The sequence below is a fragment of the Engystomops pustulosus genome, chromosome 4 (assembly GCF_040894005.1).
Source record: "Engystomops pustulosus chromosome 4, aEngPut4.maternal, whole genome shotgun sequence".
NCBI lineage: Eukaryota > Metazoa > Chordata > Amphibia > Anura > Leptodactylidae > Engystomops > Engystomops pustulosus.
The window spans coordinates 68039397-68111485 of NC_092414.1; the positions used below are offsets into that span (position 1 = coordinate 68039397).

General features: G+C 40.0%; 1 protein-coding gene across 1 annotated transcript; it reads right to left on the minus strand.

Annotated features, from left to right (window-relative positions):
• Positions 1-15882: 15882 nt before the first annotated feature.
• NSG2 (neuronal vesicle trafficking associated 2) lies at positions 15883-56848 on the minus strand. Its single transcript, XM_072146159.1, has 5 exons — positions 56672-56848; positions 56267-56423; positions 51661-51777; positions 20884-20994; positions 15883-18173 (listed from the first exon to the last, which is right to left on the minus strand). The coding sequence occupies exons 2-5, from the start codon at positions 56393-56395 to the stop codon at positions 17982-17984; spliced, it is 549 nt and encodes a 182-aa protein (XP_072002260.1). The 5' UTR covers positions 56396-56423; positions 56672-56848; the 3' UTR covers positions 15883-17981.
• Positions 56849-72089: the final 15241 nt, after the last annotated feature.

A 72089-nucleotide genomic window follows, 5' to 3' on the forward strand; every position in this document is an offset into this window, starting at 1 on the left:
CTTGCTGTGATAATTCTCTCATAATTTTAACAATTTGCATGATTAATGAATGCATACAGTGCCCTATTACTAACAAATGCATACAGTGCCCTATACAATGAATGAATGCATACAGTGCCCTATAACTAACTAATGCATAAACTGTCCCCCACATATTAATATCTACATCCTACCTGAAAAAATAAAGAAAACTGCATCCCAACCAATTCTGCATCAAATGTAGTAAACTTGGTTCTGGCAATCTAGCGGGATATATGGATTTTTTAATTTAAGCTCCGTGTACATCATAGCCTTAATCCACCACTAGGAAGAGGGGAGCAGAGCTAAATCTGTGCAGGTTCTTGTGGAATCTAAATACACAAAAGAGTCTGAATGTAGTAAAAGCTGCAATATGAAAATGGGGATTTATGAATGGATGGCAAGAAAAGCTCACTACAAATAAACCGCTAAGTGCAACTTTTTTTAATAAAGGAACTTAGTACAGTATGTATTTATTTATTTATTATGAACAAAGGTGTTTATAGCCTTTAGAAAACATAATGGGGCATTCATTTTTGGCTTAACACCATTTTTGTCGATTGAGGGGGGGGGGGTTAGCTTCTATTCCAACATTTTGGGCAGCACAGATCTTTAATCCCAACCCGTTTCATGCACTTCTAGTTTCCCAACACTTTATTTGTTCATTTTTGGGGAACGAAGGTAGGCCTACAAAAAACAAGTCTACCAACATCAAAAGCCCCATCATGAATGTAGTGTGTCATTACTGAAGCTCATTTGTTCTTCTTACGGTGCACCAAATACATTATAGGACATCAACCACCGGGATAAAGGATTGTAAGCCAAGCACACTGGCATACATTTGGATTATTTGCATAATTTTTTAAACTTTTTTTTAGCTTAAAGGAAACCTACCACTTCCAATCGTGCTTCTAAGCTGCAAAAGCTCGTTATGTTTTTAAACAGATGTAATGCGGTTAAATGCTTTAGTAATCTTTATATACGAAGTAGATTCACCACACCGTGGTACTTCGTATATAAAGATTACTAAAGTGTTTAAACGCTTTACATCGGTTTAAAAACATAACGAAAATAAGCGCCGGCACCAGCTCACCCTGAGTCGGTGCACGGCGTTTGCAGCTTAGAAGCACGATTGGAAGTGGTAGGTTTCCTTTAAGGAGCTAAAATAAGTATGCATCTTACAAGAGTGAGCACACACCAGTATGTCAGTATGCTTGGTTTACAATCCTTCATAATGGTGGTAGATGTCCTTTAACCCCTTATCACTGACACTAGTTTTCAGTTCAATGACCAGTCTTGATTTTTCAAATCTGCCTTGTCTCACGATAATTGGTTATAACTTCGGAACGCTTTAATATCCAGGTGATTTTGAAATTGTTTTCTCGTGACACATTGTACTTCATGTTAGTTGTAAAATTTAAGTGATAAGTTTTGCGTTTCGTTCTGAAAAAAGGGAAAATTTGGCAAAAGTTTGTAAAAATTCTTAATTTTCCCAGTTTGAAATGTTTTGCTTTCCAGACAGGAAGTAAAACTACCCAAAAATCTTGATAATTAACATTTACGGAATGTCTTCTTTATGTTGAGATGACATTTTATGCGTCCAGTCATTTTTCTAGGATGTTATGAAGCGCAGAACTTTAGGTGCGATTTTTCTCATTTTCATGAAAATCCCAAAACTCACATTTTGAGGGACAACTCATCTTCCAAGTGACTGTGAAAGGCCTAAATAATAGTAAAACCCCACAAATTACCCCACTATAAAAAAATATGTAAAACAACTTCTACTGAGTATATTAACCCTTTAAGTGTTTCCCATGGGTTAAAACAATATGGACCTGTGATTTAGAAACTTTAGAATTTTTTTGGAAAATGCATTAATTTAGGCCAAAACTGACAGCTTCATAATAAATTAATTGATGAAACGATCTACAACGTTTGATGCCCAATTTCTCCCGAGTGTACCGATACCCAATATGTGGTGGTAAACTGCTGTATGGGCGCACGGCCGAGCATAGAATGAAAGCAGCACCATTCAGAGCAGATTTATATTGTCAGATACAAGCTATAAACTTAATTTTTTTTGTTAATGTGAACATATGAGGCTTCTTATTTACGGGATGAGATACAAAGTATAGATAATTCATTTTGGGGGTCTAAAGCTTATTCATGAGATTGTATTAACTATTTCAAGGGGGACACAAACAAAACCATCAATTTTTATTTTGGATTTTTAGCACTTTTTTTCCCCCCACTCACCATAACGTAAAAATAATATTTTATCTTTATTCTCTGGTTCACTACGATTGCGGTGATACCTCATTTATATAGTTTTTCTTATTTTTGCTCAATTGCTCAATTTTACTGAGCAAAACCAATATTGGTGGAAATCACATTATTTTTACTATCGACAACTTTTCAGGGCTATAACTTCTTCATTTTTTGTGATGGTGTTTGATAATAAAATTGTATATTATGGGAAGTTTTTCGTGTTTTTCTTTACATCGTTCACCAAGCAGGTTCAATATTGATTTCGATTTATTATACAGATTAATACAGACACGGTGATACCAAATATGTACAATTTTTTAGTGTTTTTGTGTTTTATACACTTTATTTGCATTATATGTGTAACTGGGGAGATTATGGGACTTTTATTGTATTTATTTAATTAATTATTATTATAAAATGATTGAATTTTTTTATTTTTTTACATTTTTCATTCTTTGGCTTGAACAAGCGATCATGCGATCGTTTGTTCAAGCCTTTACACTGCAATACACTTGTATTGCAGTGTATAGTGTAAGTAACTAAGTGCCATGCTGCGCAAGGCAGAACCCGGTGGGGAGAGAAGCCGGAAGCCTCGGGTCACACTCCGGACCCGGGGGCAGCGGCAGGAGGGATCGGATCCCCCCATGCTTGACCGCGGCACGGCGGGATTAAACACCCGGGATCAGAGTTTTTCCGATCCCGGGTGTTAGTGCCGGGTCTGGGCTGTGACATCACAGCCCGACACCGGCACCAGTGAGGCCCGGTGTCCCGAAATCTTCTTCTGACGCGCCGCTGTAGAAAGGCGTCGCGTCAGAAGAAGTACCCTTAATGACCACCGTAGAATCCCAATACGACGGTCATTAAGGGGTTAAGGCTGACAAAAACATAACACGACAGAAAACTGGCATAGAAGCCCTGATAAATCTCCCACATGATGTCTTGTATAAAACTACAGGATGGGTTTGGGATCCATTATTGTCTTCAGAAGGTCTTACTCCGATTATTTCTACTTTCCAGTTGAGAGGATAGCTGTGTTTAGTGCCAGGTTGTATCAGTGATTAGAAAATTGTGAGCACTTTTCTATTTTTAAAACTGTGGAAGCAGAACAAAAAAACGATGCAAGTTTCTGCAACCTGAGAGCTTACAGGAAACAAGCAGAATTTTAATAAAGCTTTTTAAGACATGTTACTCTAGAAAACTATTAGCCAAACCCAAAGTATTTTCTAATACTTTACTCAGTTTTACAGAATTAAACTTTAAAATGTGTTCAAAGGAAAGGTTTGCTTTAATCCTATGACTAGTGAGAACCTTTAATACTGAGGTCATAAAGAGAAATATTAATACATTTAGTCTTGACGATCAAACAATAACATCTGGTAACGCTGACACTTAGCCAACAATTGCTTTTGGCAGAAAATTGATAATCAAAAAGAAGTGAACAAAACTGTGGCTTGAGTTACCATTTCACAGCCTTTAATGAAATAATTCCTTACTGCTCCACACCCCCATTGCCAGCGGCATGCCAGGGCCAAGAAATCAGGAATAATGCACAGTAAGTGGAAAAAGACAACCGGTATGTTCACACAGCCGGTGAAGGAATTTAGCGATTAGATAAACAACATTCAGAATAAAGCCTAAAACTCCGAAGTAATTTTATTACTCTGTACAATAAGAATATCATAGTTAAAATCAGTCTCTATTCCTGAGCGTAAAGGGGGCCTGTCACCCCAAAATAGCCCCCCACCAAATAGGCCCCCCATAACCCTCTCCCTAGCCCCTTTCTCTCCAGCAATTTTTTTTTAATCTATGGTCAGAAACGCTGTTTAAACAGATCCGACCTCTTACAAAATAAGAGGTCAGATCCTCATATATGGGGAGCTGCAGTTGGCTTTATTCATAAGGGGGCCGGCCGACACTCCACCAGCACGCCCCCTGTCACCTAGGACCAATAGGAGAAGCTGGCAGCATGTATTGCGTAATCGCTGCCGGCTCTCTGCGATGCGGCCCCGGCGCCGCTGTTCCGCTAACAGCGGTGCGGGGCTTATTCACATGGCCGACTGAATATATATAACACTCGTCTGACACTGTTAATAAGCCCGCCGGCCGCAGCCACTGTCAGTGCAGCGCGGCCGGCCATGTGAACAACCCCCGCGCTGGTGTCAGTGGAACAGCGGCGGCGCGCCCGCATCCCGGAGAGCTGGCAGCGATTACGCAATACATGCTGCCGGCTTCTCCTACTGGTCCCAGGTGACAGGGGGCAGGCTGGGGGAGTGTCGGCCGGTCCCCTTATGAATAAAGCCGACTGCAGCTCCCCATATATGAGGATCCGACCTCTTATTTTGTAAAAGGCCGGATCTGTTTAAACAGCGTTTCTGACCATAGATTAAAAAAAAATTGCTGGAGAGAAAGGGGCTAGGGAGAGGGGTTATGGGGGGGGGGCTATTTTGGGGTGACAGGTCCTCTTTAATCTACGTCGCTTGGCCTTCAGTGCCTAGTAAACAATAAGATGTGACAAATGCAGCATATTTTCTCCATTTTCAGTCAAAAAACTTATTTGAGGAATTGAAGAAACACTTCAGTTTTTTATTTTCTCATTATAATGTTATTATAATTCAATATCATTCAGACAGTAATTCTTTCTAGGAACATGGAGGGTGGGCCCCAAAAAAAGCTTTTCTGAAACATATCTACATAGAGCTAAACCATATAATAAAAATGATAGATATGTTTTTTGGAGCCCACCCTCCATGTTACTAGAAAGAGTACCAGACTATTCCTTAGCAAAAGATGAAAAATGACTATGCCGAGTATTAAACATGTTGGGGCAGATACTGTATATACTCAAGTATAAGCTGAGTTTGTTAGCACAATTTTTGCATGAATAAATTGACATCTGGGTGTTAACGTGTTTCCTGTCACAGTGTCCACTCATCACAATGGACACATCTTATTTTCAATGAGAATGGTAACACCTGTAGTCATAGGCTACAGAGACACTTTATGTAGCACTACTGTTTCATCATAACTATTGCGTCATAGCAACAGACCTCAAGCTTACATAGAATGAAGTATATGACTGTGAACTGCCTCTGTAGCTTCATGTATGACTGTGTACTGCCACTGTAGCTCCATGTATGGCTTTGTACTAAGGCTGTAGCTCCATGTATGGCTATGTACTGCGGCTGAATTTCCATGTATGGCTGTGTACTGAGGCTGTAGCTCCATGTATGGCTGTGTAGTGAGCCTGTTGCTCCATGTATGACTGTGTACTGTGGCTGTAGCCCCATGTATGACTGTGTACTGAGGCTGTAGTTCCATGTATGAATGTGTACTGTGGCTGTAGCCCCATGTATGACTGTGTACTGCGGCTGTAGCTCCATGTATGGCTGTGTACTGCGACTGTAACTCCATGTATGGCTGTGTACTGCCCCTGTAGCTCCATGTATGACTGTGCAATGCCACTGTAGCCCCATGTATGGCTGTGTACGGCAGCTGTAGCTCCATGTATGGCTGTGTAGTGAGGCTGTAACTCCATGTATGGCTGTGTACTGCCCCCACAGCTCCATGTATGACTGTGTACTTCCCATGTAGCTCCATGTATGGCTGTGTAAGGCAGCTGTAGCTCCATGTATGGCTGTGTAGTGAGGCTGTAACTCCATGTATGGCTGTGTACTGCCCCCACAGCTCCATGCATAACTGTGTACTTCCCATGTAGCTCCATGTGTGGCTGTTTACTGCAACGGTAGCTCCATACATGGTTGTGTACTGATGCTGTAGCACCATGTATGGCTGTGTACTGCAGCTGTAGCTCTATTTATGGCTATGTACAGTGACTGAAGCTCATTGTAGCTGTGTACAATGACTGAAGTATATTGTATTGCTTTGTAGAGTGACTGAAGTTCATTGTATGGTTGTGTACTGTACTTCTAGCTCAATATGGCTGTGTACCACCCCTGTAGCTCCATGCATGGCTTTGTGCTTTGGCAGTATTTCCATGTAAGTGTATGTACTGCCGTTGTGGCTCCATGAATGGCCGTTTACTGTGGCTGTAGCTCATTGTATGGCTGTGTACGGTGACTGAAGCTTATTGTATGGCTGTGTACTGTGGCTCTAGCTCAATGTATGGCTGTGTACTGCCCCTGTAGCTCAATGTATGGCTGTGTACTGCCCCTGTCGTTCCATGTATGGCCAGGTACTGTGGCAGTATCTCCATGTATGGCGTGGTACTCTGGCAGTAGCTCCATGTATGGCCGGGTATGGTGTCTGTAGCTCCGTGTGTGGCTGTGTGGCTGTGAACTGCGGCTGTACTTCCATATGGCTGTGTAGTGCCCCTGTTGTTCTGTGTATGACCGTATACTGCCCCTGTAGCTCCATGTATGGCAGTGTAATGTGGCTGTAGCTCATTGTATGGCTGTGTACAGGGACTGTAGCTTATTGTATGGCTGTTTACACTGACTGTAGCTCTATGCATGGCTGTGTACTGTGCCTAAGGCTCAATATATGGTTGTGTATTGCCCCTGTAGCTGCTTGTATGCTTATGTGCCTATGGACTGTGGTAATAGCTTCATGTGTGGCTGTGTAGTGTGGCTGTAGTTCCAAGTATGGCTGTGTACTGAAGCTGTAGCTCCATGTATGGCTGCGTTCTGCAGCTATAGCTCATTGTTAGGTTGTGTACTGTTCTCACAGTATCCAATATAGTGCAGGACCCCCACAGAAGCCAAAATAGCTATTATAGTCACAGGGCCCCATAGTAATGGTGTAACAGTCAAAACATTAACAGTTACTTGCAGTAACCTATATAGTCACAGGGGCTTCACTGTAGAAAAGATAGGTACACAGACCACACAGTAGCCAAAACATTAACGGGGGCCCCCATAGTAGCCGAGAATCCCAAGTAGGCCAATGTAGTGCCATGGGCCCATCTGTAGCTGGAATAGAGCCTGGGCTCCCTCTGTAGGTAGAATAGTGCCAGGGCCCTCTCAGTAGCCATGATAGTGCCAGGACCCCCTCTGTAGCCAGTGTAGTAATGCTCACCTCTCTGCTGCCGTGAATTCTGAATTGATTTTCAGAAAATATAATTAAAGGGGTATTCCGGGAATATGAACATCTGACACAAAACCCATGATGATATAAATAAATGAGTACAACAACTCAATATCATTAGTCACAAAACAGAGCTTAAATAGTTTGATTTTATGATTTACAAAATTTATGGCCTCTCTAAAGTAGGTGGAGTTATCACTAAGATGGCCGCCACTGGAAAATACAAGTTCCAAGATCCTTTAGTTCTCAGTAACTTCTCCTCCCTCTTATGTTCTGCTCCCAGTGATGATGTAACAGGTTTTCTTGCTCTGTTACCCTAGTAATGATTTGTAACTGCCATCACCAAAAAACTGCCCATACTGAATGCGCTTTAAACAACCAACTACAGACAAACGTAGTGGTGATTACATGACCTGCCCAGTCAGGTGCAGGACATGTGATGTGGACATGTGACCAGTGGCCATCTTCTGTCCTGTGTCTGCTCTGCAACGGACCAGAGGAACAGAGGAAACCAACGGACTGATCAAAGGGCCAGTGTTAATTCTTCATTACAGTCTATGTAACCAGCATTTTCTGCTAAGGGGAGCAAAATTTTAAATAACAACTAATTACACATTAGCTAATATTTTGAGTACCCATTTGTATTTGAATTATTCTTATTCCTGGAATACCCCTTTAATAAAGAGTAAAGTTGAAAGTGACATTCAAATACATTCTTACACAGTGGTACCCATTGGAAATCCTTCTCTAACAGATAAGGCACGGCCAGAGGTTTCCTGTAATACTAACAAGAAGGTTTGATGCTAAATATGTCAGTGAACTATAAAAATTATACACAAAAGTTTATGAAGTGCTAAATTATTTCTGACCATTTCTTGCTTTACTGCAGTGTTCTGTTCTAAGCATAATAGGGAATCAATAATTGGAGAAAGCAGCTTCTCCAGCATCTTCATACATGTTCCTGCTGTCTTATGTTTAATTATAGCTTTGACCTTGTTTTCTGTGACAGGTAAATAAATATTAGAATCAATAGTACAGCATCTAAACAGCCCTCGTACTATAGCCTTGGGCAATGATATGGAAAACTCAATTGTACAGGCTGCATGTACCTTTGTGTAGTACTATGTAGAGATTTGTGTGCTCCCTTTGCACTCCTCTAAGGTATCCATTTATATAAACTGAATTCTTTTTAAGCTACAATATAAATGCAGCCGCTGTCAATAAGTAATGTCTTACTCGCTACAAAACAAAAATGTATATGAATTATGAATCAGTAATACTTATCTTACTATAATAACAGCATACTATAAGAAAAAGCATTCAGACTTTAAGTACCTTTTTCATTTTAAAGGAAATTTCTATTAGCAGTCAATGGAACAAGTAAGACTATTACTGTTCAATACTGGAGAAACCCTTCTCAGCTCAAGAATTAAGTGATCATTAAGTCTTAAATATTAATAGTCTAAAGACCTAAGAGTAATTGTTCATATATAACAATAAGATGCTGTTTACATAATTATTTTTTACATAATCAAAAAAGATCCTGAGGTGCTCTGACAAAGTACTACTTTGCAGATTCTAAAGTATAGTTTTAGCATGGTAAGAGGAGAAAAAAAGAAAAAACAAAAGGTATGGGTGGCATGGTAAGAGGAGCAAAAAAAATAAAAACAAAATGTATGGGTGGAATGTGGGGGCATAGCCCTACATAAACCTTTCTCACCAATTTTTCTATGTGCAGAGCTATATGAAGGCTTATTAACAAAATATAATTCCTAGTGGTGGTATTTTATGTTTCATGGTGTATACTGGGAAGCTGGAAAAAAATTCCAAATGCAGTGAAATTGGCGAAAAATGCATTTGTGCCATATGCTTGCGGGCTTCCTTTTTTATGGCTTTCACTATCCGTTCCAAATGACACCTCCCCTTTATTCTTTGGGTCTGTGCCATCACAGAGATACCAAATGTATATAAGTTTTATTAGGTTTTCAGAGATTTAAAAAAAAATAAAACCTTTTGTATGTTTTGCCATCTTTTGCCACTAATAACTTTTTCATACTTCAAGGTATCATTTTTTTTTGCAGTACGAGCTGATGTTTTCAATGTTATCGTGTTGGGAACTATGTGACCTTTTGACCACTTTTTATGCATTGCAAAATTGCTAAAAAGTGGAGATCTGGACATTTCTTTACATTTACAGGGGTTCACAACTGGAAATAATTGTTTTTATATCTTGATAGATTTGGACTTGGGGATAACTGACATGTTTAGGTTTACTTTATTTATGTTATATGGAAAACTGGAAGGTATCAACGTTTAAATCTTTAAAAAAAACTTTTTCTTAATTTTTCTATTTCTGTATTTCTAGACCCCCTGGAGTACTTTTTGAACCCAATATACTACAGTACAGGTAGTCCCGAGATTACATACAGGATAGGTTCCTTGGGTTTGTACTTAAGTTGAATTTATATGAAAGTCGGAACTGCATATTTTATAATTGTAGCTCCAGACTAAATTTTTTTTTTCATCTCAGTGACAATTGCTTTTTCAAAATTTTTTGCTGTAATGGGACCAAGGATTATCAATAAAGCTTTATAACAGACCCCTTACAGCTAATCATTACAGCCAGCGAGTAAAGTAAACCATCCAAAGAGCTTGACCAGAGATCACAGGGGAAAGAGGGGTCCGTCTGTAACTAGGGGTCGTTTTATAAGTCAGGTGTCCTTAAGTAGGGGACTGCCTGTATATTGTAAAACTGAACAAACAGAGTAGCAACAATGGTGCTTTCTGCATTATTTTGACAAGATCTACAATGTTAACAAATGTGAATGTAACCTTACCCAGTTTTTAATTTCTTATTATTGATTATCATACTATATATATAAGGTTAAAATTTGCTACAGTAGTTCAGTATAGCATCTGCTTTGGTCAGTAGGGACTGTCAGAATGTACATTGGCTCCTCTGGGCTGTTAATATTGTTACTTATTAATTATTTATTTTATGAACTTCCATTCTAGTTCTTGGTGCCATATTCATGCTGCGAGTTCTAGTTCTAATTCCTGGATGCTATCACTGTCCTGAGGCTTGGCATTGTATCCTGGCATTATTCTTTATTTCTATCTTCTACTTCTGGCTCGGATTTACACATCCAACAGCAAAGCCTGTAGCCTATTTTCTACTAATTGTGAGCACAAACATAGATGTAGTATGGATCCAATAATCTTTTTTACAAATAGACACAGGGATAAACAATGCATTTAAAACAATTATATCATCACATACTGGTAATGGGATGACGCACAGAAGGTCATTAGTAAAAGCACTTGTAATGAAGAATTATGATTTATATGTAGCTACTGCACAGACGATTTCAAATAATTAACTATATTAGAAAAAGTACAACCTTTTTTATTTGGTCCGATGTATGTAGTAAACAGAGAGTGAGAGGGCTTCATGGTTCTTATTTTTAACATATACTGTATGGCATCCCAAAATATAAAAAAGTTTAAATGCATACGAAAGCACTATATATCCCCAAGTCCTTCGTATAAACTGCCACCCCAACCTGCTCCACCAAAAGTTACTAAAAATTACAGATAATATTAAAATATAAAAAAATATTAGAAATGGGGTACAGGGTAGGTAGAGTTAAATGCCACTTTACCTGCAGGCCACGTGTCTAGTTTAAATGTGACCAATGAACTGACAGCTACCCATTATGGACCATTTGGGTGTGTGGTCAAAATTATTTAATTTTTTTTATATTTAAGTTGTCAAAAAAGAGGTTAATGGCATGTTGTATTGGTTTTTGTTTATATAAGGTTAATTATCACATGTGCTTTCATACCTTGTGTTTATTGTGGTCACTTGAATTTGGTGTTTGAAGAGTTAATTATACTCTCTTGTATACATTTTGCATATAGAGATGGATTTGGAAACACGAGTGGCGGCTTGGACGAGCCAGGTTTCAACTATTTTTGTGGAGACAGCTACTATGGAACATGATGACGAATTTAGGAAACTCTCTAATGAATTGATGGAATTGTATAAATTGCTTAGCAAGGTTTGGTGGAATACCATTGAAAATGTCCACCAGAAGCCTCAGGTTACATATTTTCCCCTCTTGGGAAGTGGAAACCGATGAGAAAGAATGTTGGTGTCAGGATCATAGGTAGTGGATCCTCTGAACCACTGCGGACGATGACACAAGCCAACACCTGGGAGCAGAGTCTAAGTGTCACCCGGTCTTCACAGAGCCTGTCGCAAAGCAGGATGGTCTTGCTGAGGCATGGTACCACCAGGTCGTTTCACGGGTGTGATTTGTCTGTGGTGGCAGCGAGGTCGAGGTACAGGAACGGCAATCTCATAGTCAGGGATCAGGAGGAGGTCAGGACGGGCAGCACAGGATCAGAGTTGGGGGACATAGCAATAGGTCAAGGCAGGCAGCAAAGGAGCGTAGTCAGGAACGGAACCGGGGGTCACAACGGGAAATCACAATAAAAGCGTAGGGTATCAGACAAAGCTATCTCTAAGGCACAAGGCACGAAGATCCGGCGGGGAATGCTGGGAGAAGCTGGCTTAAATCAATTTCCTGGGAATGGCCAGCACCAATTAGTGGTGCGCTGGCCCTTTAAACCCTCAGGTACAGGGGTGAGTGTGCCCTAGAAAGTGGTGACGCGCACGGCCAGCTGCCGGAGCAGGAACGTGGGCGGGATCTAGCTCGGGGGCACCCGTGACATTTTAGAAGTAGGAACTCCATCGGTGCTCCTGCATTTTGATCAATATTCTGCTCGACTATGATCGGGGTCTGCTTTGTCAAATACGATAAACAATTAAGAAATCAGAAACTCAACTTGTCAAATTTGATCAGAATATGCAAGTTATTCCCTTTAAGATGAATTTAAAAGAAACAATTGACTTATATGAGAAAGACATTATCAAAGATAAGAAAGGCAAATTCTCCGGAGATAAAACTGACTATGAGAAAGGCAGAGTATATAAGTGGAACCGCAAGGGTAACAGGAGACAATTCTGTCCACACAGTAACAATATTGGAACTAATGCCGACCGTGTGTCAAGTGACTTTTTGTCATCAGATACAAGTGAGAAGGAGATGTCCCAGGATGAAAGCACATAGCCCACAAACAAAAAGAGGGGACCCCAGCACCGTGATTGGTCACCATCCTATAAAATAGATAGATATGCACACGGCAAAAAAGGGATCCCAGGTGATTTGCAGGTTGTGAATCTGTCCTCATACCAGTTGAAGAAGAAATGCAGGTGGTGCATAAGGTGCTCTCTTTTTCTCCCATGAATACTTTAGATAAATTTGAACTAACCAAGGACAAATATTTGTTTTGCAGGTAATTAATCTTCAAATTACTTTACCATCAACCTTCATTGATTGACATCTTACCAGACATTGACAGACAGATCCTGAAGGACCTATTGGATTTCCTTGACGAAAATGATGACTCACCAACAGATAGGCGCCCCTTTCCTGGTAGAGCTTCCTCTCAAAAAACACCCAATTTCAAACTTATTCTGGCAATACACATTAATTTGGATTGGGTCCACATCTATATGGTTCCCACCCTTGTGGAGATTGTTCAATCTTTATGTTGAAGAAATATACTAACTGCAAATCATGGAATGTGATCTACGACCTGTTATGCCCCGTTCAAAAATCTATGTGGGTCAAACAAGCCAGGAACTAAAAAATGGGTACAACAACACCTATCAACTATTACAACAGCAGCAAAGGACCTATCAAAAGGTAATACAATCTCTACAGTGGCCTTACAATTTTTACAGGAGCCCCAAGGCAGAAATACTGGCCTGAGAGTGTGCGGTCTGGAAAAATCCATCAAAACATCAGGTGGGGATGGATTTTCCAGCTAGGTATTGAAGGAAGATTTATTCTTTACAGATTTTTTATAAGGATTAGTTTTTCATTTTTGCAATTAATTTTATATATTTTTTTAGGGTTTAATTTATTCAGTTTAGTACAGGGTGTCCACAATATGGTCCTCTTATAGATTCTTAGGTGTACTGGACTGTTTAATATAGATTTAACAATCTAGTATTTTTATTATTTCATATTTTATTATTTCATATAAATTATTATACCTCAAACTTCTTTATAATGATTGCTATTCTGCTCATATTAGTTAACCCCTTAAGGACGCAGGGTTTTTTCGCTCATTTCTTGCTCTCCACCTTCAAAAATCCATAACTTTTGCATTTTTCCATGTACATAGCTGGGTGAAGGCTTATTTTGTGCGTAACAAATTTTACTTTCCCGTGATGTTATTTAATATTCTATGCCATGTACTGGGAAGCAGGAAAAATATTCCAAATTGGGGGAAAAAAAATTAAAAATGCATGTGCGGCCTTGCGGGCTCAGTTTTTAAATCTTTCACTCTGGCTCCAAATAACACCTCTACTTTATTCTTTGGTTTGGTACGATCATGGTGATACCACATTTATACAGGTTTTATTGCATTTTAACACATTTTTTTAAAAAAAATTGCCATCTTCTGACGCTAATAACTTTTTCATACTTTAGTGTAAGGAGCTTTGTGATGTGTCATTTTTTTGCGAAATGAGTCGAAGTTTTCATTGCTACCATTTTGAGGACTGTGTGACATTTTGGTCACTTTTTATTCCATTTTTTATGTCATGTGAAAAGGTGTAAAAGTCACGTTTCGGACATTTGGGCACCTTTTCCCGTAATGGAGTTAAACGCCTGCAATAATCGTTTTTATATTTTGATATATTGGGCATTTTGGGATGCGGCGATACCTAATGTGTTTGTGATTTTTACTGTTTATTATGTTTCATATCAGTTCTAGGAAGAGGGGGGTGTTTGAATTTTTAATATTTTATTCATTTTTTTAATATTTTTTTAACTTTTTTCTTTTACTATTTCATAGACCCTCTAGGGTACATTAACCCTAGATAGTCTGATCGTACCTACCATATACTGCAATACTACAGTATTGCAGTTTATGGCGTTTTTGCATAGGATTCATTACAATGTGCCACTGACTCATTGTAATGAATCTGCAGAAACCCCGATGACGTTCGGGGGAGCGATGATCTGAAGAAATATGGCACCACCTATGTGCTATCACTTTTTTAAGTGCTGCCGGCAACAGACAAGAGGTTAACACCTGCGATCGGTGCAAGCACTAACCGTTGGTGTTAGCAATGGGTCTTTGCTGCAATATGCAGCAAAGCCCATCTCTGTATGAAGAGGGCTCATCCCGTGAGCCCTCTTCATACACCTTTCATTGGTCTGTGGCGGATATATCCGTCACAGAGCGTGAAGGGGTTAAAACTATAGATCTATTGATACAATCTGTACTTGTTTGGCATGTGCACACCCCCAGATCAGCTGCAGCGGAGTGTGTTCTCTTGTTCTGTCATAAAATACAAATCTTGAATATATAGAAAAATTCAGTCAAAGTATTAGAGAATATACGTGCCGACGTAACTCTGTATAAGGTTTATGATTGGAGAGATAGTAATATTAACACTATAGATTGTATTTCATAGCACAGGGCACGTTATTATCCCCTCACTGATTCATGCACTGATGGCTTTTACAAATGTGTTAGTCTTCTTTATGTATAAATTTATAAAATTGTTCTCGAATTATTTTTTGTTTTAGTCGCTTCACAATATTCTGCAATATTCATACAGTCTTAATCCACCCCAGATCTAAGAAGTACTAAGATGAAAGACAAGAGGATATTTACAACAACTATACACACAGGGGGTCACTTACTAAGGGCCCGATTCGCGGTTTCCCGACGTGTTACCTGAATATTTCCGATTTGCGCCAATTTTCCCTGTATTGCCCCGTGTATTTGGCGCACACGATCGGATTGTGCCGCATCGGCGCCAGCATGCATGCGGCGGAAATCGGGGGGCTTGGCCGTACGAAAACCCGACGGATTCGGAGAAACCGTTGCATTAAAAAAAAAGTGTTGCGGGACACGCACTTACCTTCACCAAGTATAGGATCGTGCACTCCGGCGGGCCTCGGCGGACTTCAACGCAGCAGCGACACCTGGTGGACGTCGGAGGAACTGCCCTAGTGAATCGCCGGAAGACCCGAATCCACCGCAGAGAATGCGCCGCTGGATCGCGATCTGGACCGGGTAAGTAAATCTGCCCCACAATGTGGAAAAATTCCGCAAAGAAAAAGGTTGAGCTCTTCTCCCCAAAGATGGTAAAATCATGGCAGTGTACACACTGGAAAAGTACTCATTTGCTTTGTTTTCTGATGTCTGTGGAATGCCTCTGGCAGTGTCATCTGTAAATCTGGGTTCCATTCAGTGTATGGGGATGTGTCCATCATAGATCAGGATCTTAGATCAGGATAACAACAATTGCAACATGGATCTCAATTGAAAATAACATGAGGACCAAGAAAGTAAAGTAAATAACAAATGATCATGTACAATTTGCAATTATATGCCAGTTTTATTAGGATTCTTATTATTATTTTGTGGTTGTGAGTAATAAGTATGAAACATTAGTCACAATTCAGACACATCCAGCTTTATTTTCCTGTCAGAAAAGAGTGCAAGGATTACATCAAAATACTCCAGTCTCTGCTAGCTACTAACAAGAAACACACCACACAATAAGAAACTATTGAGAGGGCAGATGATAATATACATGGTGACAATGGATTTACAGGTGAGAAATAGTCGTGTAGAGGAGTCCGTTAGAGAATTTGGCACTATAGTCTGGGTACAGCACAAACTACACCTTCAGCTCAGGTTTATGGGGTACATATGGCAGCATATCACAGTTCAGAAAGCTCTACACAGTTCTCACTACAAAAGAGATGATAAAGGTTTGAGAAATACATGAAAAATCTTTGAACTAGACCTTTAAAAAGAACAAGAATCCAGGTTAACAAACAAGCATGTATACATCATCCTTTCACAAACGCAATGCATGTAGTTCTACCTAAAGATAATAAAATGTTGGCCTGATCCTTGACTGTGTTCGATCTAACTGAGTGTGAGGCTGCAATCCATTTACAAAAATGCAATTATGGCTTATGAAAATGCAATGTACAAATTCTATCCAGGCTTTTATCTATAGCACAGTCAGTTGTAACCAATCTATATCACTATGACCTTTTAATTTCAAGCCTAAGCAGGTTGAGCAAGAAGAAAAAAAATTATCATTGTCTGGATGGGTCACAGTAATTTCTATTCTACACAAAAATGCTTATAATGATTGGCACAGGAAAGCTTCCCCCGCTGGGCCAGGCCTGCAGAGCAGTCTATTCTCAATGTATTATCATGTCAGAGAATATTTACATCCTCAGAGCAATAAAAACAAAGTGAGGACAATTTCAATTTCAATTTTTACTAGGTTTCTTTCAGGTCGGCATATCAGACCCATCCATAAAGTGCACTAAGTTTAGGACAGTAGAAAGCCCACGTTTTCCATCTACACAAGGATTGTCCTCTTCCCATTGACCTTCCCATTTGGTTACTTTCCCATGGGCACGTTACAGTTGCCTATGGAATTACACATCAGTGTAAGGGAAATCTAAAATTCATTTTAAGCCGGACAATACCTTACATGTCTTTCTTCAGCCTTACAGTGTTATTTGTGGCTGAGATGGGAAGAGTCCAGTCTCCTCCTCTCAAAGATTTGTAGAAACAACCTCCCATAGGAGTAGATATGATTTACACTCAAAGTTATAGAAATAGCATAGATTACCATGCTATGCTGTTTCAAGAACCTGACCTTGTGGTTGGGAGAAGATGCTCACATTCCAGCTTGGTCATGTTTGGCCAGATGGAGGTACTTTCTGATTGTTTATTTAGGAATGTATTTCTCCATGCGCTGATATTTCTATACATTATAATTCTTTTTTTAAATATATTTAGATATAAAAAATTTCTGAACCCTTAGATAAAACACACGTGTTGTACAAGGAATTCACTTTTGAAATAAAATATGATATATTCCTTGGCTACAAGTATGCAGTGAAAGGGTCCCATTAAAAAGAATAATTATCTTTCTTATAAATGTATCAGCTTCTAGAAACATCCATCTGTTTATTCCTGGCTCTTAAAATGAACCAATCCCAGCGTGGCAGTTGGAACCAACAGTACTCTTTCTGTGTTCTGTGCTTCAGACACTGTGTACTCCTGTATGTTTCCATTAGCAGCCATGTATCTGAACCCATTCGTTATGTAACTGCTCTTTAACTCCTGCCCATGACATGACTCCTGTCCATATCCAGGGGTATAGCTTTCCACACATACCGTAACACTGTGCCAGCTCACAAAAAAACTGTGACTATCATAAATGAGCAATAAGCAAGTAATTAATTTGCATATGTCTGCATTTTCTATCAACAGATTATTGAATTTGGCAAAAAGATTATTTTTTTCCTATTTTTACATTGCAGATTGACGATAAACATTGAACATGCCTTTGTACAAGGTTGTGACTCGGTTACAAATTAACGATAACAATGCACAAAAAAGAAACATCTCGTTGTTCGTTAAAGACTCCCGCAAGTTTTTAGCTTTGCATCTTAAATGCGGCACCTCATCTGAGCCATGCCCAGGGCTCTCTGAACACTGATGTCACTTGTAGATTTGACTGTTTAGTGACCTTCAGTTTTACTAGCCTTGGTATCATGATTAATGGATCCCGAAGAAAGCCATGGAGAGACGGATCTTGAGCTTGTTTGCTTAGCCATGCTGTAGTGGCTGATGACAGTGTAAAACCTTCCTCGAGAGTTGGAATCCTGTGCAGAGTAGTAGGCGTCCAGTGAGGAGGGTATGCATCTCTTATGCTGCAATTCAAGGAATACAAATGGCTTTTAATACAAGAGGAAAGGCTGTGGATGGATGATAATGTCTTTACACAACTATATTAAAGCACAAAAATAATTAGAGACCAAAATCACAGAAAAACCAACATGACCATGAACCACTAATACAAGAGGCTGTACAGGATACTAAACTACTAAATGCCAGAATTATTCACTGAGTATGAGAATTCTTAGGTCCTTATATACCAACAATCATCAGAGTACTGGTCATCAAGCACAAAATCCAGACAAGAAAGAGCTAAGCTACTGGGAACCAGGACCCATACAAGGCACAAGACCATGGAACAACACTATCACATGCGAAACAATGAAATTGTTGTACTGTTCATAAATGCTAATTAAAATTTCTGAAGGAATAGGACACCTTCATACAAGTTTGTGGACATGTAGCTTCCAACCAGGGAAAACATATGTTCTACTGCACCAACTCTAAGATAGCACTCCCATATACATATATACGTTGGTCTTCTTTGGTCTATCGTGATGGTACATGATTGAAGTTGTGAACCTGATATTTTTATTGGTGCTTTCTATTGACAAAAAACATAGTAAGATGCATGTTTCGGGTCTAAACTAAAACCACCACTGACAAAATATTTGGATGACAATTTGAGTGTTTAATCAGCCTAATAAAAATAATGCAGATAGAAAGACAGATGTTATGCCAAAGAAATAAATTTTATTTAATGAAATAACACATGAAGGTAAAAACAATTAAAATTCCCAAAACTAGGGAAGTACAAATGATCCCCCAGTTACCAGCCCCAATATGGGATGCAATAATAGCGTGACTAAGGGATATCCCCTGAGGTAGCCTGCTTGACGGGCGATACGCGTGGGGCATCTGTGACCCCCCGGTTTCTCCAGCCCGGCACTCTACCTTTGGTAATGTGACTTCATTTATCTCTATTTAACATTGTTTGTCAAGCACTTTATATCTACGCTATATACCTGTGGTTTATCCTTAGTCACGCTATTATTGCATCCCATATTGGGGCTGGTAACTGGGGGATCATTTGTACTTCCCTAGTTTTGGGAATTTTAATTGTTTTTACCTTCATGTGTTATTTCATTAAATAAAATTTATTTCTTTGGCATAACATCTGTCTTTCTATCTGTATTATTTTGATTCGTGGTTTTAGATGTTGGTAACATTATTTCCCAGGACCCATTTTCTTGGTGAATCCATAATCAGCCTAATAAGAAACCTACACAATAGACAACGTAATAAAGGCTAAAACAAAATCTATACACTGGTTTCATTAAAGATAAAGCTATGGTTACTACCTTTGGCAAATAGTCATAGAAAGTCCTTTGAGCGACTGCAAGATGTCATTTATTTTTTCACTGTACTTTGGTACTCAGTAAGTTATATTTATCGTTATTTATAACGATAAGTTGGCAGGTAGGATACTTTATTATTTACTATCTGTACCTTCCAGCGTTGCCCGGGATAGTAAATAATTGCTCTTAGCTATAGCAAAATAGAATGAGTTAACAAGAAATATTTTACATGTATCTATAAACTGTCACAGACCTTCTCTGTCACTGACCATCCCTTTTATAAACTTTTTTTAACCGTCTCTGTCTCTGACCTTCTATGTCAGTTTCCTTGAGTGACTGTATGTCTCTTTAAGTCTCTTTCAGTGACTATCTCTGGCAGTCTCTTTCACTGTCTGTCTGTCTCTGGCACTCTCATTCCAGTGACTGTCTCTGGCAGTCTCATGCCAGTGACTGTCTCTGGCACTCTCATTCCAGTGACTCCCACTGTCACTTTGTCTATCGAGAGATTTATCCGAAGTGTCTGAGAGCAGAACTGTTCTAGTTGCCCATGGTAACCAATCAGAACTCAAGTTTCATTTTTGCACAGCTGTTTATAAAATTACTGCTGATCTCTGATTGGTTTCCATGGGTAACTGGAACAGTTTTATCTCCAACATTTCAGATAAATCTCCCTCTATCTCTGCATCCCTATCCATCTTACCTCACACATAAGCATCTAATACGTATTGCCTAAAGTAACCCACCAAAGCTCAGAGCTCATATTAATAACCTGTGGCAGAAAAGTAAGAAATCACGGCTCAGCTCCCAACTGCCACAGCAGCAGACAATGGCTCCTGTATATGGTGGTTAATAAGTGGACTTTGGAAAGCATGGAGTAAAAATCACATATCAGATGTCATTATAACCACCACAGAGGCACTGTTATATATATTTTGGTAGCTGTACTATGTTGTGTGTGACATTTATACATCACTGGTCTGGTAACGATACTGGGAAAGAGCCAAAGAAGAAACCTTAAAAATTATATTTTAAAACAAAGTTGTTTCCGTATTTGCATAGTGGTGTACAGGCCGAGATTGTAAATATGTTTTGTGCTTAGGATGTCTAACACTCTTAAACTAAAAGACATAAAAAAGCTTGCACAAGAAATACAACGTGTATGAACATTATTCTGTACTGCTTACAGGTAAAGCCAGCTTTTAAGTATTCAGATATAACTGGCTAATTAAAAGTATTATGCTGAATTAGATTATGCTAAATTATATTGCAATTAGGATTATTGTTCTTGTCGAGGAATTAATTTTTCGTTAGTGAAATGTGTCAAAATCATTTTTAGTATTTTATTCTTCAGCCTTGCTTTATTGTTAAGGAATAAATGGCCACATACCTTGTATACAAATCCATCTGGGCAGCTGTGATCATATGTGAAGGCTTTGTAGACCACAAGGAATACTATGCAAGCAAGAAAAGCCAGAGCCAAGCTTATTAGGATGGTGACCTGGAGGAAAGAAGGAGACACATAAATAAAGTGAAAATCCAATCACTGGATGCCAGAAACCTCACTTCCTAAATGTAATTATAAGGGTCTTGTCGATGAATTCATTTTAAAAATACTTCAATGGGAACGATGTTGTTTTCAAGAGGTAGTTTTGCCCCTGGGATACAAAAGAAGGACACTACAGTAGTGAAAGGATCACAGTCAATGGGAGGAAATTGACAGCCTCCCTTTTACAGCTCCTAGGAATGAAGACAAGTAAGGATCATTAGGACCTGAGAGCTCTTTCTGATCTTCCTGGAACCTGACATCACATCTCTCTTTGCATGGTCTTTTGATAATGCATCATGAATTAAATTACACAGCTCATCCCAGGCTTTTTTAAGCAAAAAAAGAAAGCTTTCAGCACATCTGCTGATGCATAGAAAATACAAAATTCTCAAAATCTATTTACAGAGAGATCACATGGCCATTGGCAATACCCCCCCATCGATTTTATGTCACAATATCATGACATATATATGGTTCCATATGGTTCCATTTCATTATCCTGTTATATCACATATACACAATGTACAGTATTTGGTGATTTAAGCGTATATATGCTTTTCTATGGTTTAAAGAGGTTTTTTAAAGATTATATAGAGATATACAGATAGGTGGTTGTAACACCTAGTGTAACAACTGGCTGTAATGCAGAGGTCAGCCTTGTCCACTTCTCAGAGACGGGAGCTGTGCTTTTTGGTCCTTAATGTATGTTTGTTTCTGAGACAGTGACATAGGTCGATGGGGAGATCATCAAAACCCAAAAAAAAAACATTTTACTCAGATGGATGGCCACTCTTGGATTTGCTGCTTAATCTATGTTATATTAAATCTAATTAGAAATGCAGAAACCCGGCAAATATAAACCCTTTCCATTTCTTCTGTTTGCTTCTCAAAGTATGAAATGGAGACCAAGGATTTAACTTTTTTCATTTTCATTTATTTCATTAAATACTTCTGTTATTTCCTATAATTATTTCAAAAAGTTTTAGCATTTAAGGGGGATTCAGGTGGAAAATATTGATAAATATGATAAAAAATAACCTCACACTTAGTTCGATGAGAGTCAAACACCCATCACCACCCCGGATTTGTTCTTGAACGCTAATAAACACAGAATGAAACAGGAAACAGGTCCATTCTAAGTATTGTTGTAGATCATATTTCATGCATTAGATGGGATCTAATCTGCAGCAACGTAGTTCAGCCACTACACTGAGAATGGAGCTGTCTGTGTCCTGTTCCAGTGTTATTAAATTGAGCTGTGGGTGTTATAAGTCTTCTCCATCTACTCAGGAGGTATTTAAGATTTAGCTACTAAAATCCAACAGTATCAAAGTGTTCAACATTAGCTATTACTTGGAAAGGGTTTTTGTGTCTTATTGAACACTGAGAACTGCCTTAACAAGAAATCTCCCCCCATAGCTACAGGGTGAAGTACAACACACAGTGTAACACAACATAAATAGATCTATTACACATTTCTAGCCTTCTAAAGCTGTGAGTGCATGAAGAAAATGCACTGCATTTTTAAGCTACAATGACATTTTAATGAAAGTGTACAATAATTATATATTTTATGTTACAAACATTAACAACCACATTAGATGTTTTACCAACCTTCCTGGTTTGAAAAAGGGATTCATTTTAGCACAAACAAATTTATAAAGTGAAAAATTCCCCCTTATCTTTTTATACAGATAACATTGTTTCAAAGAAGTTTAATATAACATCATTTTGTTTGAGACTGTGGACCACCTTTTCCCTTAGGATGCTTCCCTCCATTTGCCTGAAGGAACCTGTACGTCCTTGGCCCTCTTCTCTTTTCCCTCTGCACTTACCAATTGGATAAATCATAATCCAATTTGGTTTTCATTATCATCTTTATGCTGATTTTACCCAACTATATACTTTACGTACTGTACGTAATATCACCCCTGCCTTACTGCAGATAACCACTGATTATCTAATGTCTCTAACATCATGATCTCTCTCTACCTGGAATCTTTCTAAGACTGAACTTCTTGTTTTTCCTCCATCCACTAATCAACCCATCCTCCATTTGAGTCTGTGGTATCACCATAACCCAGAGGCAGCAGGCCCACTGGTTGCTAGATTCTGACATCTCCTTTGCACCAAATATTCAATCACCTACATGCTCTTGGTGCATGCACCTCAAAAACATCCAGTAACATCCAGTAATTTCTTAGAATACTCTAAAACCCTAATTGTTTGTAATGGGGACTTTGGACTCAAGTAGGACAGATGGGACAGTGAGCCCTAAACTGAGCCCCCAAACTATCACCTGCCTGCTTGCTCCAGCAAATCCTAGGTAATGCAGGATAATCCCTTAAATATAGATACCATGCAGACACAAAACAAGACTCACAAACAAACAATAGAAAAGGCGAGGTAAGGGGTCCATGTAACATCAAAGATAGCAAGTACAGCACAAAATCTGAGTAATAAGAGTCAAAAATACGAAACCCAAGATCAGAGAATATAAGAGTTATCAGAAGTATAGCGATTGAACAGGAACTAGGTCAGAAATAAAACCAGCAAAATACTATCTCTGACAGGGATACAAATAGGGTTCGGAAGTAAGCGTTCTCCTTACAGAAACTGCCAATTAAGGCCACAATGTAGACGTGTGGCCTCATAAGAGGCCTTATGACATCATGCAGGATTAAAAACCAAATCAGTATACCTATTCCAGAAGGAACAGACTCCCAACTGTAGACAGCACTGTTTCGACCTAATTGGGTCTCCTCAGGACAGCGTAGGGAACTGGTTTGGTTGGGTGAGAGCCTTGTGACTAGGGTCAGGAAGTAAGAGTTCTCGTTATGAAGATTGGCAATTAAGGCCGCCATGTAGGCCTGTGGAGTCTTATCATCAGCGTGGCCTCTTGTAGGTCATGCTTGATGTCAAGGGAGCTGCTTTACAAGGTAGCTAAAAGAGACATGGTTTTCCTTATCCCATCCTGGAAAACTTTGCATATTTTCCCCAAATCCCCCTAGTGGAGCATGCATGGCTATAAGATTCCACACGCCTACATGGTGGCGTTAACTTGCAGTCCCCGAAGGAAAACTCTTACTTTCCAACACTAGTCACAAGCCTCTCACCCAGCCAAACAAGTTCCCTATAGTATACTGAGGAGACCCAATCAGGTCCAAACAGTGCTGTCTACAGTTGGGAGTCTGTTCCTTCTGAAATAGATATACTGGTTTGGTTTTTAATGACGCATCATGTCATAAGGCCTCTTGTAGATCATGCTTGATGTCAAGGGAGATGCCTTACAAGGTAGCTAAAAGAGCCATGGTTTTCCTTATCCTGGAAAACTTTGCATATTTTTACAGGGATACAAATTGATACAGAGAAAGCCTCAGCTGTAGATGACTAGAGAAGAGCTCTCTCTCACCACAGTTAAAGGCTTTGTCCGACTAAAAAAAAAAATTATTAGCCTGGCTGGGGAGGGCTTTTATTAAAAAAAATATATCTGTACTCACCTGCTCCAACACTCCTGGTGTCATGGACCGTTGGAGCTGTGGGACAGGACAAGAGGAATGAGGGAAGTACAGCTATATACATTTTTTTTTTTAAAAGCCCTCCGCATCCAAGGCAATACATTTTTATAACAGTCAGACAACCCCTTTAACTACTGCCAGACCAGAGCAGAGATGCAGAGTGACTGCTTATGGTGAAATAGTTTAAACACTGCCAGGAACATAAAGTCAGTTCAGAAAAAAAAAACACACAGGGAAATCAACGCTGCATTGTGTGGACAGAAGATGACGCTGCCACAGATGTTACATCATTGCTCTGATTCTCTCTCATCTCCACAACTGTAATGCTATAGACTCCCTCCTCTATAATGTATATTTATGCAAAGTATGTTGAAAAGTTAGTGACCATTTAAAATGAGTTTCTAATGTTTTAAGACCCGGTGAAAGCTACATAGGATTTTTGAACAGCAGTATATAAATTAGAGCTTTACTAACAGGTCTTGTCTGCCACTTTAAAAGACAACCATACAACTAACAGCAAAATACAAAAGGGATTTTGTTAGATCTATTCTAAGATGACCTAGTTACTCAGTCACATGAAAAGGATTAAAATAAAAGGTGAAGAGCAAGTGATTCTGATAAGAATTTCTGTAATGGTTGATTCAGTCTGTGCCAGTAGTTGGTCTATAATTCTAGATATAAAGACTTTTCAAGCTTTGCATCTTGGGCTATTAGAAGCTGTAATTAGGATATTTAAATACACCAAGGTGCTTGAAAACTGAAAAAAAAAACTGCAAGGGAAAAGTACAAGCTCTTCAACTTCATCTTTCCTTTGAGCACCAACGTGTTCCTCCCATCTCTAGTTTAATGAGACCACATAGGGTACATAGTCTTACACTAGGCACCAAAAAAGCAAGTGTAAAATATAATCCAAATGTCAAACCATAAATACTTTTAGCTTTACATGTAGAAAAAGTTTTTGGGAATGCATGTTAGCAGTGCTTGGCACAATCGGATTGAAACACTTTGTAAAAGTCCAGGAATCCCTGTATTTGAGTCCTCCAGAAACTACCCTCTTCATTCAAAATTCCTGGCAATTAATTGGGAAATGAGGCAGGAATGTTCCAGCTCATGTCTATTTTGGCCTAGTAATAGAATCTTTGCCCATTCTTCTTCACTTCGATCCGATTAATGTCAGGTATCTTTTTGGATAAATAAGAAAAAAAAGGTTGAGGCATTTTTACATTTCCTGTGGCTTCCATGGTCTTGTGTGCCAACTGCCTGAGCTGCAAATTTCAGAGCAGGTCCTAAATCTGTCTTTACTACTGTCATCGATCATGAATGGACCTCACCAACTGATGACACCATGGTTCTGTTGTTTGCAGCCCAATATTTCACACGTTTGTATGCAAATAAGCTTAGGTTGTTTGGAGATGGTAGGCTTCACATATTAAGACCCTTTACCCTCAATCTAAAACCGATAATGGATATATTAGCTTTATTGTCTGGCTTCAAAAGAAAAAAACAGACTCAGGATAGAATACATTTTTGAAGTATTCCAATAGATAATACTATTCCAATTAGATGTTGTTTTTTTCAAATTGTAACCAATATAAAAATATAAATAAGCAACACTACCCAGAAATGTTATGTATTAAAATATCAGGTTCTGTATCATGCATGGAGAACGCCATAAAAAGCATTTAACAAGTCTAGTATACAATTAGGATATTAAGCACATACAATACATTGGGAACTTTTTCCAGTTATAAGCCAAATGGTCACCACCATTGTGATATTGAGTTTTGATCCCATTATCTGTTTTTCATATTGCATATGCTGATATTAAATAGCATATTTAAATGGAATGTAGAAATATATCACATTCAGATTAAAGACTAAAGACTGTTAAAGTTAGAATTAGCCATCCATTTATTTTAATGAGAGGTAGTGGCAGATTTTTTTCACAAATTAATTTTTCCAGGACTACAACCAATCGGTGTAGATTTCAAACAGAAATTGATAAATGGGAGGCTACTTTCCATGGCCATAAACATAATTTGCTAATGTACTTATAAACAGTAATCATATATACAAGGTAATAGACGATAATCTAGCACCCCAATGGTCAGACATTAAAGAACTGATAAAACAAATATAAAAGTTTCAATTGATTTCTGTAAAAAACTCCTCTCTTCCTCTTTCTATACCCTCCACTGTGTTAAGTTTAAGAAGTAAGGAATTAAATACATGTCCAGTTACCTGATGCTGAATTATTTTCTGTGTATACTTAGCATTGAAGGGGTATTCTCCTCTGGGCATTCACATTTAATTTAATCAACCAAATACATTCACATCATCAGTTGGATTTTTTTTTAAATGTTCCTGTGTGAAGATAATTTCCCATTAATGTATGCATGTTGTCCCTTAGAACCAAGATAGTCATCCTTGGATACGACCACCCCACACTCCCCTGGCCAGAGCAGTATTGAGGCCTACCGACTTCCTGGATCGAGTGTTCATTACCACAGGTTGCCTGTGGGACATGCGGTACCTCCTGAACATTTTATATGCCAAAACAATTTGTTTCTATGTGCAATTACTGCAGCAATGGTGGTCATATCCAAACTCAACAATCTTGTTTCTAAGGGACATGGATATATTTTTGGGATGGTTTCCGGGAACTATAGAAAGTGCCAAAGGTATTAGAGGAATTTTATCCATAAAAATTTAGAGGGGCAAAAAACCTGTTCCATATTTGAATGTATTAGAAATATATTTCCATATCAAATGACTTGTTCTAAGGCATTATATATGGCCTTGAGACACCATGCAGCATTATATGTAGTGTACTCCTTGGTACACAACCACAGGAACTCCATAAACAATCTTACAGGACACCCAGATATTATTAACCAAACTCCTCGACACCACAAAAGCTGCTACAGAGGAAACCTTTTTCTGTAGTAAGTGAATTGTAGATATGAACATAGAAGAAGCACAATAGAGAATTATCCATCCAATTAAATACATTTTATCTGATCATCTGTATAATAATAACATAAACCTTATTTCTTTTGTGCTGAATGAGACAGATGCAGGTGGGAAGTGCTAATCCAGACTTCTCCCGGCTCAAACTTTACTTGACAAAGAATGACAGCAACAAAGGTGAGGAAAAACCTGTGAATAGAGTTACGGATTCCTTTAAGTGAAAATTGAGTTGTTAAGTTAACATTTCATACACCACACTTGCTATGAAGAGCTTTTTTTTTTTTAAATCTGTCTCTGTCATAAGAAAATCATTTTTATTATTTCAGGCAATATTCTATGAGATCTCGGTGTATGAAATGTCACTTGGCTTGGCATTGACTCTGAGTCCCACTCAAGTGTGTGGAGTAATGCTACAATATCACCAACAAATCAAAATAAAAATCATACAATTTTTGGGTCTAGCAAATCAGAAAACTGTCAACCTCTAAAAAGAGAAAACTACTGGGTGTCAAACAGCAAGAGAATAATTTGATAGAAAAACATATAAGAGAGGTTTAGGACAAAAGCAGCCTTCTAAACCTTGTGTAGCAGTGTGCTGCCATAAGTGGCCTGTAGCTACAAATTGTGTAGTGCCTAAGACTTTAAATATTAAATATTAAGTCTACTCAAAACCTCCAGGACTTTCTGCAGTCTTTAGTGAACATTGGGGCCGGTATATTAAGGGGTTGGCCACTTTTCCTCATGTTTTTGTAGTCGGGGTGTGTAAGTGTTGGGGCCAAATATTAGGTAATTTACCAATACAGGCAGTCCCCGGGTTACATACAAGATAGGGTCTGTAGGTTTGTTCTTAAGTTGAATTTGTATGTAAGTCGGAACTGTATATTTTATCATTGTAATCCCAGCCAGAACTTTTTTGGTCTCTGTGACGAATGGATTTTAAAAATGTTGTCATAGGAATCAGGATTAACAATAAATCTTCATTACAGACACCTGTGATAACTGGTATATCTGTTTATTGTAACCTAGGACTAAAGTACAATAAATTACCAATATCCAGTGGTCCGTTTGTAACTAAAAGTCGTATGTAAGTCGAGTGTTCTTAAGTAGGGGACCGCCTGTATACATATAATCATAGTTCTGCTGCTTTCTTGATATGTAAAGTTAAGCCTTCTGTCTTTTACCTTATCAGCCAGACATTCCCGAACAGAAAATGGCCGCAGATGGAGGGTCATGTGATCTCTGACCATGAGCAATCACCCTGCCAGGACCTTATGATAGTATTCATGCAGCTTTATCATGCTTTATATGAAAAATACTGGTGCACAAGACATGAGCTGTAGCTACTTGTTGTCGTATCCTATTATATCTACTAAAGCAAGGGCTTTTTCATGAATCTTTTTATAACCACAGTACACACTGCATAGAAATCCAAGGTGTCTCCAATGTTTTACCATTTCCTACACTCCTTTGTTCTTGCATGAGGTTGTCAGTACACCACATGGGACTCACAATGTGCCACTAAACAAGTCACTAAAGCCCAGTCGCAGGATTGAGGAAACAATCAGGCATCAGCCGCTAATTGCACAGAATCAATTCATCCTTTTCTATTGCTTTTATCTGCCAACTTTAAACAAAATGAAGATAAAAGCCGAGTGCGGTGCCCAGTTTTCCACTGGCATCCCAGCACCTAGCGGAAGTCGACTTCACATTGATTTTCTTAATTACTGGCTTGGAGGACAGTGTTGTTATCTCCATAACATTGCAACAGAGTGAAGGACAATGCAAATGCAGCCTGAGCATTCCTCAAATAGCCTGCTATCCAATTATAGAATCCGACACCTAACGGTCTAAAAAACTAATCTGTATAAAGAACAGTTTTGTGAAAGGAATATTGTTAGGTAGAGATCTATGTAAGCTGCAAACATGTGATTGTCCACTGTAAGGCTATATTTACAGTAATGTGTGCCCACTGTACCATAGTATGGCGGGCACATGTTGGCGCTGGGGAGAGGAGGAGGGGTGAACGCTGCACATTCCAGCCCCTCTCCATAGTGATATATGGCGCATGGATTTGTATTCTGGGGAAAGATAGGACATGGCTATGGAAGGGAACAGTGCTGCACATGTGCAGCACTGTCCCGCTCCCATACAGTTCCGTGCACCCATTGCTGTCTATGGGGGACATATATACATTGAATATACGTCGGAGGTTTATAGATCCCCCATACAGCAGTGTGAATGTAGCCTAAGCTAGGAAAACAAAGAATAACAATGAATGTAATAGATACTAAACAGTAAATAGATACAATAATATTGCGCCTCTCAAAGTATTTATGTATTTGTATTGTTAAACCTGTGTCTAACTGTGTAACAATTTCCCCCCAGGGGATCAATAAAGTTGTATTGTAATAATACAGCAGCTATGCTGCCTTCTCCACAGCATCCACAGAATCCACCGCAGAGAGCCAAGACTGAGCTTAGTTTCTGGTATTGGATTACAGGTGGAATAGTCTTATAAAAACTAACGTATTGGTATCCTGCGGACACCAATATAGTAGAATGGAGGAGGAGACATTTGTATTATTATTGCAGCTTTTCTCCATTGTCCCCTGAACAGGAAGAGTTTCAGGGGCTCCAATGATAGTCCAGCTCTGTGCACACCTCCTTGCTCCTCCTGCAGTCCCAGGCAGCCAAGGATGTGTTGCTTTAAAATATCACTAAGTGCAGCACATTCTTGGTATTCCTCAGACGCGGGAGGAGGCTTTGAGTCCTGTCTGGTGAACTGTGTACTAGGGTGACAGCCTGAGTGCCCATAGAGAGAGCTCTAGGTGCCACCTATAGAGCCTGTGCCATAGGTTCACCACCACTGAGATAGGGCATAGTGATTTTTAAACTTGGTGAAAATAGAAGAGCCACCTCTTTGGCTTCAATTGAAAAGAGCAAGCAGAAAAAGAGATGCATTTTGGGGCAGATATTGAAGCAGAGCACCATATTATTCTTTGTGAGAAAACCATGAATACACAGCTATCTTTTTAATACAGGTGCTCCCCTACTGATATACAGATGACCCCTAGTTACAATGTTGGATGTTGGTAATTTACTGTACTTTAGCCTTATGCTATTATGATCAGCTATAACCGTTATCACAGGTGTCTGTAATGAAGCTTTATTGTTAATTCTGATTCTTATGACAAACCAACATTTTTAAAATCCAATTGTCACTAAGGCCAAAAACATTTTGTCTGGGGTTACAATTATAAAATATACAGTTTACATACAAATTCAACTTAAGAAGAAACCTACAGAACCTATTTTGTACATAGCCTGGTGAACTGCCTTTATTTGTATATCTTTCTTTTATAGCGTTATCCAATTTTCCATTGACTGTTTTCCCATTTGCTTTGCATCTCTTTGGCTTGAGTGTTTACAATTATTATATCAATTTTTCATTCATTTTTCTCATCCAAAAAAGACAAAAGGTGTTAACCTAGTAGAATTGCTCTGTTTGTTCTTTTTCAATGTTGCTTAGCAATGGATATTTCAATTCGGAAAAATGTATCATACTATGCCATGCACTTACTTACATGGATTAACGGTGTATTTTTACAATGGACGTACAGTATTATCATACTTATGGATAAAAATGATCTCCAGGCAAAGTGTGTTTTGGGAGGATTCCTTGGAGTATATGTCAAACCATAACCCTTAGATACCTCTCTCACAAGTAGAAGAAACATTACTAACAGAGAAGAGCTGCCATAGAGAAATTAATTCCCTGCGCTTTTAGCAAAAAAGTGGCACACTGTAGTCACTGAAGCACTTGGAGTATTAATGGAGAAAAGAGAAGAGCTGACGTGGTCTGTCACAAGCAGCTGCAGGGAACTTGTATTCAATGGGATTGCTCATCCCTATTAACCAATTCACTAGAGCTTGTAATATGAATGATTCCTGTAAATGATCCCTATATTAAGGAATGCTGACAATGTCATTTATTGTAATTCACCATGATGTGTAGGCTGGTTAAAAGGATTTGCAGGGCATGGGGAATAGGAATTTTGTCAGATATGTTTATCTTGTGCAAAAAGCAAAATAACAATAGTAATGATTTTATATAATTTGTATTTCATGTTTTCTTTTAATTCAGGAGTTTTCATCACTAACTATTTAATGTTATATTCAAGGTGCTGGACCAGTGTGTGTTTAGTATTGGAAATGTTTACTTTTTTTGTACACTTTTCTGTCTTCTGCAATCTGTGTTATTTCAGAAAATAGCATAAATGGCATGTGTGACCCTCATGATTGTTAGAACTATGCAGCCCATTATGACTGATTAGTCATCAATATTTGATTGATGTGAGTCTGACCCATGTTAGACCCACTAAAGTACATTTATAGTGTATCCTGGTGACTGCTCATAAATAAGGTGAAAAAATTCTTTCAGAATGTCTTTATGTTTGTATCTTGAGACATCGATGGAGGAAGCCACAGCACGCCGAGAAGTCCAAAGTATAAAGGCTTTATTCACATAGAAGGCATAGAATTCGCAACGTTTCGATTCACAATGAATCTTTCTCAATATGCTTGAGAAAGATTCATTGTGAATCGAAACGTTGCGAATTCTATGCCTTCTATGTGAATAAAGCCTTTATACTTTGGACTTCTCGGCGTGCTGTGGCTTCCTCCATCGATGTCTCAGACTACAGGTTCAGGTACCAGAATCTTTGGCTGCGAGCACCCAACTATCTGAACTCATGTGCAGATTTTTTGATTGCTGTCTTACTTTTCTTCTTTTTTATGTTTGTATCTAGCACTGACCATCCTTAGAAACAATTATTACTTAAAATTGTGATTAGTGTTTCTCTTTAATAGTATTGAGGCAAATGTATACTGCACATGTGTGACCATGGACAGATTTCTGTCCACTGTAAGTAAACATAAAAGCTTTATATAGCAGGACAGCAAGCATAGATCTAGAAAACAGTGAAGAAATGATACAGAAAGTATATTGGAAAATTTTCAAAGCTTTCCTTACAGAAACATATCAATTATTTGCTGAAAGTGAACAACCCCTTTAAATCATTGGGGAATTCCCTGTCAAACACTAATTCCAGTCATATTGTAAACCATGCCAAAATAACATCAGGCCATTCAAATCCTAGAAGATTTTTGATTTGTTGACTTTAGGACTAAGTCAAGGAGTTATCTGTGTAACAAAAATAATTCTAAAAAGGGCAGGATAGTAGTATCTTACCTTACATTTTGGCTTTAAGATATGCTTTGTTCCCCATTCCCTTGACAGGAACCCCTTAAATCAGCACCTGTCACAAAGCGTAATTCCCCCACCCCCAATAAGAGACCAGGCCTATGTTCTTATGATACCACGACTTGTTTTGAGCTTAGAAGCAAAATGGGTTGCCAACACTTTTTTGAAGGAAAGAGACTCAATCTGGAGTCGATCTTTAGACATATACTGGCAGACAGAGGCATCCTTTTTGCCTCCATCTGCACAGCATAGGCCATTGGAGGCAATATGGGGTAGATGTAGAAGCTCTTATACCCCTTGTGTAACCCCTTAATCCTCATAGACTGTAAGCTCTTGTATCACGACCTCATCCTCATAGAATGTAAGCTTGTGTCACCCCCTTATCCTCATAGACCGAAAGCTCTTGTGCGCAGGGCCTTCACTCCTATTGTTCCATATAACTGTTTGTACTCTGTAATGTAATATTATATTTGTATATGCCACCTATGATTTGTAAAGCGCTGCAGAGTTTTATGTACCTATATAGATATAAAGATTGTTATTATTATATTATTAGATGCAAAGTATTGCATTCCTCCTCATCCTAGGCTGGTCGTATGATATCATTGTGACATCACTGTTGGAAACACCATGAAGATCAGTAGCAGCCAATCACAGGCTACTGCCTATGCCCACTAATGTAATTTTCCATTGCATTATTAGAGGCTTTTTATGCTTGTTTTTTTTATTTCTAACATATATTATAAAAAAAAATTTAAAATACCACCAATGCCACAGAAATATCTTACATTCCACTGTAAACTCTAAAGTAATTCTATGCATGAAACTAGCCATAGAAATATGCTGCAAATGCAATAATTATTCCTGAACATAAAATAAAAATGAACATTCAGAAGTATATCACTACACGCTTGGCTTAGAGCCCTCTGACGTCTACGAACCCGGCTGGGGGTGAAGTGGAATCTATTTCTGCTCCGTTGTATCACTAATAATTATCACATTGACTAGTAGCACTTTCTGCCATAACACCTCTCAAATGGGTTGAGGAAAGAAACTTTATACCTTGCAATAGTTCACCTCTTACATTGCAGTGTGGACTGCCAATACATTTTTTTCTTTTGCAGGAATGTGTGCTTTTAGGATATAACACCATTTTATAAGTAGAAAAAAAAAACCTCTGCCATTTTCCTATAGCATCTGTAATAACAGTAATGATGATAGTAGAATAGCAACACAGCATACTACCAGACTATATGAGACTGGCATGTACAGAAAAGCCATTGATAACTTAGAAGCAGATAAACCAATGGCAGAGAAGTTCTAGAGACTACATACTGGGCTAAGCCTATATCAGAATGCCAGAGCTAAGTCAAGCTGCTACCCATCATATCGGCTTAGTTATTTTGCTGATACCATAACACTGTGTTCCATCACACAGCACGCTGCCATCTGGAGAAAAACAAGAGTTTACAATCTCAGGGAACATGATAAGCAGCTCAGACAGGTGCTGGCAATACCCCTGCAGGGAGAACTCATAAAGGTGCTTCTGGATACAACTGGATAGAAAACTACAGGAGAAGACATTTGATGACACTAAAGAAACACTAAACCTAGAAATGAATAATTCACGTAAACAGAGATAAACTTTACTCCACTCACAGAAGCAAGATCTGTAAGTTTCTTAAAATTTTGTCGAACAGCAGGGTAGAGGGTTAAGGCTTTAGATATTTGTCTAAAGCCAGGGTCACATGGGTGCTGCAGAAGAACAGCTACAGTTCACGCACAGTGGTATACAGTAGTGGCGCCGTGGAAATCCACCATCAAAATTAAACGTGATAAACTAGGGTCACTTTTTGATGGTAGATTTTAGGTAAATAAATCTTATTTATATACTTTACATACAACCTGTAGTTAAAGTGGCATGTAACCCAAGGTAGACTCAAAGATATTTAGGTAGGTCTAGGGCCATCACTAGGAATTTCTGGGCCCTTGACTGGCAAATTTTGTGCCTCCCCTCTTCCCGAGGCACATATGTTTCCCATGCTGAGCCTAAACACTTGCACCAACCCCCAAAATTATTTTGACAGCTGCCGCAGAACCTGATGATATACACATCAACTGCTGCAAAACCTCCTAATACACACCTCTTATGCTACAGAACCTCATTATACTCACCTCAGTTTCTGCAGAACCTCATAATACACACCTTTGCTGCTGTAGAACCTCATAATACACTCTTTAGTTGCTGTAGAACCTCATAATACACTCCTTAGTTGCTGCAGAACCACATAATACACTCCTTAGTTGCTGCAGAACCACATAATACACTCCTTAGTTGCTGCAGAACCTTATAGTACACACCTCATCTACTGCAGAACCTTATAGTACATACCGCATCTACTGCAGAACCTTATAGTACATACCGCATCTGCTGCAGAACCTTATAGTACATACCGCATCTGCTGCAGAACCTTATAGTACATACCGAATCTGCTGCAGAACCTTATAGTACATACCGCATCTGCTGCAGAACCATATAGTACATACCGCATCTGCTGCAGAACCTTATAGTACATACCGCATCTGCTGCAGAACCTTATAGTACACACCTCATCTACTGCAGAACCTTATAGTACATACCGCATCTGCTGCAGGACCTTATAGTACACACCTCATCTGCTGCAGAACCTTATAATACACACCTCATCTGCTGCAGAATCTCATTATACACACGTCACTATACAAATACATTTCTACAATTGGATTTTATAAAATAAATGTATTTGTAATGAAGATACAGCTGGAGGGGTTGCACAAAGAAACAAATAGTTTTTGCATATGAAATTGACAGGAATTACTGCATGTACTACAGCCTCTCTGTGGTAATTAATGCTGAATCCAGGTGGTTGGGCGCCAACACTGGCAGAGTGCAGCAGTGGTCGTATCAAAGGACAACTATCTCATTTCTAAGGGACATCATGGCTACATTGATGGGAATTTATCTTCACACAGGTACATTATTTTTAATAAGATGTCATTTAAGAAATGTTTATATATGGTAGAAGAATAAAAATTAATGGGAGAGATTTATCCGTCTTGCTGATAAATCCCGTCGGGTAGTAACACTGCCAGATTCCAGAATAATAGGCAGTGGTCCTAACAATCTATCATATGAATATTTCTGCTGCATGTAGAGGAGAAAAGTGGTTTCTGCTTCAGCACAGTAGGATTTAGAAAGAGGTTTCATGTGACTAAATAATATTCATATGAATATCAAGAAGTATTTTATAGTATGAAGATGAACAAACATAATATGAAACATGATAACTCTATCAGTCTATGACTATATGAGGAATCAATTTTTTTTTTCATGTTTTGTGTTTAATCATACAATTTGCCAAATACCGTATATAATCGTGTATAAGCCGAGTTTTTCAGCACAAAAAATGTGCTGAAAAATGTCCCCTCGGCTTATACACGAGTCATATAGGAAGTAAAAAATACTTAAAAAATAATAAACGTATATACTCACCCTCCGGTGGCCCCGATCTGCAGCGCTGCTCCCCCGATATCCGCACGGCTCGTCTTCAGGCTTCCGCGCCCGTCTTCTTTCTTCTGCAGGGCGCCGCCATTGTTCTTCTCCCGGGCGGCGCCTAGTATGACGTCAGCAGCGGCGTGTCATACTAGGCGCCGGCCGAGAAAGAGAGCAATGGCGGAGCCCGGCATAAGAAAGAAGACGGGCGCGGAAGCCTGAAGAGGAGCCGCGCGGACATCGGGGGAGCAGCGTTGCACATCGGGGCCACCGGAGGGTGAGTATATACGTTTATTATTTTTTTTAATGCTGGGGCAAGCTGTATACTACTGGGGGCAGGCGTATACTACCGGGGGAAGGCTGGGCTGGGCTGTATACTACTGGGGGCAGGCTGTATACCACAAGGGGCAGGCTAGGGTGCTGTATACTACTGGGGGAAGTGCTGTATACTACTGGGGGCAGTGCTGTATACTACTGGGGGCAGTGCTGTATACTACTGGGGGCAGGCTGGACTGGCTGTATACTACTGGGGGCAGGCTGGACTGGCTGTATACTATAGGGGGCTGGTTGGCTATATACTGGGGGGGGGTCTGTGACCAATGCATTTTCCACCCTCGGCTTATACTTGAGTCAATATGTTTTCCCAGTTTTTGGTGGTAAAATTAGGGGTCTCGGCTTATACTCGGGTCGGCTTATACTCGAGTATATACGGTATATCCATGTGAGATTTTGAGCAGAATTTTTAATTTTATCTTTTTTTGGGAGCCAAAAGGGACCTGCTCTCAGAATGTGACTATAAATGCCTGGCATATGCGATTGTCTCCTATAACATGTGACAATGAGGTTGCTATAGCAACTTTCTACCCGACTGAAAAAGCTAATGGAATAATTGAAGAAAGTGCACATAAACTGCTCTTGCGTAAGTTATCAGCACCCCTGGAGTAGGAAAATAATTAGGATATTATTCCAAAATTAAAAATTTGTGGTGCAAAGTAAAAACAACCAGCGTGTAATCTACTGTATATAACACTATTATGTGTATCTTAATATGTAAGTATCATTGTATCTTAATATGTAAGTATCATATGGATATTGCACATTATTTGTGTATTGTATGATGGTATATGGCACTTCTTTCATTTAAGGTTGATGGTCTCCTGCTACATAATGTATGAAAGATTGTATTTTGCCAATAGAAAACTATATCCTGTGTGACCCACTCCTATATGAAAACAAGGGGGTTTTGACCCCATTTTATATCAAACAGCAAGGGACACTGTCGCCAGCTAGAGAAAACAAGGTTTAGTCACCAAAAGGAGACAAGGCTTCTTTACTGTAAGAACTATTAATCTGTGGAACGGCCTGCCTCAGGAGCTGGTCAAGGCAGGGACAGCAGAGATCCTCAAGAAGGATTTAGATGCCTTTTTAGATCAAAATAACATTAAGTTCAACCAAGGAAGGGATGTAATAGAAACAATTCTATTTACTTGAATATTTTTGGCTCTCACATTAACTTGAATAGAGAGGAAACCTTGGATCAGGGATTGTGGTGAGATGTATCATGTATTTATGGCATGTGGATATGTTATAAATACTATACATGAGAATACCCTTTAATAAATAGTGATGCGTTAGTGCAGCAGAAATTAAAAGCTACACAAGTTACTGGCTGGCATTACTATTATTTGCGATAGGATAAGGCTCTTTAAACCTTTCTCTACCTGTGCCCTTTTGATAAAGTTTATATTATTGCCAAAAATGGTGACTTTTGTCATTCCCATGTCATTGTATAATAATTTGCCATGCTCTACATATCTTTTTAAGTTTGGTTAGTAAAATTTGTTGTACATCTTTCTGTGTACCTATAAAAAAAACACTTTAACCCCTTAGTACGTCATGCGTTGGCTGCTGGTAAATGGAGAGGGCTCAAAGGCTGAGCCCTCTCCATTGCAGGTAAGTGTTTGCTGAATGTTGCAGCAAACACTGACCGGTAACAACCGCGATCAGTGCTAGCAGCAATCACGGGTGTTAACCCGTCCATCACTGCCAACAAAGCTGCTGGCAGCTTCAAAAAGAGGGTTGCTATGACAGCCTTGGGTCTTCCGAAGACCCAGGGCTGTCTGGTTTTAACCTATTCATTACAATGTGCGATTCACTCAGTGTAATGAATGAGGAGGAATATCTTCATATACTGCCATACTCAATCATACAACCTGCCTGATCATGCAAAATGCCTGATCTATCAAAATATAATAACTGTTTTTCACTGCGTTTAGCCCCGTAATGGAAAACAACATCCAAAATCGAAAATGGCACTTTCATGCCATTTTGAAGAACATAAGAAATTCTATCAAAAGTAAACAAAAGGTTGTACAGTCCTAAAAATAGAAGCATTGAAAACTTCATCAAAGGTGTGAAAATTGATACCACCCACAGCTCCGTACACCCAAGTAAGAAAAAGTTAATAGCGTCAGAAGATGGCAAAATAAACATTATTTTGTACAGGAGGTTTTCATTTTTGTATATGTATGAAAACATTATAAAGCCTATACAAATTTGGTATCCCAATGATCGCACCAACCCAAATACAGTAGACATGTCATTTGGGGCGCACAGTGAATGCTGTAAAATCTAAGCCCGATGCAAATGTGTTTTTTCACCAATTTCATTGCATTCTGAATTTTTTCCTACTTCCCAGTACACGCCATGGAATATTAAATAGCATCACTATGCAATTTGTAACACAGAAAACAAGCCTTCACACAGCTCTCTACGTGGAAAAATAAAAAACTTAAAGATTTTTGAAGGTGGGGATGGAAAAAGCAGGAACGAAAAAGGGCCTCGGCGTTAAGGGGTTAAGATTGTTATATTCACTTATTGATTGGTCTCCACAGCCCAATGAAGATATGCTAAAGGAAAATTAAGGGGGGTTTTTACATCAAAAATTAGTTGGTGGCTTGTGGCTTGGTGTTGTCATCCCTTTCCCCACCAATTTGATACTGTTTGCATGTCCTGAGAATAGGCCATCAATCTATGCCAAATCCTTGGCATAGTCTGTCATACATTGTAGCATCCACAGTGATATCTTAACTCTTTACAAAAAACTATGGTGGGGATTTTTAAAAAATAGACAGTAGATTAAGTACCAAAGAAGTAAAACCTACAAAAAGTCCCTGGTCCCTGGGCCACCTGTAGTAGAGGGATGGTCTTAGTGTATTGAGTATGAGAATCTATTGATGGTAATATCCGAAAAGTGTTTTATTTCTAATAATATACCACACAAATGTGTCCATCAAAAATTTTGAAACTCTTTGTGACACAGGGGCAAAAATCAAATTTCAAACTTAAAAATTCAACTTAAGTACAAACCTAAAGAACCTATCTTGTACATAATCTGGGGACTACCTGTATTTCATGATATTGTATATACAATGGAGTTTTTAAAGTCTGACTAAACCTTTGATGATAAGAGTAATTGATAATAGTAAACCTTGTAATATACTTCATACTTCATATATTTAAGGACAGCAGCTTCCCTGTGTCTTATTTCTGCTTCTTTCTCCTGTAGTTAGCTGTGTATCTGGAATCATTGAGAACTTCATCCACCTCAATCAGATCTATCTAGGTTATTCAGTTCACTGAACTGATATGCAGGGAAAGTCTATAAAGAGTCACAAGGAACATTAGCAGCTTCTTATCTCTCAGCAGGCAGCGGTTTGGTATAAGGAGAGACAGAGTTGATTTACACAAACTGCTTAAAAAGGAAGAAAGGCAGGAGAAAAAGAAGGGCACAAGAACATATCTCTTTAATAATGTATTTTACTTAAAAAAAAATTTAAAAACCATTTCTGCAGTGCACATCTATGTCAGTTTACCATTATTCTGAATCACCACACAATTGTGTATTGTATGAAAATATATTTTCCTGGTGCACCATATGTTCTATGGATTTTTGTATTTGGAAAGTCTGTCATGTAACAGTATTTACAGAATACAATATCTGCAATTGTAATGGACCCATAATACAAAAATCTATTGTGCTAAATAGTAACACATTGTTGATGGAGCTATTACTTTGTTACCACAGATGCCCAAATGACTGGCACAAACAATAAACACATTATGAATGTGTGCTCTGCCAACTTCTTGGATAAATCCGCTTCATGCTAATTAAACTACTTGTGATGACGCAAAGCAGAGCACCAGTTTCCCTTATTATTGTAGTATTCAGAGTTGTGTATCTGATTCTATTTTCTTACTAGTGGTTTTGTTACCTGTTTGTTCCTATTTTCTATTCTTATAAGCAGCTGCTAGTCTGTATCTGCACAACTGCAGTATAAATTATGGGGTGACGGCCTCATTTTCTGATTGGACAGGACCTTGGTTTCCAATGACATGCAATGCATTTCTATAGTGCATATGCTGTATAGTAACCAGGGGCCACTATAATACCTATGACATCCCAGTACTTTAAACAATACAATGGAATTGAGAGCCAGGTATGGATTGTGCATTGGGGTCCAGTTGCTGGCTATCGCTCCATCGTAAGGGATGTTTGAAGGAAAAGAATTGCTGATAAAAATGATGTAAAATAAGACAACTAGACAAGACTAGATGTCAAATATAATAGCACTGTAGGGAAGGTAAGGGACATGAGGAGCACAGTTATCAAACAATTTGCACCCAGCTTCACTATATATTTAAATGGCATCTACCACCAGGATGAAGGACTATATACAAACGAGTCTGTGGGGCTCCAGGCTCCATAGGTGTTAAAGGAGCCTGGAGCCCCTCAGGCTCATTTGCATACAGGCTTTCATCCTGGTGGTAGATGTCCTTTAAGGTCTTACACGGCTACTCCACTGCAATGCTCTAAGTATTAGGTACAAGGACAACACTAGCAGAAGGATTAGATTAGAGTAAAAATTTTCCACAATGAGTTTAAAGTTCCATATTTTATCCTTTTTGTCAGTCTCTGAATTTGGCACTGCACTGTAAGTGCCATTTACTTAGTTAATAATACATTAAAACGGTAAAAAAGATGAAGCAGTAGCTAATGTTAACAGGTTTCCTGGCACAGGCCATTTAGCGAATAGCCGTAAAACACTTCTGAACCTCCGCTAACTGCGCCACAGCCACCATATATTCTGATTAAGTACAGTAAAGGATATGGTCCATTTAAATACATGATGAAGTGTATATATTTTTAACAGAAGATTTAATGAAGGAATGGGTAATAAAATGTAGTAAAACAGATTGAGTGCTGCAGAAGTAAATGAGCTATGCAGATCTTCCTTGTCTTGTGTCTATGAATGCAAAATTCCTGACTCAAGAGGACTATTGCTTTTACATTACAGCTTGTTTAATGGAAGTATTCCAAGTTATTGCTGATTCCTGAAACAAAGAGCACTAGGGTTATCTGACGTTTAGGGTTTGCTCCTTGCCACCCCGCAGGGTGCTTTCAACTCTAGGAGATCAGACAGAACCCCCAACCTGTCATGTGTGTTACTCTGTCCATCCCTCATCACTAGAGAATCGACTTTTACTACTAGAGAGCGATAAAGAGAGGCCATACAGAAACCAAGCAGTGGCATTCTGCTAAGATAATCAGGGAGTGGGTGGTTGTAGGGTGACGGGCAAGAAAAAAAAATAATACCAATACAAAGTGTACACACTTAACTTTGCTCAATTTTGGTAAGGAACTCTTTGATAAAACTTTCTCTGAATTTAATACAATATTGTGAAATGCTTACAAAAGTCTTCAACTCACTATACAGTACAACTAATGGGTGGCTGCACATAAACATGAACAAGACAGAAATCTCATGATAAATTGGCATGTAAAAATATGTTGTAAGGAAGGACTGTCTGTATATCTGTGTCTTCTAAAACTAAAGAATTTGAGGTAATCATTACAGTATTTGTACCCTAAACTATATATTTTTTTGCCATTTTTTTCATAAAAGAAGCAAACTTAGTAAGACTGGGAAGAACTAGGGATAACTGAGGTAGGATGATGTACATAAACGTCATCATAATAATTTTAGAGGGGGTACACAGCATTCTGTTAGGGCAATAGCTAGGAATAATAGCATACAAATGTGTAACATAGTATTAAAGGGGTTTGCCCATTGAATAAAGTTCTCAAATTTGACCCCCCCCCCCTAGTGATTTTTACACAATAAAGATCCCTTTTAACCCCCTTACTTTACATTTCTACTCAGTTTTATTGGTGTTTTAGCTCCATCACTCCCCGCCCCCCCCCAAATTGTGTGGGCGGAGAACACACATTATAATTCCTCTGTGCTATGAATGTTGTGTGCTGACAATGTGCTTAGATTATCAGGGTGTAGGTTAATATATATATATATATATATATATATATATATATATATATATATATATATATTAAACCTTTTCCCCTGCATGACAGTCTTCAAAGAAATGAATGCTTGGTTATCAATCTCTAGCAAAGAATACTGTAGCCTGTGCAGTTTACATAGTTTAATTTATGGCATATTATTCTATGTATACGACTTTTATTTCTATGTAGCACAAGTGTTGATTCTGAAAGGTTAGGTTAAACTGCTTTAAATAAATATTGAAACTTTCCATGTGCAATCAATGGCTGAAACATCAAGCAGATTCTTAGGCTTTGTTTACACGTGGAGTTTACATTTTGAAACACAATACTACAGCTGAGGAGAGGAGATTTGCCTAATAACATTGCTGTTAATATTTGTGTGTACAAAATGCAGTGTTAACATAATTAGTTAACAATGTGTTAACCTTATGTTATTAAAAAACAAAATGTTAATATGTTAACATATGTGTTAAAAACATTTTTGGTAAATGCTAATGTTAACAGCAATGTAATTAGGCAAATCTCCTCTCCTCAGCTGATGTACTGCATTTAAAACGCAATGTAAAACGCCATGTGCAAATGCAGGCTTAGCCTTACTACACATATTGAAATGTATATATGTGTGTATATGACACTATAAATATGACTAATCTTTCTGTTCTTTTTGGAAGATAAACTGCCGCTTGAGATGCTTGCTAGTGATTTACCGCCTCCTCTCCATACAAAACACATTTACGCTCAGCTAAGCATATATGTGTGGGCTTGGCTGGACAGCTAAAGTACATGCTCAGCCTTAGAATGGCAACTTTCCATTGACTTAAACTGTTTTAACTGTATTTATGGACCTTTTCAGCACTTTTTGAGTATATTTTGAGTAGTTCTTTATCTTGGCGTGAGGCAGGGTTGACTAGATTGCCTGAGACTGTCTAACCCTGTGTGAGCTGTAATGTAACATTAACATGACCTTTAAACTTCCAAACTCTCAGCGGGCTCCATCCTAAAAGATTAGCACGGGAAGAAGAACTATCTACTGGGATGCATGAAGCATTACCTAGATAAAAACCATAGCAATCCCGGATCAGGTCAAACAGACATGAGTACCAAGGGAGCCTAAAGGGGAAAGATGAGAATTCTCTGTACACTTCTGGAGACATAAGGAGTGTAGCAAGTGCAGTGTATCAAGAAATGAGTTATAGGAATAACTGTGTCAAGGTCATGACATGCAGACTATGTAGTTATAGGATAAGCGTTATTAGGTAATGCAAAATGTGTCCTTTAACCTCTTACTATATTGTATATAATTTAATTCACCCCTGGCGGGGGTGGTCAGTTCCAAGGACAGCTGCACTATTGAGCCCTGTCTGACCACCTGGATTTAGTTGCCATTACAGCGGGACAGCTGTGGGACATGCAGTAACTTCCAACCATTTGATATGCAAAAATGTTTTGTTAATTTGCACAATAACTGCCTCAGTGGTGATTGTATCTAAGGGCAACAATCTTTTTTCTAAAGGACAACATAACTACATTTATGGGAAATTATCTTCACACAGGTATATTATTTAATAACATCCAATTAAACAAAATGTCTATATATTGCAGATGAATTCAATTAAATGTCAATACACAGATGAGAATATCCCTTTAAGGGTCTTTTAAAGCTACAGGGCCTGTGTGCAAATGCATCCTCTGCATCCACGTATGAATCACCTCAGTTTTCAAAATTGTAAACCCAACTTTGCCTAATCCACAGGGAAGCGGCCATAAAAATATGATGCCCCTTTTGTTAACTCTTAGTAGGTAGGAATATTTTTATGCCATTTTGTCTACTAGTGGTCCAGGCCTCCAGCTAGTTAACTCAGATGTAGTGTAAAAGCTATTATGATGTAATTAAAAGTAATGAATAATTGTGCGGCTATTTAAGTGAGTAACTTCAAGGAATTGTAACTTTAAAGCTGAGTCGTCCGGAAATGCTAAACTTTAAAAGAAATGACCTGTAAAGTGCAGAGTTGCACTAAACACAGTTTCACAATAATGACTCAATTACATTAAGCATTTGACTGTATAATTGCCAGACTTGATTACAACGTAAATTTGCGGCAGGAGGTGAACATCCGATTGTGGCTTGAATATTACTCAACAGTACAAAGTAAGACAATAAGACAATGCGCAGCCCTGCACTTGTATCATAAGAAAGAATGAAACCATTCGCTAATGTTAGGTTTGCTAAAGTCCTTAAAATTGTAGATAATGGTAGATAATAGGAGAAGATTGGCAATGCTCTTCTCAAGAATGAATTCCGAAATGTTGTGACAGTCAGTACAAAGAGAGATGAACAAAGGTATAACAAAACATGAAAGGTACAAAGAACACGACAAGGCAAGAATGGATAATGGCTTCTAATAAGTCCCTCTTCATCTACCTTTACCATAACTAGACAAGTGTGGTATCAGGAGAGCAGGCTGCCCACGCTTGTACAGTATTCATTAACCAATTCATCTTTTTGAAATATTTCCAATTTTAAGTCAATGTTCTTCAAGTTTGTTTTAATTAAAAATTTAGGTGCATGTATCGCTAACTGGGATAATATCAATAATATTGATGTATCGATAAGGTGCATGTATCGATAACTGGGATAATATTGATAAAATCGATGTATTGATAAGGTGCATGCATCGATAACTGGGATAATATCGATAATATTGATGTATTGATAAGGTGCATGTACTGATAACTGGGATAATATCAATATTATTGATGTATCGATAAGGTACATGTATCGATAACTTGGAGCTGGGAAAGGGCAAAAGTGTGAATAAATTCTGACAACTACTAATAACTTAATTTTGTTTGTGGTCTGTTACCACAAAGACACAAGGGTCTGCATAGAGAAATAAAACTTCTGCTTTCAGCACAACTATTTGGCCTTAACAAGCATGTAAGTAATGTCCACTTTCCCAAAATATTATCTTAAAAAAAATCTACCATCAAAGTATGATAAACCAGGGACACTTACTTATAGATCCAGGCTCTGTGACTGTGGTAAACTTCTTATATTTTTGTATCCATGGCCTCCTTCCTTCTAATATCAACTTTTAAAACTATGCTAATGATACAAAGGGGCTTTGGGGGCATTACCAAAGCCCCCTCCCATGCTCCATTGACACTTCCCAGCTCCCTCTGTATTATGTAATCTCACATAGTGGGAGGTTAAAATGTGCACCTGTACAGTGTAACAGCCCGTGAAGCTACAGCATGGAGAGGCTCTGTTATTGTCAGAGCCCTTCTGACTCATTATCATATTTAAAACGTTGATTTTAGAAGGAAGGAGGCCATGGATAACAAATATAAAAAGATTACTATTGTCACAGTGCCTGGATATATGAGTAACTTTAGACACAGGACTTTGGTTTTGAAGAGAAGAACTCAACTTTCAGACTGCTTCAGGCTTCTGGTTCTTGAATTTACAGAAGTGGAAATACAAACAGTTAAAGACATAGTTGGAAAGGTGAGCTGTACACTCACCGGCCACTTTATTAAGTACACCTGTCCAACTGCTCGTTAACACTTAATTTCTAATCAGCCAATCACATGGCGGCAACTCAGTGCATTTAGGCATGTAGACATGGTCAAGACAATCTCCTGCAGTTCAAACCGAGCATCAGTATGGGGAAGAAAGGTGATTTGAGTGCCTTTGAACGTGGCGTGGTTGTTGGTGCCAGAAGGGCTGGTTTGAGTATTTCAGAAACTGCTGATCTACTGGGATTTTCACGCACAACCGTCTCTAGGGTTTACAGAGAATGATCCAAAAAAAAAAACATCCAGTGAGCGGCATTTCTGTGGGCGGAAATGCCTTGTTGATGCCAGAGGTCAGAGGAGAATGGGCAGACTGGTTCGAGCTGATAGAAAGGCAACAGTGACTCAAATCACCACCCGTTACAACCAAGGTAGGCAGAAGAGCATCTCTGATTACACAGAACTTTGAGGCAGATGGGCTACAGCAGCAGAAGACCACACCGGGTGCCACTCCTTTCAGCTAAGAACAGGAAACTGAGACTACAATTTGCACAAGCTCATCGAAATTGGACAGTAGAAGATTGGAAAAACATTGCCTGGTCTGATGAGTGTCAATTTCTGGTGCGACATTCGGATGGTAGGGTCAGAATTTGGCATCAACAACATGAAAGCATGGATCCATCCTGCCTTGTATCAATGGTTCAGGCTGGTGGTGGTGGTGTCATGGTGTGGGGAATATTTTCTTGGCACTCTTTGGGCCCCTTGGTACCAATTGAGCATTGTTGCAACGCCACAGCCTACCTGAGTATTGTTGCTGACCATGTCCATTCCTTTATGACCACAATGTACCCTGTAACATCTGATGGCTACTTTCAGCAGGATAATGCGCCATGTCATAAAGCTGGAATCATCTCAGACTGGTTTCTTGAACATGACAATGAGGTCACTGTACTCAAATGGCCTCCACAGTCACCAGATCTCAATCCAATAGAGCATCTTTGGGATGTGGTGGAACAGGAAATTCGCATCATGGATGTGCAGCCGACAAATCTGCGGCAACTGTGTGATGCCATCATGTCAATATGGACCAAAATCTCTGAGGAATGCTTCCAGCACCTTGTTGAATCTATGCCACGAAGAATTGAGGCAGTTCTGAAGGGAAAAGGGGGTCCAACCCGTTACTAGCATGGTGTACCTAATAAAGTGGCCGGTGAGTGTAGATAAAATCCAGTTCTTCTTGTCAGTATCTCTGGTTCTATAGCTCACAAAATCACAATCACAGATGTGTTCAGTATTAAATTGATACCATGCTTTTAGGTATCATAGAGTGCAAGAAATGGGCATCTTAAATGATGCACCTTCAGTCTCTCAGCAAGACAATAGTATATTACAACAATGAACAAGTGATCAAATGATCACTTTTTATGCCCCCCCCCCCCCGGGACAAAATAAAACATGTAAAAAAAGTTTTTAAAAAAGTTCAAATTAAAAAAAATAATAACATAATGAAAAAATATCCCCTAATGCCCCATCAGATATATAACAATCTAATTTCATAATAAAAAATCCCCACAAATGACTACATATTGGGTATCGCCGCGTCCCTTACAACAACGGATCATTTGGTCCGTGGGACACTTGGGACATATCAAACACTAGGGGTAAGCAATGTTCTCTCTGCCTTTTTGCACGCACTTTGGCTCAATATGTAGATATAGACCTACACCTTCTCCTGATATGCACTAGCACTTTGACTGGCCTGTTGAGACACTGTGGCAATCTATCTTTTGCATTGGGCACTTTATGTTATCAAGTGATAGGGATATGCACTAGCACTTTGATTGGCCCGTTGAGACATTGTGGCGATCTACTATTTGCATTATGCACTTTATGATATTTAGTGTTTTCTCCGCCCCCCCCACTGATGTGCCCACGGTTATTTGATTTATCCATTGTGATGAATTTCCATCTTCACCCTCATTCCGATACCTGCATTATTTCCCGTTCCCCGTTTTATCTTATATTTTAATACATATCTGTATTGTATATATTCAATAAAGACGTTGTCACTTCATTTTTTATGTGTAAATTGGCCTAATTTCTAAATAGGTGCTTGTCCCTTACAACCCGTACAATAAAATAAAATTGTTACTAAACCCACATGGTGAACTCCATAAAATTATCATATTTTCAAATCCAACCTCAAAAGAAAAGCGATAAAAAGTGATCAAAAAGTAACATTCAGCGCAACATTACAATAATAAAAAGTACAGCTTGTCCTGCAAAAAACAAGCCATAAAACAACTCCATATACAAAAAAATAAAAATGTTATGCCTCTTAGAACATGGCGATGTTATTCAACACATTATTCAACATCCTTGGGCTCTGTTGCAATCATGATCATCTGATACCATGACACTGGACTAGAGCAGACAGTCTGGCTCTGCCCATCTGGTAGTAGGGATTGAAAAATAATGACATTACGCTGGAACAATGGAGGTTACAGAGAAAATTCTATATATTACACAGGGCCAGTTTTAGACACTGTTGGTCAAAATTGGAGATCCCCTGATACTGAAATACTTATAAAACAGTTACATGCTACAAATTCAGAAAAATGTGTAGGGAATGCTAACATTCTGAGCATTTATAAAGTCCTAAAATTACTGGGGTCTCAAAAGAGTCATAAGTCATAACTTAAAAACACCAAACAAATATCAATACTACCACTTTTAAAGGGAACCTGTCATGACAAAGCACCTATGTAACCCTCATACAGTACCTGTTCATCCCCAGCTGCTTCCTCAGGTACACCGTGTCCTGTTCTGAGCGTGCATGTCAGGTGTATCGAGCATGTGCTGCCATTAGGAACGAGTGGGTAGTGACGTGAGGAACAAGGCTAGTGTACCTTAGGTGGTAGCCAGGAATGACCATGCTGGATTCAAAGATATAGGCACACTGTGCATACACCGCCATTGGGAAAGGTCTGGTAGTGAAATGGAGAAGAGGCCGGGGCGGAAGAGCAGTGTGGTGGTGCGTTTAGGTAACGGGAGAGCTTGAGAGGTTATTATTTAGTGAATCTATCAAATTCAACTGACAGCATTTTTTAATAATAATGAAAGGCACTGTAATCCATATAAAACCTTAAAGGGGTTGGCCGCTAAATCATTTTAATTATGCTGCCACATATTCCCCATATTGTAAATGCAGCATCGCTTGGAAAGTTTCACAAAAAGGTTCAATTTTTGTGCAGGTATCTCCTAGAAAAATACTTGTGACCATGATTTGGACAAAGCGGTCATGTGACTCCACGGCAACGCCCATTTTATAGATGGAATTAGAACTAAAAGAACTAAAAGTGCACAACAATAGCACCTTTTTGTTAAACTTTTCAAGTGCTGCTGTACTTACATAAGTATGAACAGGGCCGCTTCTGCCATGAGGCGAGGTGAAGTCCCCGCCTCAGGCGGCAGATAGCGGACCCCATTTAAAAGCGGCATTTTGCCGCTGGTAGCACGGACTTGCCAATGGCTGGCAGGTCCGTGCCACCTGTAAAATAAATTACATCGCCGCCTTCAAGGCGGTGATGTAATTTATAGGCAGAGCGGTGCAGCACATCGCGCCTGTGTGCACCGCTCTGCAGGACACAGGTCGGCGTGATGACGTCACCACGTGCCCGTGCCGACCTGTGTCCCTTCACAGAGGGCTGCTGGCTGGAGGAGATGAGGGAGCTGCGTGGGAGCACGGAATGGTGAGTGCAGCAGGGGGATCGCTAGATCTTCCTTCCCTCTCTCATAACGATCTGTGTCCTCAGGACACAGATCGTTATGAGACCATGTACAGGGACTGCTTTCCCCAGCAGTTGCTTCACCCTCCGGGAGTAGAAGACTCCCGGAGGCTGAAGGCTGAAGGACCTTTGATGATGCAATGGTCACATGACCTGCCGGGGAAAGCAGTACACACACAGAGAGCTGCCTGAGTGAGGTGAGGGGGAGACATGACAGGGGCCAGGGAAGAACATGGGGGACTGTGTGTGGGCACATTACTTACTGGGGGGCTGTGTGTGTGGGCACATTACTTACTGGGGGGGCTGTGTGTGTGGGCACATTACTTACTGGGGGGGCTGTGTGTGTGGGCACATTACTTACTGGGGGGGCTGTGTGTGTGGGCACATTACTTACTGGGGGGGCTATGTGGGGCACATTACTTACTGGGGGGGCTGTGTGTGTGGCACATTACTTACTGGGGGGCTGTGTGTGTGGCACATTACTTACTGGGGGGGCTGTGTGTGTGAGGCACATTACTTACTGGGGGGCTGTGTGTGTGAGGCACATTACTTACTGGGGGGCTGTGTGTGGGCACATTACTTACTGGGGGGCTGTGTGTGGGCACATTACTTACTGGGGGGCTGTGTGTGGGCACATTACTTACTGGGGGGCTGTGTGTAGGCACATTACTTACTGGGGGGCTGTGTGTGGGCACATTACTTACTGGGGGCTGTGTGTGGGCACATTACTTACTGGGGGGCTGTGTGTGGGCACATTACTTACTGGGGGCTGTGTGTGGGCACATTACTTACTGGGGGTAGCTGTGGGGGTAATTACTGGGAGGCTGTGGGACACATTACATTGGGGTTGTATGGGGGAAATTTTGGGGGGTTGTATGGGAGACATTACTGGGGGTAATTGTGTGGGGCATGTATACAGCTGAGACTGGATACAGGTGGTGGGGGAGCTGAGACTGTATACGGGGTGTGGGGGGTGTAGGCTGTGTATACAGGGGGGTAGAAGAAAGGCTGTGTATACAGGGGGATAGGGGAGAGGCTGTATATAAATGGTAGAGAGGAGAGACTATGTATACTCGGCTGTTCATTATTGGGGGAGGCTAAATTAGGGCACCTAATTGAATTGCTCTATATTCTCTAATTTGGGTGACTAAAGGATGTTTTATGTTGAGAATAGTTTGTTCAGTCATGTTGTGAGGATAATATATATTGGAATCACAATTCATTATACTGTGACTGTGGTATTTTTAGGGGCGCCATGGTGAGTTGTGCTTCATGGAGTTGAAGACATTTCTTTGTGAATTCGGAGGAAAACCAAGGCCAGAAGAAAGCGTAAAGAAATACCCTTCCGGATGGAGTAGATGGTCACCTGTAAGGTACTAGAGGTCACTAATATCTGTGTCTAATGACTACTAGTGTGTAAGGTAGCATCATCAGGGGCACGCACGTGCACGCGTACACGGGGGGGGGGGCAGCATTTTAAAATTTCGCCTCAGGCAGCAAAAAGGCTAGAATCGGCCCTGAGTATGAAGATAATGTGGCAGCATTATTGAAATTTTATTGGAAAGGTGACGAACACCTTTTAAAAAGTTGGGAAAAAAATACTCAATTTTGTAAAACTTTAGACCTAGCATCCAAGATAATCACAGACAAGAAAACAGATGCTGTACCTTTAACCTCTCAGTCACCCCATCCGTGAAGCTGACGGTGAACTCTGCAATTTTTGGCACTCTGATTTTCTTGTTCTTTTGTTCCGACTGATACTCTGTCCTTGTCTTGACAACCACCTAAAACACATCAGCTTATTAGACCTTCTTAGATGACGCTGCACACAAAACCTTTCCACATTTGTATTCACATAATAGGATACCATGGTTAGGACAGCTCATTTTTCATAAAAGTGTCTCAAAGCCAATAGACTTCTCTGATCATAATATTCCAATGTAGAAAAATGTTTTTTTTCTAATTTAGACATTTATAACAATTTAGGGTACTGTTTCTCCTTGTAGAGACCCTACAGGAAAACCTACAGCCAATGCTCTCCTCCTCCCTATACATTTCTCCACACACTAATACATTGTGGTTGTAATGCAGAAGAATTTTATTAAAGGGAACCAGTCAGCAGGTCACGTTATATGCAATCCAAGTCATGGTGACACCATTAAAAATACAAACTCATGACTCCGCTGCAGAAATTGAATGGATACCTTTTCTAAATGTGATTTCTCAAAAACAAAGCAGCAGAAATTGTAGTAAAATATATGTTTGTGTTGTGTATAATGGGACCTGCAGCAGCATTACATTAAAGGGGTGTTCCCATTTCAGCAAGTAATTGATTTATTTGAATAATGAAAAGTTATACAAATTTACAAATTTACTTTGTGTAGCAATTTCCCAAGGTTTTCTAGATCTCTGCTTGCTGTTATTATATAGGAAGTTTCATTGTTTATTTGCAGTGGACAGAAATCTGACTATGGTCGCACAGGTGCACGGCACACACAATTCTTATTACCGTATATACTCGAGTATAAGCCGAGTTTTTCAGCACTATTCTTGTGCTGAAAATTTCCCACTCAGCTTGTACTGGGGTATATAAAAAAAAATAAACTCAATACTCACCATTCTGACGGCCCGGGCAGCTCCGCTTCCATCTTCATGTCCGCTGCGGGTCCGCGGCAGCTCCGTCTACAGCGCCTCTTTTTCTTCAGGCTGGTGCGAGGACCCCGACATCTCCGTGCGCACGGCCCGGCCGGCACACAACTATGACGTCAGCAACTGTGATGTCACAGTTCTGTGCTGGCCGGGCCGTGTGCATGGAGATGTCACGGTCCTAGCGCCGGCCTGAAGAAGAAGAGGCGCTGCAGACGGAGCTGCCGCAGACCCGCCGTGGACATGAAGATGGAAGCGGAGCTGCCCGGGCCATCAGAATGGTGAGTACTGAGTTTATTATTTTTAAGGGTTGGCAGGCTATTTACTACTGTGGGCTGGCTGTATACAACAGGGGGCTGGCAGGCTGTATACAACGGGGGGCTGGCAGGATGTATACAATGGGGGGCTGGCAGGCTGTATACAACGGGGGGGCTGGCAGGCTGTATACAACGGGGGGCTGGCAGGCTGTATACAACGGGGGTCTGGCAGGCTGTATACAACGGGGGGCTGGCAGGCTGTATTCAACATGGGGATGGCTGGCTGTATACAACATGGGGCTGGCTGTCTGTATACAACATGGGGCTGGCAGGCTGTATTCAACAGGGGGCTGGCAGGCTGTATACAACAGGGGGCTGGCAGGCTGTATACAACAGGGGGCTGGCAGGCTGTATACTGGGGGGGGGGGGTGATCAATGCATTTCCCACCCCCGGCTTATACTCGAGTCAATATGTTTTTCCAGTTTTTTGTCTTAAAGTTAGGGGTCTCGGCTTATACTCGGGTCGGCTTATACTCGAGTATATACTCTATGACTCTCTATAACGAGCCGCGCACCTGTGTGACCATGGTCAGATTTGTGTCCACTGAAAGTAAACAACAAAGCTTTCTATAGAATGACAGCAAGCAGAGATCTAGAAAACATCAGAAATTGATACAGAAAGTATATTGGAAAATTGTATCATTTTTCATCATACAAACAATGAAACCATTAATTTGCCAAAAGGGGAATACCCCTTTAACCTGATATGTGAAATCCTGTTGACAGGTTCCCTTTAAGACTTTTAGAACAATACAATCCTTGTCAAAAACACTTTTGGGGCTACACATGGCAGGATACATAAATCTATAAATCTGTGGTTATTTAATGTTTTTTATGGTGGATTATTTAACATTTTGTGGATCAAAATCTACAGAATGCTAATTTTCTATAATTTCTGATAGACGTGCATGCATTAATGGGGCTGAGCTTTAACACCAGAAACAACCCACAGACAACATCTTTTGTTATTTTGGTTATTTTAATTCTGAAAACCAGATGTAACTTTAGCTCCGCCGAATATCCTACTGTCTCTAGAGGTGATACATAGAGTTGCTTGACAGGATCTGCATATGGAAGAAGTAGTGAATAGCAGTCGTTTTTTTTGCATTGTCAAAAAATGGTGTTGGGTCAAAGAAATTACATTTCACCCTAAGCCTACCAACCTGTTATTTCATCAGTCCAGAAAATAATTGTTGTGCTTATATTTTGTATTCCAGAAGGATTATGTAGGACATTCCAAGGAGTTGGAATAATGGCAATAAAAATGCTGTTTCCCATTTTTTAGAATCATCATTTTGTGTTGACAAAATCCCCTGCGTAAGGTTAAAGCGATATTCCCCCACTTAGAAAGGTAGAATATATCGCTAGCATATTTAAACAACACTGCCTCACCAGATGAGTGTCCTGCCTACTGGAAGAACAGCCCCATAAAATTTTATGGCGTCATCTGCAGGTCAGTGAAGGGAATTTGTGAGTTGCTGGTAGCAGCATAACTGTGAAAAATGCATTTACATTCCAGGATTGTAGCTGAACTTGCTGCAGTGGCGTGTGAGATCTCTTTGCTAAACTGCTTTCCACTCAAACCAGTCCACTGGAGTCCAGGAAGTCCAGTTACCATAATGGAATATACATGCATTTTTCATAGTCTTCCTGCCACTAACACAAACAAAGTTTTCCCATTACTCCAGGGCTGCTTTATATGGTCAAACTGGTGAGAGATCCCCTGGAACTCTCTGGCCGCCACCATTGTGCAGAGAAATCCTATGCTGTGATTTGTTAATTCTTAAAGTTAATGGCAGTGCCAGAAATTGGACCCAATCAATCATAAAGCATCATATAATTCTAACTGTGTGTGCTGTCAGTAGCAACAGGACTGTAAGAATACATTTACATTCCAGGACTGTAGCTGGACTTGGTGCTCTGGTGTGTGAGATTTCTTCTCTTAACTGCAGCACAACTTGTCCTATGTTTAGGGATTGGATCTAAAAAAAAAATAACCTTAGAGTGAACCAAGTCCAGCTACCATCATAGAATATACATGCATTTTTCATAGTCCTGCTGCCAACAACACTGCAATTGTGCAAAAAAAATCATATGGTGTATTTTGTTAATTCTTTAAAGTAATGACAGTCCCATAAATCAGATGTCATCAATCATAAAGTTATTTCATATCATAGCAGTAGTAAATCAATAGCATTTTAAAATTCTACTTGCATCTACCAGTGAGTGGAGCTCATGAGCTAGCTACTTACTGGTTTATGGTGTATGCAGTATGCTACTAAGTTACCTGGTTCTTACAGGAAGCCAACATTTTATAATTTACCTTAGTGGTCACACAGGCGACATCCTAAAACAAAATAACCCCATATGCCATAGAGATATAGCAACAAATTAAACATTATATAATATTGGACCTAGTAAGATTATAAAAGGGACTGAATGGTACGGATTTGCATTAGGATTAAATGTTGTACTGGTGATATATAGCTTTGTTTAAAAAAAATCTTTGAATCTTTCACACTCCTGCAGAATAGGGAGTTAGTCACAGATTAGGACTGCCCACTGGAGCCTCAAATCCAGAAGAAGAGGAGAGATCAAGTTATACCGAATCTTTACCCACAAAACTGGATATCAATGTGCTCCGCTCCTTCTGCTCTATAATATACTCCCTGCAGATTTTCAAGCTGTTGTGTTCCTTCAAAAGAAAATCTTTACAGGATCCAAGGCACTGGAAAGTATAGTGGGTTTTCACATTTCATACACATATTCTTCTTTCTTTCTTTTTTTTTATTTTATATGGTGCAGAAAATACGTCTTTATTCTCTGGAACAATGACTTTGAAATGTAAATGTACTGACAATGACTTTATACCAGTGATTCTATGTGACTTACTGCTGAGAATTTCCAGTATATCCTGAATAACAGAAAATGGCAATAGGAGAATATTGTGAATGTGAATGATCATGAACTGATGGCGATGCTCAATATTACAAATAAGTTAAAAATAAGGTACAATGTATGGTGATTATGACGCGGACGGTATTTAATCCACATAACTGCTCACAGTACATATATATATATATATATATATATAGCTGAATATCTAACACAGGAGCTGCATTGTATGTGTCCCTGGTGTACTAAATGTGCTCATCTTGTGCTAAGCAGACATGCCTGAGCAGCAGTGACATGTATGTACTGCTAATTTAATGCTATACACACAAGCGATGCAGCTGATGGATTGATGGGATTTAAAGGTATAAAGGAACGTCAAAACCTTGGATTTGAGAACATCCATTTCCAATATTACCTTCTCAGGGGCAGAGAACTGCAGATGATTTACATCCAAGGGTGTGATCAGAGGCACCGTCTGAAATCCATCTTCGCCAGAAGGCTCCTTACTGGTTTTGTCACTCAGATTACTCCCCAGCTTCACCATCCTTTATTCCTTTTTTTCGCTTTCTGACCTAATAAATAAAGATTATATCCCAGAAAATAATAGAAAATAACCGATTTGTATCATCAATCAAGGGGGTGGGAGAGAAGAAGACAATACGAATAAAGGACATGAAGCATTGTGCCTTATCTTTTATGATACTATGCTCCGGAGCCGATTTGCTATATTAGCAGATGGCTGTATGTACATAGACGTATAGGGAGTGTCTATGACACAAAGCTTCAGGCATGCAGAATGGAAATAGGTAGTGATACTCACAGTAAGATGCTCTTCTTCTATGTCTATGGCCAGGCAGCTGGAGGAGAAGCGGCGAGCCCTGTCTGTGGTGCTGATGCAGACAATGCTCCCAGAACGGCGGCTTCTATAAGCTACTAGAGGGGAATAAGGCGCCTATTGCAGTACACGCTTCCTGCGGCACTCACACTGGAGCCGCTGCAGCATCCACCTGTACTCTGGCGCCATCTGCTGCCCAAGAGCACACACGGCATAGGTTTAGCCAAACCAATATATAAACAAAACCACTGAACCAGTAACGCCCCCTACAGGGAAAGCATAAGGATGCCTGGGCATTAGTTACTTTTATTTCCTTCATTTTTTATAGTAAATGTTATTGTGTGATAAGGCATATAAATAGAGTGACTATGGAACATAATCTGAACTTGCACTGCATTCGCTAGCGTGAAAGGGGTTTGGCCCTGGAAATGGGAAACAGGATAGAAAATCTGCTTCATGTTTCCTTGGAGATGTGATTAAGACCTGCTAGTAGTGTAGACTTATACCGTGTTAGGCATAGAGAGCAGATGAAGAGTGAAGAAATCAGAGTATATTTGATGCTGAGCATTTGAGAATACTAGTTCTCTTCCATAACATCATGTCATATGACGTGGAGTAGTATTCTCCAAAGCTCATCATCAAATATATTCACCCTCTAAAAGGTCTGATTTCTTTTCTCTTCTGATTAATATTTGAGCAGAGGATCCTTCTCACAAGACAACCCATACAGACATCTGGAGACTAGAGATGCTGGATGCCTTCAACCATACATACATGAGTAAGGCTAAGTCCACACTACCCTTCAAACATCTGCAAAGAGTCTGTATGTTCTCTCCATGTTTGCCTGGGTTTCCTCCTGGTCCTCTGGTTTCCTCCCACACTCCAAAACATACTGACTGGTAGGTTGATTAGATTGTGAGCCCCATTGGGGACGGGGATTGATCCAGCAAGCTGTGTGCAGCACTGCGTTATCTTTGTGCGCTATATAAATAAAGGAATTATTATTACTATTATTATTATTATTATTATTATTATTATTAAACCTCTGTTCTTTAACTCTGTTAAAAAAATAAATAATGGCGGTTTAATGTATCAATTAAAAATCCATTGACATCAATGTAAACTTATGTCATTCTTTATGTTCTGTTTAATAAGGGATCCGTTATCCATGTTTTTTTTTTTACAGAATAAATGATGGAAGCTGCAGTACTATTTCTCAGTTTGAAAAAAACACATAGGTAACAGATACCTGCCTAACTGACCATAACGGATGACATAAATCTTACATTGATGTCAACAGGATACTTTAAACTTCCATTTTTTTTTAACAGAGACAAGGAACAGAGGTTTGAACGGTAGTGTGAACTTAACCTTATTTGTATTTTAGAGAAGAATATTTCAAAATATAAGTACAAAGGATGGATACATTGATAGTGATAGACATTATATATACAGAGGTACAGTATTATAATGCCTTCTTATTCGAGGCTCTGTCAAAATTGTTTCCTGCTGCCAGATTGAAAGAAGTTTGCATAGACCTGACAACAGCAAAACAGGTAGTGCTGGTCTGGTGACTAGTCAGTGTGTGCCCACTCTTATATAGTATACCCATCATGCCATGAAAGAATGGGCATACCTACAGTCAGCACAGCACAGTCAGTGTAGTCAAATAGATGACTAAATAGCACATAATTAATATTTTTACTGTTAGTTTAGTTCCCAATAAGGTAATGAAAGGTTCCCCTTGAAGAGAAATGATAAGATTTTGACTCCAATGCAGCCACCACTAGAGGAAGCTTAGGGCACAGCGGAGCGTGGAAGAAGCACCCTAGTTACCTGTATTGGTGCCTACGCCAGCACTTCTGCGTTAGTAAAAGTTATTTCCATTTTCACCCACTTGTAGTTATGATTACCTGAACATATTCCATACACAACAATGTCATTGTCTGTTCCAAGCTATTGGCTCGTCTCTGCTTCCGATCTACATTGTTGGTTAAATGAATTAGTTGCATATATCAGCCCTGGGTGGCTTTGCATTGCTTGCTGGTATTATATGTGTCCTTGTTTTTTTTATAATACAAAGATTCAATACATACAGATAATTTTCACCCAAAAAGTAAGACTGGTCTATTTCAGTGTAAGTCAGAATTACATTAGTATCCAGATGTTAGGGTATACTGTTCTCTTCATAGTGAGATTGATATTTTCTATACAATTTCATGTGTATTCACTTTTAAACCAATATTCATATTTGCATGGGAGACTCAATCACATTTTTTTCCCAACAAAACAAGAGATGACCACCAATTGCAATATTTTTAGGTTTTCATGCAATGACAAAATAAAAGCAAAGAAACCTGATCTATACACTGCTAACCATGTATTATTTCTCTCTGGCTGGTAATTCTTCACTACTGATCCTGCTTTTCTCTTCTGGCTACAATCTGGTTCAGCTACACTCTTGTGTCACTCAGTCTCTAATACTTAACCAAAATGAGGTACAGTCAAGATGTAAAGGGAACCTGTCATCAAGAACATGCACAATGAACCTTACTCTCCTTCCCACTGTGCCCTTGTTGAGAATTGCAGTGCAGGAATCCAGGCTTAAATATTCCTCCTCTCACCATTCATGAAATGGTAAGAAGACCTACAGTTTTCCAAACAATTCTGGCAGGGAGAGGAGTTCCACTGCTCAAGCTGAGATGCAGATGCTGCAAACTGCTTGGACAGGTATTTAAGAAGTGTCTGCGCCACAAATGTGCACTGAAGGCCCCTGGTGCTCAGTTGAACAGTGCAACGCATTTATCATGCAAAATCTGACCCAATTGTGGCACCCTGTCCATGCTAAAGTTGCACCAAAAAAGGATGGTGTGCTCTGCCGGAGCAGTGCACAGGGCGCCAGTTTGATGAAGGTCATGTGCCAGAAATCTAGAATCTGCCGCCCCCTGCAGACTACACAGGTAAACTGCACATAGCGCTATTTGCACTGTTTTTAGTAAATGTGGGCCAATGAGCTGTCAATTAAAAGAAGGAGGCAGGGTTCACTGACAGCCTGGAGAAAACATGATTCTTCTATTCAGAAATGGACTCTTTTCTACTCATTTGCATCAGAAAAACGGCTGTAATTAAGGTACAGTGCCTCAGTGGTAAATCATTTTACGTGATATGGAGAGGACTTTGCCAGCAGGTATTAATGATGTGAGGGGTAAAATTCTGGTGACCGGTTTTCTTTAACATTTCTGATGTGTCATGTGTGATTCATGACCATTCAATAGAATGCTGTGTCATGGTCTCCTTTTATTAAAAGAAATCTACTAATCTCATATTTGTTATTTATGGCCTCCTTCCTTCTAAAATCAACTTTTAATAGGACCAGCTCTATAATTTGCACTGCTGCTGCTCACCAAATTCCCTGTGCCAACCTAGTATTTGTCTCTGCCTTTTGACCCTCTCCATAATCTTCATGTTGCAAGAACTATACCTTCTCTGAACTTCTGCCTCACTAACCCCATATTTTGTTTCTTAATTTTGTAATGTACTAATATGTATCCTGATAATCTATTCATCATTCAATATCAACATAGAACAGTCAATGAGAGCAAATTATATAGCCTTGCAAAGTCTGGATCACAGGCAGCTTGGTTTTTGGATGCCAGGCCACTTTTGCAGAACCCCAGAGTTGCCAGTATAGTGGAAGTGACCCTATTTGGGAAAATGCACCCTTTATAAAGTATATCCTGGTGTTGTATTTATTTATTTCAAGTAATGAATCTACAGCTGAAAAAAAAATGAGGTGTAAATTGCAATTCTTCTAGAGTCATCCATTTCTCTGCCCAGTATATTGCTTTTATAGAGAGCTTCTGTCAACCACAGACACATAATCCAAAGTGTTTAAACCACTTTACAGTTTTTGTAGACAAATCATAACAGTTTCACAAGATATTGCAATTTTCACTTTGTACCAACCATTTCATATGAACTTTTTGAAAGATCCTGTGGGTTCAAAGTTCCTTGGTAAATAACTTGATGAATGTAGTTTCCAAAATGGGGTCATTTACTAGGGATTTATTTTTTTATTTAAATTCAGAACAGTTATGTTGTGTAAGTCTAACTCCATACAAAGTACAACATCCGTTCAGGCATCACCTTCTGTTCACAGAAGGTGGCTAGAAGGCATTGCTTTACTTCTGTGTTTTGTATGAAGTGGCTTAGGTGGCTGCTGTGTTGGGATTGATTGAGCCACACCCAGCTGCATGGAGCCCAGCCCTGTCCAGCAAGGGGAAGGCCAATCCAATCAACTACTGTGGGCGGCATCCAGTAACTCCTTTATATACTTTCCCAGTTCCATTATACCTCGCTGCTTCTCTTAGTCTCCTCATATTTCTTCCCTGTGATCTTGTGTTATTACTTGCTACTCTGTGTATCCGATCTCTGCTACATTTATTCGACCTCTCTCTAGTGATATGATTCTCCACCATCTGTTGCTTGTTCGGTACGAGGCCACTTGTTTATCTGTATCTGTTGCTTGTCCATCTGTGTCCTATTGTGAATACTGTTTTATCTCTGACTTCTAGTTACCCGTCTGCACCACCTTCCAGCAGCTGCCAGATGAAGTAAGTTAGTCCATTAGTTAGGTTCCTGATAGTAGATTCACCTCTATCAGGGTGCCTTATCTGCTGGCACCACCAGGGTGGCACCACTGCTTACAGTCTTGCCTCAAGCATGGTTGTGGTTGCACTGTTTGCTGGACACAAAGTTTTGTTTCTGTGGCAATTGGATTTTCAAAATGTTGTGTTGTCATGGGAACAAGGATTACCAACAAAGTTTCATTGTAGACACCTTTGATAACTCCTACTATTAGGGACATGTACAGTAAATTATCCAGTGTCCACAGAGCATCACCAGAGGTCACAGTGGGCAGAGAGGTCACTAGCCTGCCAATGCTGCGAAGTTTAGGGCCACATGTAGGGGTTCATGAAATTAGGAAACATGACGTTAAAAAGTAGAGATCTGAATTTTCATATTGGCACAATCTTGGTCACATTTATTAAAGCACCAGTTTTCTGTCTGAATTTGCACTGAAAAGAACATGTAAACGGCTTGCACATGTATTTATAAAGGGTCTGCACCAGTATTGTCTCGTGGGCGCATTATGCCCAATGCATGATGCACCATAAAATTCTGCACTTAAAGGGGTATTTCGGTCTAGAGTCGGACCGTGCAACTTTATAGAATTGTGTTGCATGCTCTATGTTAAAGGTGTACCAACAAAAAACTTGGTGCACCCTTTCTGAGCAGACTCATGAGGACGGTGTGCCACATTTTGTTATAATGGTGCACTCTGCACACTCCACACAATTCACAGACACCCTGCACATAGTTTTCACTACTTTTCATAAATGTGGCCCAAGTCTTTGCAACGCACATTTGTTGGACTGTGAAAGCTGAAACCCGTTGCACAGGTATTTAAGAAGTGTCTGCGCCGCTATTGTGTCGCATGCGGCCATTTTGTGGCACAGCTGTGCTGGCCTCCTCCAACACAAATTAGGGGGATGTTGAACTCTATCGGACCAGTGCGGTGAAGCTACACATTCATGATTTATGGCGCACGATCTTAGTGAATCACCACATACAGCATTATATACCTACAATGCACTTTTAGTGAACTCTAGTGACTTTGTAAGTGTATGTGCCCCATTGTGTCTGCACAACTTTTTTGTCTAAGATTGCAGTAATGTTTGCACATGTATTTATGAAGTGTTTACGCTTACACCTTAGAAAACTGTGCACCTATAGGGGCATGGTAGTGCTTAGTTGAAGCATGCACACTTTCCTTAGCAGCGCAGATTGTGCCAGGTAATTGAAGACCTAAACTACCACAGTAAAATCTGCTTTCCAAACCAAGTACTTTTCCCATAGTGCTCATCACTTTACCAGCCCTGTTAAAGCCGTTTCTACCCACAAAATGTGGGGTGCATTTTTTATTTTAACGCATTAGAAACATTTAGGCACTGAAGTTTTTATTGAAAAAATAATTATTTTTTCATTGTTCTAAGCCATAGCTATAATAAATGGTTCATATAAATTGATATAATAAGTGCTATTTATACCAAAATGCTTCACCAAATGTGTTTTGACTAAAATGAGTGCATTTGGAAAGTAGCAACACATTTTGCCTTTTAACACTAAAAATAATAATAAATCACTAAAAAAAACACGTTGGTGATGGGTTTTGCCCAAAGTGTTTGCATTGGGTTGGGCATTTATTATTTTTGACTAGTGTTATTTGTTAGTGCTCGATTTGTGCAATGATTGTAACGCACGGCCCTACTGTATTTGGCACACCATAAAATGAACAAATGAGTGCCAGAAATAACAAACCACATTCATGAAGGGTATCAGAAGTCGGAAGATTTACTGTTTATTGATCTGATTATGTGCCATAAATTGCAACTCAATGGAAGGGGGTGGTTTGAATCAGTTTTTCTTCATTTCTGTAAGTGTAAGCAGCTGTTAGAATGTTTGCATAGCTGCTTACACTTCCAGAAATAAAGAAAAAGGATTTAAATCGGCCAAATTCTTGGGCAAATTACAAGTAGTTGATGTGATTAAAAGAAATTTCTGGCAATTTATTTTAGCCAGCAGGAATACTAGCTACAAAAAACACTTCATTTTTGGGTGGGGCCATACAGTGCTCTCTTGGTCTGTTGTTGGTGCACTTTTGCCTGCTTACCATGCATTTGGCTGGTTTGAATCAGTTTTTTTTCATTTGTGGAAGTTTAAGCAACTGTAAAATGTTAATACAGCTGCCTACACTTCCAGAAATCAAGATTTAAACCAACCAAACATATAGTAAACATGCAAAAACGCATGTGTTTTTAGTGCACTTGAAAATACACCAACTGACCAAGAACGCACTCTGTGACCACACACTTAGCTGGATATTTTTGTGATGGAGCATCACCCTGCAAAAATGTCTTATGTACTGTATGTACCCCTGCCTTAGAGGTGTTTTCCCAAAATTCAACATAAACATCAACGGAAATATATGTGTGGGCTCTGCTCACAATAGTGTCATGGATTCCCTACATGATTCAGTTGTGAGAGGCGCAGTTATGAGGGCTACATGCAAATGGTGATTATTTCTCTCTTCACGCACGCCCAGTGGGCATGAAGGGGGTCCGGGCCGGTGGGAGAGTGTGACAGCATGAGGTGTTCCTGCCCTACGCCTGCGAACTAGCTATAGCAATCCAACATTTCGGCCTGAGAGTTTTCAGGCTATAGTGCCATTCTACACCAGGCAGCACCTGGCATAGAATTGTCTGATGCAGGCTTCTGATGTATCCATTGCAGCAGATGTTATCAGAAGGAAAAAAAACATAATTTATTATTTAAAAAACTAATACAGGTGCTTATTACAAGTTTTTAAGCAGAAGGATGGGAACCCTCCAGTGTCTTACAGATATGCTTATGCATAATAAAGAACAACATATTCTGTGTAGAAACTCCTAAGGCTTTCAAATCACTTGTAAAATCTTCCACTCAAGAATCTAAGTAAATCCCCAGACTTAACACAAATCCTCACAGTTACCATAAACTTCACGTATTATAAGCTCATGGAAAACTTTCACTGGATTTATGATGAGAACTTTTGCATGATAAATTATTTTACACTGTGGAAATGTTTAGTGTTAATCTAGTGATATCTTGTATCGCACATGCAGGTGTTTGTCTAATACCAGGGCTGATATCACCAATATGCTACAGGTATAACTACTGCAAAATCCTTTCATCAAAAAAGAATACTGTATTTGGACAATACTGTATTTGGACAATAAAACACGATGGGGCAGATTTACTTACCCAGCGGCGATCCAGCGGCGCATTCTCTGCGGTGGATTCGGGTCCGGCCGGGATTCATTAAGGCAATTCCTCCGACGTTCACCAGGTGGCGCTGCTGCGCTGAAAAGCATCGGAACGCACTTAAGTTCACCGACCTATTCCTAGTGAAGGTAAGTGCAAGCTCCGCGACACTTTTTTTTTTTAAATGCAGCATTTTTTCCGAATCCATCGGGTTTTCGTTCGGCCACGCCTCCCGATTTTCCATCGCATGCACCAAAATCCCGGGGCAATTCAGGGGAAATCGGCGCAAATCGGAAATATTCGGGTAACACGTCGGGAAAACGCAAATCGGGCCCATAGTAAATGACCCCCAATCACTTTTATTACACAAAACAATACATAAACTTAGAATAACATATCTTCATTAAAATGTAGTGGTGGTTTACAAGATGATTTGGGAAGAAACAAGGTAGTTCTCCCACAGAGTCAGTATGTGTTGGCCTGATTAGTATAAATGGATAATCCAAAATATGATTAATATAACCCATACCATACAAGGCATAAACATATTAGTATAAGGATGAACAATTAAAAATCCAAACTACAGCAGCAATGGGAAAGAAACAATATCATAAAGGACCACAGTCTAAGTAAAAGATAACCTTTGCAATGACACAGTGTGGTTTGTGTATCATTGGTTTTCTTGGACTTTATTGGTGTAAAGTCTCAAAAAGTCGTATTGAGTTTTTTTGAGTTTTTTCCACTGCTAAAAAATCTCACAGGGCTGTTTCCACCACTTCATTAATCTGGTGTAAACATAGAACTACTGAAAGATTCATAACTTGTGAGTAGTGCAAAAAGTCCCATAAAAACTCTATGCATTTTGAAATTTTTTTGGGACTCTTTGAAAAAAAATCCCAGACAGAAAGTAGACCATAAGAACATTTAGCAAAGGGCCAAAGCCACTTTAATGAATATGATGGGCAGTGGAGCTCCAAAAATAGACATAAAACTATCCCAAGGAGCCATCTAATGATCAATAACCCTTACTCGGTGTATACAGGTATAATAAAGGCCACAGGTATAGAGACAGCTGACTTCCCTAACAAGTGTTTCGCCGGATGCCTTTGTCAAGGGATATAATACCAGGGTCGGATTAAGGTCTTCACCAGAGCCCGCCGCAAAGCGGGATGGACTTGCTGCGGCAGGGTGCCACCAGGTTGTTCCACAGGTGCGATTAACCCGCGGTGGCAGCCAAGGTCAAGTTACAGAATCAGGGTGCCAAGGTCAGGGACAGGCACAAAGTCAGGGTTGCGGCAGAGATGCAAGGTCATAGATCAGGTCCGAGGTCACAACAGGAGTACAAGCAGGGGCGCACCTGCCATGAGGCGAGTTGAGATTCTCGCCTCAGGCGGCGCGCCTCCTGCTAAACTAGGGGGCGGCGTCGGGCTCCTGCCCGCTGGCATGGGTTCCAGCTGGCACCTCTTAAAGTCCCCCCCGGACAATACCGCCGCCCATCACATTCACCCGGCGGCGGGCGGCTCCTGTGCCGGCGCGCAGGCCGATACTTCCCCTCAGCGGCCCGCCTATCACATTCAAACACCCGGCACAGGCACCAGCGCGCAGGCCGACACTTCCCCCAGCGGCCCGCCCATCCATTCAACACGCGCGCGGCCGGCACATGTACCTGCGCGCCGGCCGACACTTCCCCCACCCGCGGCCCGCCTATCACATCTCACCGCCCGGCACAGGTACCAGTCCCTGCCCCAGCCCAATGTCCGCGCTAGCCGTCGCCCCCCCCCGTTTTCGCTGCCCCCCCCAGACTCCGGTCCCCCCCGCCCCCCCCCCCCCCGCGTCCGACATCCCCGTTCCCCCCTCCCCCGCCCCGGCTGTGATCATAGTATCATAGTATATAAGGCTGGAAGGAGACGCAAGTCCATCAAGTCCAACCTTCAAGAATTAAATAAATGTTTTATCCCCATAACCCGTGATATTTTTTCTCTCCAGAAAGTCATCCAGGCCTCTCTTGAACATGTACATAGAGTCGGCCATAACAACCTCCTGCGGCAGAGAGTTCCATAGTCTCACTGCTCTTACAGTAAAGAACCTTTGTCTATGGTGATGGTAGAATCGCCTCTCCTCTAGACGCAGAGGATGCCCCCTTGTCCTGGTCACAGGCCTAGGTATAAAAAGATCTTTGGAGAGATCCTCACGTCCCCCCCCCCGGCCCCCCGAGGACAAGGTCGACGAGAAAGGAAGAAAAGGAAGAAAAGAGTGAAGGTAACTTCTATGTATGTATATATATGTGTGTGTGTGTGTGTGTGAATGTATGCATAGATGTCTCTGTGTGTGTTTGTATGTGTGTAATATATATATTCTGTATATGTATGGGTGTATATTTGCTGTATATACTGTTTATATATGTGTATGTATGTGTGTACATTCAGCGTGCCACCATGTAAAATATACTATATGGCGGCACACTGTATGTATTATATGGTATATGGAGGCACACTGTATGTATTATATGGTATATGGCAGCACGCTGTATGTATTATATGGTATATGGGGGCACACTGTATGTGTTATATGGTATATGGGGGCACGCTATATGTATTATATGGTATATGGCAGCACGCTGTATGTATTATATGGTATATGGCAGCACGCTGTATGTATTATATGGTATATGGCGGCACGCTGTATGTATTATATGGTATATGGCGGCACACTGTATGTATTATATGGTATATGGTGGCACACTGTATGTATTATATGGTATATGGCGGCACACTGTATGTATTATATGGTATATAGGGGCACACTGTATGTATTATATGGTATATGGCGGCACGCTGTATGTATTATATGGTATATGGGGGCACGCTGTATGTATTATATGGTATATGGCAGCACACTGTATGTATTATATGGTATATGGTGGCACGCTGTATGTATTATATGGTATATGGGGGCACACTGTATGTATTATATGGTATATGGGGGCACACTGTATGTATTATATGGTATATGGGGGCACGCTATATGTATTCTATGGTATGTGGCAGCACACTGTATGTATGATATGGTATATGGCGGCACGCTGTATGTATTATATGGTATATGGCGGCACGCTGTATGCATTATATGGTGTATGGCGGCACACTGTATGTATTATATGGTATATGGGGGCACGCTATATGTATTCTATGGTATGTGGCAGCACGCTGTATGTATTATATGGTATATGGCGGCACACTGTATGTATTATATGGTATATGGCGGCACGCTGTATGTATTATATGGTATATGGGGGCACACTGTATGTATTATATGGTATATGGCGGCACGCTGTATGTATTATATGGTATATGGGGGCACACTGTATGTATTATATGGTATATGGCGGCACGCTGTATGTATTATATGGTATATGGCGGCACGCTGTATGCATTATATGGTGTATGGCGGCACACTGTATGTATTATATGGTATATGGGGGCACGCTATATGTATTCTATGGTATGTGGCAGCACGCTGTATGTATTATATGGTATATGGGGGCACACTGTATGTATTATATGGTATATGGCGGCACACTGTATGTATTATATGGTATATGGCGGCAGGCTGTATGTATTATATGGTATATGGGGGCACACTGTATGTATTATATGGTATATGGTGGCACACTGTATGTATTATATGGTATATGGCGGCACACTGTATGTATTATATGGTATATAGGGGCACACTGTATGTATTATATGGTATATGGCGGCACGCTGTATGTATTATATGGTATATGGGGGCACGCTGTATGTATTATATGGTATATGGCAGCACACTGTATGTATTATATGGTATATGGTGGCACGCTGTATGTATTATATGGTATATGGGGGCACACTGTATGTATTATATGGTATATGGGGGCACACTGTATGTATTATATGGTATATGGGGGCACGCTATATGTATTCTATGGTATGTGGCAGCACACTGTATGTATGATATGGTATATGGCGGCACGCTGTATGTATTATATGGTATATGGCGGCACGCTGTATGCATTATATGGTGTATGGCGGCACACTGTATGTATTATATGGTATATGGGGGCACGCTATATGTATTCTATGGTATGTGGCAGCACGCTGTATGTATTATATGGTATATGGGGGCACACTGTATGTATTATATGGTATATGGCGGCACACTGTATGTATTATATGGTATATGGCGGCACGCTGTATGTATTATATGGTATATGGGGGCACACTGTATGTATTATATGGTATATGGCGGCACGCTGTATGTATTATATGGTATATGGGGGCACACTGTATGTATTATATGGTATATGGCGGCACGCTGTATGTATTATATGGTATATGGCGGCATGCTGTATGTATTATATGGTATATGGGGGCACGCTGTATGTATTATATGGTATGTGGCAGCACACTATATGTATTATATGGTATATGGCGGCACACTGTATGTATGATATGGAATATGGCGGCACGCTGTATGTATTATATGGTATATGGCAGCACACTGTATGTATGATATGGTATATGGCGGCACACTGTATGTATGATATGGAATATGGCGGCATGCTGTATTGATTTTATATTATATGGTGGATTGTTGTATGTATTTGTGCTTTGTGGTAGCTCGCTGTGTGTATTATATAGTACATGGAGGGATGCTGTATGTATTTTGCATTGCTTTATTTTAACATTAAACCGATATGATTGGGTCTGGTCCTGACACTCCCTGATATATTACATATATGGAGTGGGGGGGGGGGGGCGTCTTTTTATAGTTCGCCTCAGGCAGCAGAAAGGCTAGGTGCACCCCTGAGTACAAGGCAAACAGGAACAAGGAACAAATGCCGGAAGTAAGGAAGCTTTCTCTGAGGCTAATGAGCGCCAAGATCCGGTGGGGAGTGATGGGAAACCCGGAAGTGCCAGCGCCAATCAGCGGTGCTCTATTACTTTGAATTTACGAGTACCGGCACGCGTGCGTGCTAGGGAGCTGGATTCGCACGTGGCCTAGGCAGGTGGGAGCAGTAGCATGGAGAGGTGAGTGTGGGTCGGAGGGCACAGCTTCACAGAGAGATGGCACGGGTTTTCCCACGATCTGTGACGTGGATTGCGGGGGCACCCGTGACAGCCTTCTTTTTCCTCCAAACCCAGTAAGTGGAGTTGATACTAAAATATTCTATTTTGATCTCATCTGACCACACGACCTGCTCCCCTGCCTCCTCTGGATCATCCAGATGGTCAGTGGGAAACTCCTTTGGCCTCTTATAGTGGTCCTCCACAGCCATTCATAAAGAGGACCATATGCTTAACTTCATTTTCAGCCGCCTCTGTTCCCTATCCAACCTGTCTAATACTATTCTCCTCCTATCCAACCACAACTTACTCAGTTTCTCTACCACTCTGGCTTCAACTACTCCTACAGTCCACAAGCCTATACACCCATGTTAGAACATCTGGACACCTGCAAACTCTCTTAGACTCTCTCTTCTATATCCTCATGCAAGGAGGTAGAGACTGCTGCTACCTTCTACAACACCACAGTTTCTTCAGCCCTGGACTCAGTAGCCCCCTTCACTCTCACTAAAGCAAGAGAACCCAACTGGCAACCCTGGCACACCAATTCACAAAAAAACTGGAGCAAAGTGCCAGAAGTGCTGATTGGAAGAAATCTCTTTTGACGGAAGACCTTCTGGCATACAAGCAGGCGGTCTTTACCTACAAATCCGCCCTTGCATCTGCCTAACAGGAATACTTCATTAATCTTATATTTTCTCTATCTCACAACCCTAGTCAATTACTTTCTACCTTTACTTCCCTTCTACATCCACCGGCAACCCCCCCCCCCCCCCCAACATCTCTCATTTCAGCTAAGGAATTTGCCTCACACTTTAAAAACAAAATAGACATTATTAGGGAAAGTTTCAACCTTGATCCGCTGCGACCCACCCAGGATATCCAATCCCCCTCACTGTTAACTACCTTATCGTCCCTTATTGACAAAAAAGTTTCCACCATGCTGTTAAGCTCGCATCTTACTACTTGTGTGCTTGACCCAATTCCGTTGCATCTCATCCATAACTTCACCACTGTCCTCATCCCAGCTCTAACTCATCTCTTTAACCTTTCTGTATCCACTGATATTGTTTCCTCTTCCTTTAAACACCCAAAAGGTCACACCTAGAGATGGGCGAATTTTCGGACAAAAGTTTAGACCCAAATCGAATCATGGCGAATCACGTTAAAAAAAAACAGGTATTTCCTGGCAGCAGAGAGCCTGTAGAGTGGTGAAGAACATTGTGCCATGTTCAAATATGCATAGGGAGTGTGGTTTGGTCTTTAGTATGACACACACATGACAGCTGCTGCTCTTAGAACTCTTCACTTTTCAATTCCATGAGCACTTACAGGGGCCAACTTCCCCAAATAAGTGACGTGGGAACGCAGCCTGACAAGGTAACATCTGTGCCAGCCCAAAAGGACTCAGCTGAGGGCCGAGATCCCACTATAACATCAAAGAGTGCACTCTTTTAATACTGACATCAGATGACTCCATAGATTATGACAGAACCTGTTCTGTTAACCCCTTAACGCCGCTGCCCTTTTTCGTTTTCAGTTTTCACTCGACACCTTAAAAAAATCTATAACTTTTTTATTTTTCCATGTACAGAGCTGTGTTATGGCTTATTTTCTGCGTAAAAATGGTGGTATTTAATATTCCATGCCGTGTAATGGAAAGCGGGAAAAAAAATTCCAAATGCAGTGAAATTGGTAAAAAAAAAACGCATTTGTGCCGTATTCTTGTGGGCTTGGATTTTTTTACGGATTTCACTGTATGCCCCAAATGTCTACTTTATTCTTTGGGTCGGTACCAAATTTGAGGTTTTATAATATTTTCATACATTTACAAAACCTCCTGTACAAAAATCTTCTGGCGCTAATAACTTTTTCATACTTCGTTGTACGGAGCTGTGGGTGGTGCCATTTTTTGCGACTTTTGATGAAGTTTTCAATGCTACAACTTTTAGGACCATTCAACCTTCTGATCACTTTTTATCGAATTTTTAATATTTTTCAAAATGGCTAATTCTGCCAATTTCACATTTGGGCGCTATTTTCTGTTACAGGGTTATATGCAGTAAAAAAAATGCGGTAAAAAAACCCATTATTATATAAATATTATGATAGATCCGGCATTTTCAGAAGCGGCGATAACTAATGTCCTAGGCCGTCAACCACAGCATAGAGCAATTGGCAACTCATATATAAGGTGCAGCTTCTGACTTTTAAAGCAACATCTCAGAGCTGCTTGTGATTAGCTCCAATCACCTCAAACACCTGGAGTGGCTGAGCAGAGTAATGAATGGTTAAAATGAGACTCAGGTCTTTGGAAAACCCGAGGCTGTCATGGCAACCGATCGACGCTCCCCAATGACATCAAGGCACCAATCACAGGTGTTACCGATAAGTCTTTGCAGCAATATGCTGGTGTGCCCGTGAGCCCTCTCCAT

Bases quoted from the DNA above. Each gene is read 5' to 3' on its own strand.
- NSG2 (XM_072146159.1), bottom strand. From the start codon at position 56,395: ATGGTGAAGCTGGGGAGTAATCTGAGTGACAAAACCAGTAAGGAGCCT. The intron at 51,778-56,266 runs GTAATATTGGAA...GATGTGTTTTAG, and splicing joins AGTTCTCTGCCCCTGAGAAG to GTGGTTGTCAAGACAAGGAC. The intron at 20,995-51,660 runs GTACAGCATCTG...TCTTTCCTCCAG, and splicing joins GGGTGACTGAGAGGTTAAAG to GTCACCATCCTAATAAGCTT.